The sequence below is a fragment of the Stylophora pistillata genome, chromosome 13, assembly GCF_964205215.1.
Source record: "Stylophora pistillata chromosome 13, jaStyPist1.2, whole genome shotgun sequence".
Lineage (NCBI taxonomy): Eukaryota > Metazoa > Cnidaria > Anthozoa > Scleractinia > Pocilloporidae > Stylophora > Stylophora pistillata.
In genome coordinates this window covers 16441638-16494355 of record NC_142531.1, presented here as the reverse complement: position 1 = coordinate 16494355, position 52718 = coordinate 16441638, and the positions used below count along the sequence as shown (strand labels likewise).

General features: G+C 38.7%; 9 protein-coding genes and 1 pseudogene across 12 annotated transcripts; 4 read left to right on the top strand and 6 right to left on the bottom strand.

The window, feature by feature from the left end:
• The first annotated feature begins 6851 nt into the window (after positions 1–6851).
• Positions 6852–13608, top strand: LOC111339928 (uncharacterized). Its single transcript, XM_088743023.1, has 3 exons — positions 6852–7342; positions 7882–8243; positions 11922–13608. The coding sequence occupies exons 1-3, from the start codon at positions 7293–7295 to the stop codon at positions 13067–13069; spliced, it is 1560 nt and encodes a 519-aa protein (XP_088599149.1). The 5' UTR covers positions 6852–7292; the 3' UTR covers positions 13070–13608.
• A 1090-nt stretch (positions 13609–14698) lies between these two features.
• Positions 14699–17405, bottom strand: LOC111339937 (uncharacterized). Its single transcript, XM_022946670.2, has one exon. It carries the CDS (start codon positions 16377–16379, stop codon positions 15828–15830), a length of 552 nt encoding a protein of 183 aa, XP_022802405.1. The 5' UTR covers positions 16380–17405; the 3' UTR covers positions 14699–15827.
• Positions 17406–17542: 137 nt separating this feature from the next.
• LOC111339939 (MIF-like protein mif-2) lies at positions 17543–20564 on the top strand. The gene is made up of 3 exons (XM_022946673.2): positions 17543–17719; positions 18861–19033; positions 20117–20564. The coding sequence occupies exons 1-3, from the start codon at positions 17618–17620 to the stop codon at positions 20184–20186; spliced, it is 345 nt and encodes a 114-aa protein (XP_022802408.1). The 5' UTR covers positions 17543–17617; the 3' UTR covers positions 20187–20564.
• Positions 20561–25001, bottom strand: LOC111339936 (fructose-bisphosphate aldolase C). Its single transcript, XM_022946669.2, has 3 exons — positions 24207–25001; positions 22253–22417; positions 20561–21047 (listed from the first exon to the last, which is right to left on the bottom strand). The coding sequence occupies exons 1-3, from the start codon at positions 24904–24906 to the stop codon at positions 20833–20835; spliced, it is 1080 nt and encodes a 359-aa protein (XP_022802404.2). The 5' UTR covers positions 24907–25001; the 3' UTR covers positions 20561–20832.
• Positions 25002–25130: 129 nt separating this feature from the next.
• Positions 25131–33899, top strand: LOC111339935 (required for meiotic nuclear division protein 1 homolog). 3 transcript variants are annotated; one of them, XM_022946667.2, is made up of 12 exons: positions 25131–25482; positions 26073–26222; positions 26658–26766; positions 27098–27170; positions 27891–27933; positions 28502–28602; positions 28718–28824; positions 29739–29803; positions 30079–30155; positions 31228–31348; positions 32470–32586; positions 33112–33899. In XM_022946667.2, the coding sequence occupies exons 1-12, from the start codon at positions 25381–25383 to the stop codon at positions 33160–33162; spliced, it is 1116 nt and encodes a 371-aa protein (XP_022802402.2). In that variant the 5' UTR covers positions 25131–25380; the 3' UTR covers positions 33163–33899. The 3 variants fall into 3 exon arrangements, with proteins under 3 accessions (XP_022802402.2, XP_088599145.1, XP_088599144.1); XM_088743019.1 differs by having other exon boundaries at positions 25381–25482; positions 26105–26222; XM_088743018.1 differs by having other exon boundaries at positions 25465–25602.
• On the bottom strand, positions 33264–38108 carry LOC111339938 (uncharacterized). Its single transcript, XM_022946671.2, has 4 exons — positions 37951–38108; positions 35810–35855; positions 35566–35684; positions 33264–34220 (listed from the first exon to the last, which is right to left on the bottom strand). Exons 1-4 carry the CDS (start codon positions 38023–38025, stop codon positions 34113–34115), a joined length of 348 nt encoding a protein of 115 aa, XP_022802406.1. The 5' UTR covers positions 38026–38108; the 3' UTR covers positions 33264–34112.
• An 11-nt stretch (positions 38109–38119) lies between these two features.
• Positions 38120–42060, top strand: LOC111339956 (thioredoxin domain-containing protein 17). Of its 2 annotated transcripts, none has more exons than XM_088743022.1 (4): positions 38120–38343; positions 38880–38961; positions 39807–39947; positions 41141–42060. In XM_088743022.1, the coding sequence occupies exons 1-3, from the start codon at positions 38193–38195 to the stop codon at positions 39928–39930; spliced, it is 357 nt and encodes a 118-aa protein (XP_088599148.1). In that variant the 5' UTR covers positions 38120–38192; the 3' UTR covers positions 39931–39947; positions 41141–42060. The 2 variants fall into 2 exon arrangements, with proteins under 2 accessions (XP_088599148.1, XP_088599147.1); XM_088743021.1 differs by having other exon boundaries at positions 38123–38343; positions 39807–39888; positions 41165–42060.
• An 835-nt stretch (positions 42061–42895) lies between these two features.
• Positions 42896–45353, bottom strand: LOC148717865 (tetratricopeptide repeat protein 28-like). The gene is made up of 2 exons (XM_088743020.1): positions 44318–45353; positions 42896–43787 (listed from the first exon to the last, which is right to left on the bottom strand). Exons 1-2 carry the CDS (start codon positions 45307–45309, stop codon positions 43766–43768), a joined length of 1014 nt encoding a protein of 337 aa, XP_088599146.1. The 5' UTR covers positions 45310–45353; the 3' UTR covers positions 42896–43765.
• Positions 45354–46143: 790 nt separating this feature from the next.
• LOC148717864 (uncharacterized) lies at positions 46144–47904 on the bottom strand. Its single transcript, XM_088742427.1, has one exon. The coding sequence runs from the start codon at positions 46828–46830 to the stop codon at positions 46144–46146; it is 687 nt and encodes a 228-aa protein (XP_088598553.1). The 5' UTR covers positions 46831–47904.
• A 3409-nt stretch (positions 47905–51313) lies between these two features.
• The window catches only part of LOC148717863 (uncharacterized), a 1463-nt pseudogene continuing 58 nt past the window's right edge, over positions 51314–52718 (bottom strand).

Below are 52718 nucleotides of genomic sequence, written 5' to 3'. Positions count from 1 at the left end.
TATATGAAGTTCATATATTTTGAACTGCGGTATTAAATACGTATGATGCACGATCCTTCGCAGTAGATAACGCTATTTATGCAATAGCGAAAATCAGACCTAAAAAAAATCAGGCCTGCACGGCAATGGCTTGTTAGCTCAATTGGTAGAGCGCTGCGCCTAGTATCGCAGAGGTCAGTGGTTCGAATCCCGTACAGGCCTGATTTTTTTCAGGTCAGATTTTCGCTATTGCACAAATAGCGCTAACTACTGCGAAGGATCGTGCATCATACGTATTTAATACCGCAGTTCAAAATATATGAACTTCATATATTCATTGAATCTGATTTATCATCACGGGTTTATTACGAATCAACTTAACGGCCTGCTCCCAGTTTGCTTGTTAGCTCAGTTGGTAGAGCGCTGCACTAGTATCGCAGAGGTCAGTGGTTCGAATCCCGTACAGGCCTGATTTTTTTCAGGTCTGATTTTCGCTATTGCATAAATAGCGCTACCTACTGCGAAGGATCATGCATCATACGTAACATCCAGTTTGTTATTATTGGTACTCAAAGCCATTTGGTTGCATTACTGTAAATTGTTTTAGTATTTGAATGCTGTTTAAAGGTATAATTCAAACTAAGATTGACTGTCCACAAATAACTGGAGAACTGGAAACCAAAACGGGTTGTTCCAAACATTTACCTACTTTACGCAAAACAGATGTCAGATGTGAGGATGTACGCCGATGACACTAATCTCACGTTTGCCTCCAATGACCCTGAAGAGCTGTTTTCATCCCTGACCCACGATTTGAGCAATCTGAAAAAATGGCTTGACTCTAACCGTTTAAGTCTTAACGCCCTCAAGACGAAGTGTCTGTTTATAGGCACAAGGTACAAAATCTTTTCGCTCCCTAGTGAACCTTGTATTTACCTTGACGGACACTTAATTGAAAGAGTCAATAGTTACAAATGTCTTGGTGTTCAGGTGGATCAAACACTCTCATGGGAAGCCCATATCTCCAAGGTCGCCATTAAAATTGCTAAAGTACTTGCTGCCCTTAGGAGGCTAAGACCGATATGTCCCCAAGGTACCCTGGTCACAATTTATAAGTCACTGGTTCTTCCACATTTCGACTATTGCAGCGCTGTGTGGGGATGTATCGGAAATGGCCTCAGTCAAAAACTGGAGAAACTACAAAACAGGGCGGCACGTATAATAACAGGGTCTGGTTGGGATGTCAGATCTACCCAGATTCTTCGTGCCCTCAAATGGGAAAGCCTCACTGACAGACGTGCAAATCAATTGAAATCTTTAATGTTTAAAACTGCTAATAACCTTGTACCCGAATACCTGTCTGACAAATTCACAAGTGTAAATACCATCCACAGTCATAATTTTCGGGGCGCCCAACACAACTTGTTTACTCCGCGGCCGAATACCGAGGCCCTCAAAAAGAGTTTTCGTTAAAGGGGTGCAGCAGCATGGAACAGTCTGTCAGTTGAGGCTAAGCAGGCCACTACCTTAAATAGCTTTTATTCTTCCATTGTATAATATTAAGATTTCTTCTCAATAGATTGTAGTTTTTAAGTCATAGTTGTAAAGTATTAGGTACTACATGTTTAGGGTTAATAAGCACGGCTCTTTTGAAGACCACTTTTCTTTTCGTGATAAGGATTCCGCGATTAAATAAAGTGATTGATTAACAGTTATTTACGCTTTGCTATTACTGTTAACAATAAAGATTGAAGGTATATTCCCGGTACCCCGATACCATTTGTTTAAGCCACGATACGTGTAACCGCGGAATGCCTATTTAATGTATTCACCAAAGAAGTAACAAAACATGACCTTTACGGCAAACGGTAAAAATTCAACCATTTTCTGTCTAGATGCGGCCGTTTTTACACTTTTTAGGAGATATTTTTCCTACAGGCTTAATCTATATTGAAATCAGTTTCTTCCGTTTGGCGTAAACGTCATGCTTGAGGTTGCAATAGTCGATTTTACAGTTGTGTGCTTGGTTGCCAAACTTTTGAATGGGAGTGAGGCTGAGGGTGACCTAGTTGTGTTATTACACGACTCGGGCAGTCAGAGGGCCAATAACTAAAATCAACCAATCAAAATGCTCTATTGCCGGTCAATATTCTCTCAGTATTAGACCGGGCACTGTCCCGAATGATACCGCACTTGTGTCCCTTTGAACTTCAGTCGTATAATAAATCTCTTATTAACCAAGCTTGCTCGGGACCGTACTGGAAGAATATCGGCCCTCAGTCTTTTTTGTACGGACCTCGCTGCGCTCGGTCCGCACTGTCAAGACCTCGGGCCGATATTCTCCCAGTAAGGCCCTCGCGCTTGGTTAATAAGATATATATACAAACCTTGCTGCCTTGAAATGTAAATCACTTTGTTATCATGCCAACTAGATACAGGTCTCTATCAGAGACCACTTTCATAAATGGCTGCCGTATAAATATTGTTTTGTTTAAATTTAAATTAGCCCTTCTGGCCTCGCTTGAGATAATGTATTCTTTTGAATTTTGTACTGGAGAACGAGGCCAGTAGGGCTAATTCAAATTTAAACAAAAGAATATTAATCCGGCAGCCATTTATGAAAGTGGTCTATATCCTTGACAAGGTCACCCTCGGCCTCACTCTAAATCAAAGGCTTGGCAACTAAGTACACAATTGTAAAATGGCCTATTGGTGATGCTAGGTTCCGTTTTGTTACTGTTTGTCTCAAGTATTAATGAAAGACTGATTACTAAGATTATAATTTTTACGTATGATGGACGATCCTCGCAGTAGATAGCGCTATTTGAGCAATAGCGAAATTCAGACCTGAAAAAAATCAGGCCTGTACGGGACTCGAACCACTGACCTCTGCGATACTAGTGCAGCGCTCTAACCAATTGAGCTAACAAGCCAACTGAGAGCAGGCCGTTAAGTTGATTCGTAATGAACCCGTGAAAGTGATAAATGAGATAGAATAAATATATGAAAATCATATATTTTGAACTGCGGTATTTGATACGTATGATGGACGATCCTCGCAGTAGATAGCGCTATTTGAGCAATAGCGAAATTCAGACCTGAATTAGAGCGCTGCACTAGTATCGCAGAGGTCAGTGGTTCGAGTCCCGTACAGGCCTGATTTTTTTCAGGTCTGAATTTCGCTATTGCTCAAATAGCGCTATCTACTGCGAGGATCGTCCATCATACGTATCAAATACCGCAGTTCAAAATATATGATTTTCATATATTTATTCTATCTCATTTATCACTTTCACGGGTTCATTACGAATCAACTTAACGGCCTGCTCTCAGTTGGCTTGTTAGCTCAATTGGTTAGAGCGCTGCACTAGTATCGCAGAGGTCAGTGGTTCGAGTCCCGTACAGGCCTGATTTTTTTCAGGTCTGAATTTCGCTATTGCTCAAATAGCGCTATCTACTGCGAGGATCGTCCATCATACGTATCAAATACCGCAGTTCAAAATATATGATTTTCATATATTTATTCTATCTCATTTATCACTTTCACGGGTTCATTACGAATCAACTTAACGGCCTGCTCTCAGTTGGCTTGTTAGCTCAATTGGTTAGAGCGCTGCACTAGTATCGCAGAGGTCAGTGGTTCGAGTCCCGTACAGGCCTGATTTTTTTTCAGGTCTGAATTTCGCTATTGCTCAAATAGCGCTATCTACTGCGAGGATCGTCCATCATACGTATCAAATACCGCAGTTCAAAATATATGATTTTCATATATTTATTCTATCTCATTTATCACTTTCACGGGTTCATTACGAATCAACTTAACGGCCTGCTCTCAGTTGGCTTGTTAGCTCAATTGGTTAGAGCGCTGCACTAGTATCGCAGAGGTCAGTGGTTCGAGTCCCGTACAGGCCTGATTTTTTTCAGGTCTGAATTTCGCTATTGCTCAAATAGCGCTATCTACTGCGAGGATCGTCCATCATACGTATCAAATACCGCAGTTCAAAATATATGATTTTCATATATTTATTCTATCTCATTTATCACTTTCACGGGTTCATTACGAATCAACTTAACGGCCTGCTCTCAGTTGGCTTGTTAGCTCAATTGGTTAGAGCGCTGCACTAGTATCGCAGAGGTCAGTGGTTCGAGTCCCGTACAGGCCTGATTTTTTTCAGGTCTGAATTTCGCTATTGCTCAAATAGCGCTATCTACTGCGAGGATCGTCCATCATACGTATCAAATACCGCAGTTCAAAATATATGATTTTCATATATTTATTCTATCTCATTTATCACTTTCACGGGTTCATTACGAATCAACTTAACGGCCTGCTCTCAGTTGGCTTGTTAGCTCAATTGGTTAGAGCGCTGCACTAGTATCGCAGAGGTCAGTGGTTCGAGTCCCGTACAGGCCTGATTTTTTTCAGGTCTGAATTTCGCTATTGCTCAAATAGCGCTATCTACTGCGAGGATCGTCCATCATACGTATCAAATACCGCAGTTCAAAATATATGATTTTCATATATTTATTCTATCTCATTATAATTTTTTTTGGGTAGGTTGTAGTCGCAAACTTTCACAATTCATTCACAAAAAATGTCAGATCCAAATACACTTCTTAACCTTCCCACGATTCGCTAAATGGATAATATACGAGTAATAAGTAAACATAGGAATTTGAAACAATGATTCCGCTAAAACATACATTATGTAGGAGCTTTCGGAAGCTAGCGAATATGGCGAATTATTTTCCTCCCTAGTGAGGTACAGGCTTCCCAGCACTTGAATAAGAAATCGATAACAAGGTAACAACATAGGTTATGTTTCAATTTCTTTCGGCTAGTTTCGGTTTGGTTTCGTTTGATTTCGTTTGGTTTCGTTTCGCAAAGTACAGTGGCGCAGCGATTTCAGGATTCGAGCTTCCTTTAAAAATAAGCGTGTCTCCCGCTCCGCGTGTTCTCGGTTTGTTTGGTTTCGTTTTGTTTGGTTTCGTTTTGTTTGGTTTCGTTTTGATGGTTTCGTTTGGTTTGGTTTGGTTTTGTTGGTTTCGTTTGGTTTGGTTTGGTTTGGTCTGTTGGTTTGGTTTGGTTTGGTTTGGTTTTATTGGTTTCGTTTCGTTTGGTTTGGTTTTGTTGGTTTCGTTTCTTCGTACTTCGCTAGAAGTACTTCACCGTAGGGCGGCCAGAATTATATACAACTTGCCCCGAGATATGCCTACTGAGGAAGTTTACCGACATTCGAACTGGAATACTTTAACCCTCTATTATAAACTTCGATTAATTAAACTACTCCCTAGCGTGTTTATAGGTGAAGCACCTACAGCTCTGTCATACTTAACAAACACACCATGCACCACATACAATTTTCGAAGGAGTAATAATATACTTGTCCCGCGTTTTAACTCGCAGTTTCTTAAAAACTCCATTAGCTATAGAGGCGCTATACTCTGGAACGCTATCTCGAAACATTTCACAGACCAGTTTTCAGTTTTTTATCGGAAAGTGAAGAAGGACTCTTATTTTAGGGATCTCGATTTTAGCGCACAGTCAGTCCAGTCACTACCCAGGCACTACCAAGATTTTAAATGCTTTTAACTATTTTTATGTTTTAAACGCTGTAGTCAATTTACTTAGAGATAAATAATGTAAATCATTTTTATTATTCTTTCTGTATATTTTGTAGAGTGATTTTAAGGGACACTATTTTTATTGTTATTGTAATCATATTCACACGACCCCACAAGCCCCCAGCTTTAAACCTCATCGTGTTTAAATAAAGGATTTGATTGATTGATCGTTTCGTTTGGTTTCGTTTTGTTGGTTGCGTTTCGTTTGGTTTCGTTTTGTTGGTTGCGTTTCGTTTGGTTTCGTGTTGTTGGTTTCGTTTCGTTTGCTTTCGTTTTGTTGGTTTCGTTTCGTTTGGTTTCGTTTCGTTGGTTTCGTTTCGTTTAGTTTCGTTTTGTTAGTTTCGTTTCGTTTGGTTTCGTTTTGTTGGTTTCGTTTCGTTTGGTTTCGTTTCGCAAAGTACAGTAAGAATGCAGACATTCTCCGAATTTTATTTCAGTTCAATAGCGTTACTTCGGGAATACGTTTTTTTTTTCTTTCCCACGTTCGGTATAATTTACATGTTGTTAATATTCTAGCTTTTTGGTTTCATCGTTGATTTCATCGAGAGAACATCTTGTCTTAAGAGAACATCTGGTTTAGAGTTTCCTTTCCGCGGCCTACAGCGCCGATACAATGTAAGTTCCTAGTTATTATGTCTATCGCGTTCGCTTTAGCCGCCTTTCAGTTTTATATTTCTGCATTTTGTAAGCTTGTATTTTTTGTTGGTTCTTCATTTAATAGTTCAAACCTCTTCCTCCGATCGAGCGTTTATAATCACTGCTGTAAGAGGCCACGAAAAGACTCGCCTTTTGGCAGTAACAACTTTGTCCTATTGCTAACACTTTTATAACTCCACTTATGAAAATATTTGAAGTTTGACTTAACCTATTTTACTTCTTTCAGACAATTTTCTCTTGATTTCTCGGTTACCACTGACGATAATTTGTCTCGTGTTGTCACGCGATATCACACTCTTGTTCTGTTTTACGTGACGTGTTCTTGCTCAATACAGTTTTCACGTAATGAGTGAGTAATTTATGTTTTGAGTGATTTATGACCTGCGATAACCCCAAATTCTTGTATTTCCTAAGTGTAAAAGACATTGATGAGAGATGAAACGTGAATAACAGAACGTACGCAGGGAGATTGTAAAGCGAAGTTGTGCATTTGTTTCAAGGGGATGGAGGATATATTTTCAGATTGGCTACTTTGGTCTCAAAAATCTCACTATTTGGACAGTGACAGCGTCCGCGCAATAAAAGTAAGCGTCTTATAGGGTTCAGATATACAGGAAGAAAGGGAGAGAGAATTCCCAGAATTTTCTCTTCCTGTTTTTATCGAACCAGTTCAACCAACGCAACCACAGTTTCTCATGGAAGTGACTAAACCCTTTATTTTTTGACTAATTGATTCCACAAGACGAGTTTTCCATGCATTTGTATTTTATCTGCACCTCTTCGAATTTGAGTTATAGCTACATGGTTTACCAGAAACCGTGCGTGATCCAAGAACGTTTTGTCTGTGAGTGTAACACTCTTAAGCTCAGTGGGAAACGCCGGATACATCACACGATACTGTAGATGCCAACGCTAAATATATTACCGCAAGGAATGTTTCGGTTCTAATTCTGCATGTGGAGTGACAAGCAAGCCAAGAATGACGCTTTGCAGTTTAAGTAACGAGTTCGTTTTGCGATCATTTTGACACGATGAAAGGACCAGAAGTGGTTTTGTTTGTGAGCGTGATCTTCGAGCTTTGGTGGGTGCCAACAGAAATGATGTGTCCATAAGGTCGTAGTAGTAGCAAATATGATAAATATTGTAAGAAATAGACAACTTTTTTGAGAGACATGTTTCGGCATGCTTATCCTATCTTCAATCGATGAGTAACTGAACGTGAGTAATTATATAACATACAAGTAGATGAATAAAATATTTACAGTTGATGTAATACAAAAGCGGGTACTAATTACAACGCGTACGTGACACCAAACATCAAAGGTGTGAACTAAAACGCAAGAAAAGTGTTATAATGCTATAATTGTTTGTTAAGTTCAGGTTTGGTCTTATCTATATAAAAAGCTTCTTTGAGTTTTAAATCAATTGAGTTGTTAGCAGAAAGGGAGTATTTGTTCTGACAAGAAGGAGATGTGTTGAAATGCTTAAAAATAAGCGAGTTTTATCGCTTTCCGTATGCTCCTTTATCCTAGTAGAGAAGTGGCGACTAGTTTCGCCAATATAACGGGAATTTCAACCCGCACAAGAATCCTAATGCAATGTTGATTTATTTTGCTTAAGGATGGGGCTAAGCTCCGCCAGAAAGGCATCGGATAAAGAAAGCACGACACACAAAACACCTTTGCGACCCAAGGAAGAGCGGAAATACGTAATCAAAGAGAAAGGAAGCGAAGTCGATGATGGAGACTCTTTGCTACTACGTCCAAACTATTTGGCGTCGGAACCCGAGAACGTACCAGCTGGAATGACAAACGTGAAGCATCCTGGAGGATCCTTAACTGCAGCTGGTGGAGATGGAACCTTGGACGACACGTCTGCCATTCAGGCCATTGTTAATCACGCTGCAAGTTCCATAAACAACAAGGTATTCTTCCCTCGAGGTGAATACCTAATTAGCAGTGACATCGCCATCCCAGGGGCCCGTTTCTCGAAAGTCCCGGTAAATTATCGAGCCCGGTAAGTCACCCGGTAAGTCCCCGTAAACTTTTCGGGTGTTTCTCGAAACTCCCGTTAGTTTCGATCCCGTTAATTTTACCGATATCTTGCCCGGTAATTTACGGGAGGTCGTAACCTCCCGTAAAGTTATCGGAGAGTCGCAAATGTTGAAAAACCAAACAAAATGGCGGCTGGGGGCGGACTTTTCTGCTTAGCGCGAAGACCAAGATTATATCAAAGACGCCCCTTTCTAGCCGATATGGCTGACTGTGAAGTCATTGAACGTTTTCGGCTCTCGCGAGGAAGGATAGAGTGGCTCGTTGAGCAGCTTAAGGAGGAACTACAGAGAAACACGACAAGAAGCTGCCCACTGTCTCCGGAAACCCAGGTAAATATTTTAAGTAGTTGTTGTTTTATTGTATACCGTTTGAAGGCGTTTGCATGGAAACACTATATATAACTGTGAAGTTCTATTTAATTTTTTTTTTTTTTTTAACTAACAAACGGCAGTGGAGAAAATTATAGAGTAGATAAACACTTTGTCATGTTAACGCTAATCACTCGCCGCGAGTAATGACTTTAAAATGGCTTCCTTGTATGAACGTTGAAATGGGTTCCTGTCACGCAAACCTGATCTTACTGCAAGGCAAACCTGTTTCCCGTGTTTTAATTGCAGATGTTTTTTGTTTGTTTTTTTTTTTTTGGAGGAAATCAGTTAACTGACATTATACAGATAGAAATAAACATCATACAGTACAGCGATCGCGGAGACTTGCATTAAACGCGGCCGGGTTGCACAAATGCTGACAATTGTTGCTTATGGCATTAGCTGAGTGATACACGAACAAGTGTACTGTGCTTATGATGGATAAACGAAAAGAATAGACTTTAAAATTCTTCTCCCCAATCACATAATTGGTTCGGTCGCATTGTCAATGATATTAGCTTGCTTTATGTTAGATAACTCGATTGGCGGTCGGAGAAAATTACGCATGACATTCACTGAAGAAAATGATTAAATCACTCTAAAAAAAAACTTTTAAATTCCATTCTTTATCACAATATTCTGTACATTTACTTAAGAGAAATTCCCGTCAGTATAAACTGCGGAAATTAAGTGTTTGTAGCTAAATTTAAAGATTTCAGGTTTACATTGTTTCCTCGGTGGTCCGCATGTGTTCTTTGCTTGCTCTCTGAATATTCTGATTAGGGATCCTGTTTGATTCCCACCACAATTTTTGTTAGTGACATTGATCTACAATGCCTTTCAGGTTCTCATATCACTCCGTTACTATGCCTCAGGGAGTTTTCTCAAAGTTATAGCTGATACCATGGGAGTATCAAAGGCAAGTGTAAGCAGATCATTGCTTGCTGTCTCCAGGTGCCTGGAGAGAATGTCTCAAGACTGGATAGTCTTTCCCACACAAAATACTGATTTGAATGTAAGTAATGCTTGAAGCTTAACTGTAAATTACAGAATAGCCAACGTGTGGAAAGGTTTGAAAAATGTTAACTTAAATATGTGGGCAAATTTCAATTCTCAATTGTTTCTCAATCTAAAGCAAAGCAGGTGCTCTTACTGGTTGATTTATTGTCTACTATTTGCCCATGGGTGTACACTTATGACATTTGTGGTTCTGTGATGTAGCTCAATGAAAGGACTTCTTTAATGCTCCAATGTGTCAATGAATATGTTATAAAACAAGTGGTAAATGCCACAGCTGTACACTTTTGAGTTATGGATGTACTTAGGAGGTTTGCTAGGCACTCAAGCCTTCAGTTGCCTTGGGTGACTCTCATGCTTCTTTTGGGCTCTGCAACCTCCTGCTTGCATTTATAACTCTGTAATGTAGGCTATGGCATTTACCATTTGTTGATTTGGTTTAGGAATTTAACGGGTGAATCCAAGAACAAAAACAGTTACAAGGTTTACTTTCTGGACTTTCTTTTTGAAGGTGAAGGGAATGGGAGACATTTAACCCTTGAAGTCTAAAGAAATTAGATGAATATGATGCCTGAAATTTATAGAAATTGAATACTTTGTTCTTGTCCTACAGGCAACAATGGCTGACTTTTACACTATAGCAGGAATGCCCTGGGTAATTGGGGCTGTGGATGGCTCCTTGATACCCATCAGGGCTCCAAATAATCAGGAACATTTGTATGTGTGCCATAAGGGCTTTCATGCTATAAACACCATGGCAGTGTGCAATGCACGACTGTTCTTCACCAACTTTGTGTGTAGATGGCATGGCAGTGTCCATGACTCAGCCATTTTTTCTGCCAGCATGCTGCACATACACCTAGAAGGCGGTGGCGGAAGAAATGGTTGGCTACTGGGGGATCGTGGATATAGCATCCAGCCATATTTGCTGACCCCTTTCAGGCCCGATAGTGTGTCCACACAACCCCAAAGGAAGTACCAGAAGGCTCACACTAAAACACGGAACACCATTGAGAGGGCCTTTGGCCTATGGAAGGCTAGGTTTCGTTGCCTTGACATTTCTGGTGGGGCACTACAATTTGAACCAAGTCGTTGTTGCACTATTATTACTGCAACTGCTGTGCTTCACAACATGTGTATTTTGGACAACACACCACTCCCCATTTATGATGAGCAACCACCTCAGGAACCAGACTTGGTAAATGAGGTGCCAGCTCACCTTCAAAGCAATGCTGGGGTATTGGCGAGAGATCACCTCATAAATAATGTATTCAATTAAGTTCAATAAACATCCATTGAAGGAACATCCAAGTTACTTTAATTATGCACCCACAAGCACCCTCAGCTCCCAATAACAGAAAAGAACTCCACAAATACGTAAAGAAAAGTAATTCAACTGTGTTAAATGCATCGAATAGAACTTACCATAAATTTTAATACACCTACCTTTCACATCGTTGCGTTCTAAAATAATAACGTAATCATGTCATCCCTAATCGGGAAGTATGAGAACGAATCACCAGAAATGACAAGACTCCTAGACAAGAACGAAATTGTCGATCGAAGTCTTCGAATCGAGCCAAAAAAGGCAATTGATCCTCATTTTCAAGTAATATGGCTACGCAAAATGACGATCTGGAAATATTTCCGTCTAACCCCATACTAATAAAAAACAAAGCCGAAGTCCCAAAGGAAATCTGTAGTTTTGCCTCTGCTTTTCTTTCTCCAAGAATTGAATGCATAATAAAGTATGGGGTTATACGGGAATCTCGACGATCTCTCTCAATAATTGATAATTTGCTCTCCTCTGATACAACGTTAACTTTGAAGTTAAACTTCGCGGTGCTCTTCAAAAATGATCACAGTTGCAACGACAACAATCGAACGTTGAGCCCGTCGAATACGTTATCGAACGATGAGACCGTCGAAAACTTCGCGGTGTTTTTCAGAAAGCGTCACGGCAGCAAATATGACAGCCGAATGTCGAGACCGTCGAATACGCTATAGTCCCAAGTCTTTCTCCTTCTCTCGTGCACGAGCGTGAAGCGTGCGCTGGAGATTGGTAACAACCCGCTATTTCATCGGGCCCGGTAAATACTGGGAAAATTTACGGGTGCTTCGAGAAACGCTATTTCGGGCCCGGTAGAGTTTCCCGTTAAACATCCCGATAAGTTATCGGGCCCGGTAGTTACCGGGACTTTCGAGAAACGGGCCCCTGCAGGCCCGGTGGAACTTCATGGAACACAAAGCGGTATAGCAGTTATTACGTCTTCGACCCCATATGCTCTTAAAATTCATAATGCTTCACCAGTGAAATCGGTTTTATTCAGTAATGTGTACTTCGACGGAATTCGGGTGAAATTTGACGGTGAAGTCCATGGACCATCAGCCACCAGTAATATTACCATAAAAAGCTGTATATTCTTTTCATCCGGAAGTCCGACTCAGAGAAATGCCAAGAGGCAGCAGTTGAAAATGGTGGACCTTGGAAGCAGCAATGTGTACAGAAGTATCTTTTTACGCGATTCTAATGCGTATGGAGTTGCTTCGAAATTCACCAGAACCGTTGGCGTAGACGTGAGAGAAAACATATTTGGGCTCGATTTAAGTAAGGGGGGCTGGTTAGCCACCAAAGTTGAGCCGGTATGGTACTGGCGAGACCGAAAAGAAAAATTAGAGTTTCTTATGACTCACTACAATTTGGAAGCTGATCAAGGCTTCTTTAAAAGTTGTTGTTATGAAGAGTGCGACGAAAGGATGAGACTGGCGAAAAATATCTTCAACGGAAGTCCCAACATAGGCCGTCACCGAGACCACGTGATGTACCTCAAGGGCTTTAATATGATGGAAGTGGTGGGTAATTACATCAGAGGCTGGCCAGCGGATCTTTCAGGTGGCATTAAGGCCCGAAATGGAAAAAATCTATTGGTTGCTCGTAATTACGTTGACGACACAGGTATTCTGTTGTATACTCACAGAAAAATCAAGCCCTGTCTTCATAATGGTCTGAAGAATGTTGTCATCTACGGAAATCACCTCGTGCAACGAACCAATCCTGGTCATCGTGCAAGTGGTATAAGCTATTATGAACCCCATAATCAGGGAAGAGATAGGAACATTACTTACTCCGCTAATGTATTTGAGATATTTGGAGTCAGCGACCCCTCAAATTACACATGCATCTGGCTGACCAATGGGGATCTTTCTCAACATCACGTGCTCCAAGACAACTCCTATTATGGTGCTAAAATGCCTGTGAAATTGCATGCTCGCTATAGTACTCCACTTCACGAAACGAAGGAAAACAACGTTGGTATTACAAATCGGTACAACTATCCACTGTACAAGCTGAACATTCCACCTTATTAGACAGTGCTAACTAGTAATTAATCACTTAATAACCAAAGTTTATATTTGCATCCGAGATTGAAGAATTATCCTTTTAGAGGGTAGCAACGGGGGGGAGAGGGGACCTTTATCCCGTTTCACGCACGATTATTTAGAAAAGATTCACGCGTCATGTATATAAAAGGGGGGAACTTTGAATCCCTCTTCTTGTGTGCAAGGTTTCAGAAAGATCTTGGGGTTTTCACGGAATGAAAGAAAAAATTCACGGGTCACGCATACTTCAGGAGGCGAATCACGCCTCACGCTGGTTCATAAATTTACGAACCACGCTCACCTTAGTATAAAATTCACGCTTCCTGTATCAATTTTCACCGTAATCACACGTCACTTACACAATCCCTTTGTAGCCCTCTTTTAATATTACAGCGTTTCAGATGGATTTAAGTGAGCAATGAAAGAATCAGTTTTGTTATCATGATTACGATAAATGACTATCCAGTGATCGATGCAGGTTCTATTTGCGAAATAAATAGGAGTGCATCTGCACATTGGATATTGAAGATGGAATAGTATTTTATGGGCAACAGGTGACGTCACCCCCCTTGCACATCGCTCCAAGTTTAGTCACCCTGAAGTATAATTGTGTCGCCCCCACCTTGAAGTTGCGTCGCTCCCACCTTGAAGTTGCGTCGCCCCCAGCCCCCAACCTTTGACACAAGTTCAAAGTTGATTAAGGTTTTAAACATATTTGACGTAATTTTTAACCCTTAAACCCCTAAGAGTGGCTAACGTTAAATTTCTCCTTATAATATCACCTCTGAATCACACACTAAGATTACGAGAATAAAGGAAACAGTCACCAACTAAAGAAGCTCTTGATTGTTAAAAAAATTCTCATTGCCAGCACAATAGGAAATGTATAGAGAGAAGAATGGAGAATATGCATACTGATCGGTCAGAGGGTAAAAGGGTCAAAGCTTGGAGGTTCGACGGCCCAAGTATCATAACCTTCGACCGATGATCAAAATTTTGTAACTGCTAAATTCCTTGTTTTTTTTTTTTTTTTCGAAAACGATCGTTGGTGGGGCAGCTTCACCTGTTGGCGCCGATATATTAGATATATTTGAGTGAATACCGTATTTTTCGAATAAGTGCCCAGACACATATCTAAAAGGAGGGGGCGCTTATTCAAAGTAGGGCGCTTAACCTAAGTGGCTGCTCATAAGTCAGCGCAGCAATAGGACAAAAATTCAAAGAACTGTTATTGCACATAAAGGAACTCTGCAAGCACATGGGGAAGAAATAACTTGAACGAAACTTCGGGAAACTTTATTTTTTACCTGTACCGACTTCGCTGTAATTGAAGCCTAAAAAGTTGTCGATAAAGTGTAGATCTAGAAACTGGTTTTCCTTGTATCCCTACTATTCCAGGAAGTGAAGAAGGAGGGGGCACTCATTCGAGAGGGGCGCTTTTGTGACATTCTGTACTGGGGAGGGGCTGAGCCTACATTTAGGGGAGAGCGCCTGTTAGAGCGTGAGTGCTTATTCGATGAATTACGTTATGCAGGCAAGGGTGAGGGAAAAGGAAAAACAATAACTAGTGTTTCCTTACTCGGAACTGGTCAGCTCAGACGACCACCACAAACCGTATAATATTATCCAAGCTTTAATAATTATTCGATCTAAGAGAATTACATTTGTAATCATGGGAAATCAGTAAAATACAAATTAAGTCTTAATCTCGGAGCAAAATTCAAGAAATCATGATTGGAAACTTACTTCTGTGGCGGGTCGTAAAAACAGGTTTCTCACTTCAGGTTAACAGATTCGGGTAAGCGAACAGATATAAAAAAAAACCGACTTCTCTCTCATACTGATTCTTCTGAAAAAACTGGTTTAAAACACGACAAGCTAATACTTTTAAAGCATTGTAAGGAATTAATGTCAATTACGAGTTGTGTAAATTAAAATATATCTGTCATCAAAGGCAACGCCTATTTACTAAACGAAACAACTAGAATTTATATACCTTTCCTCACTGGATTCGGCTAATTTTATTTTAGAGCTAGAAAATAATGTAAGACAAATTTTCATTTAGTTACTCTTCCATCCATAAAGGCTTGGTAAAAGGAAAAAATAAAATCAAGTTCTAACCCAAGCTTCGCCACTCTGAACTCCTAAAGTATACTAGAATAAAGTAAAAAAATTAAAATCAAGATCTGACAGGCGAAATGTTCCTGGTCTCCTTCGCGGCCGTTCTTTCTATGACTCTTTACAGGAGCCCGGAAATCGAGATGAGTATTTTAAGCTCGGTTACCAAGCTGAGATTACGGTAACGAACGGTAACTGGTGAATTCACCCATAGGCAGCCCAAGCTCTCTTTGAGAACCACACAAGGAACACAATTTGCATATCGATTTATATTCCTTATAAATCGATATGCAAATTGTGTTCCTTGTGTGGTTCTAAAAGAGAGCTTGGGCTGCACGTGATTCACTCTGCAGGTTCGCCCGCAATGATCTTTACTGTAAATCAAGGACGCAAAAACTAAGATCACCATTGCCAGACCAGTCCACCTCTTCGATTTGAACAGGTCAAATATTTTCTGAAATGAGGCGATCGTGGGACACTTGGAAACCGAGGCATCCCGGTTGTTTTAGCCATGTGAAGAGTCCTTAAGGTGGGGTGTGAGCGCTTTCGGGTCATCTAAGGTTATACCGGACCCGAGGTAAAAGATTTCAGCATAACAAGTATGTTGATTAATGCAAAATCAAAGAAATCAATTATTTTCGTCGGGTGCACAGTACTCTTTTATCTCTGACCACAGATCCACATGCAAAGATTTCACTTCAGAAGCAAGTGGCACGTGACGATCTCTGTAATCAAATCCGGGGGACATCTTCTCTGAGATCAACGTGAAAGGTGTTTCGCCGGGAAACTTTTCATACTCGCTAGACTCGTCGATCAAAATTTTCGCCGCCTTAAGACAGCCACCTGGAACCCTTTGTTGAAGAACGTGGCCTTTTAAAATGTCTTTACCCAGGATAAACTCTTCAACTTTGCCCTCTTGTGTGATATAAATGTATTTAGCTGGCCATCCATCGTGAAAAAAGTGGGTGATGTCACTCTTGTTTCTATTTAAAAAGTTTTTTCCTCCCAGTTCAGGCGCAATCAGGTAGAAAATTGTTGTGAATAAGCTTCTCTCTGTTCCTTCGCGTCCTTCAACTGGAATCGTCTCGGGAGATCGATAAGTTTCGCTAAAGTAACCTCCTTCCTCGGAGAGTGGAATCAAACCCAACTTTTTAACATAGATGTCTTTTCGATTGGTCATTTCGGCTCTTGAATGAGATCACAAATTTTGTCTGGGCGACACCAAGTTAATGTCGGCCGTTTGAAATAACGCTGAATATTTATGCTCGGAAGGCATTTTACTTTAGAAACAGTTGAGAGCCCACGGCTTCCTATACGTCAATCACTTCTGAAGCTATGAATTATAATGAGAGCCCGGCGATCAGATTTTATTTATTTTAAGATCATTAATAACCACTTAACAAAGATCTGCTACGACAATGTTTATCTTTTAAACAGATAAGGATATAACTGGGTGCCAACTCCAAGATGCGCTTTTTTAAAATTACAATCATCAACGCAATTTATATTGCCACGCTGCCTCATTCTTCCTACCACTCTAAGTCCATGGCCGTTTGCATCCTTTCGTCTAACTTTCATTCTTAATGAGAACATTTTAGGGGCTCATTTCTCCTTACAATATCAGTATAATATCAAGCAGACAAGTGATGAGAATAAAGAAAAATATCAATCAGGGGATTATTTTAGTAGTTAATCCAATACCAAATTCAGGGAACTAATATTACAAGAATTGTAATGTGGACAGTTGAGAGAATTACTGACGAGCTCAACTCTAAATTCGCTGATTAGGTAAACTGAAGTGGACTAGTCCATCGCAATATTCGCGATTTTCACGATGAAAGAGTTAAAAAGACAAGCCCGTATCTTGAGCAGAATCCACTTCCTGCACGCATTATGATTTCCTACCATGGTGGGCCACACAGAGAATGCCCGAACCTTCGCATGCCCTGTAGCACGTTCCACACATGGCATATCACGTAGCGTCATGTCAGCTGTCCACACCAGTCACTTATGATACTTTGGACCTGTGATTTTGAATTAAAATTATCAACACAACTGTCTTACCGACATATTACCTAGTACGCTTAGCTCACTGCCTCCCCTGGCCCCATCAGAGTTAATAGAGGGTTCCCTCTACTAACTCTACCCCCATCGATGTTGGTCTGCAAGATTACAAGGAAACGTTGGAGATCAATTATATCGGAAGGGGGAGAGGGGCGAAAGAACGTCATAACCGTTGTTCTGGAGAAGTATCTCGACGAACTATGTCAGGAAGTGTAGATCACGCGAAGTGTTTTTGTTAAGAACCCAGAGGACAGTTAAGTTATTTTATATGACGTATCTTACGATATCGGTGTCTCATTTTGAAGTGTCACGCAAAGAAGACAGTCTGCCTCTAAGTACCTTCTTTGATTCAAGATGCCTTTTTTTGATCTGAAAACAAATGTTAAGGATGTTCCAGCTGAGTTTCATAAGGAGACCACAGACTTCATTGCAAAGCTTCTCGGAAAACCAAATTCAGTGAGTGTTCAAACATTTTGGATTACTCTTTGTGCGTGGCAGGCTAATGGAATCAAATCATTTCTGTCAGATATTTCTAGGCCCCTAGCGCTAATTATTTTAGCGTTGCCATCTGTTGATCGCATGCTGATATATTCTAGATGGTGTAGACAACTTAGATAAGGAATTATCGTCAGATCGACTTCTAAAAGTAACTTGTTAACAGGCTGAACGAAGAAGTATTTCGATTTAAAGATCAACGATCAAGACGAAAATTTCCCTGCATTTTATGAATTTTTTCGAGTGTTGAGGAGCTAAAACGTAATTTGACATATTTAAAGGTACTGACAGACTCGGAAGGCTCAGTAGTCTGCGAGGTAACGTAAATGTGAAATACTGACCCAGGACCCATTCTTGCGTGAGCATTTTTACTCTGATGGGTGGTATGGGGAGGGGACTGGGTCAAGTCTCCCTCAACAAGCGTCCCTCACTATGTACATCCAAAACTATCTGAGCTTCACTGAAAACTGAAAAGACTGCAAGAAAACTGGAAGAGAGATCAAAAGACAAGAGATATTGTACCTGTCCAGTGAATAATGAAAATAAGTCATGATGAACAGTGGCTAGCAGATTTCAGAGAACAGGATTGGCTGATTGTGCAGGAAAGTGAAAGATATTAGGTTCTAAATCACATTAAAGAATTTGATGGTTAAAAGACCATTTTTGGAATTAATGATTCATTATGGATTATATCCATGCAAATGTGGAATTTTGGAAAAGAATAAGTAATTTCTCTGTGAAACGCGGCATCTTTAATCATTCACTAGAACCTATGAATGTGTGGCTACCATTTTGAAAACTGACCTGATTCAATGTAATTGCAATGAAAAATGGCGCATTGATGAGGAAATGGGCAAATTCTCCCCTACGAGACCTGCTGCTACATCATAAAACTGGCCTATGTATGTCTATTAAATGTGTTCCCTATTAGCTTTGGCTTATAACTACCTGAAACCATATATATAAACTGTTTGGTTGCTTTTGTTACCTTTGTCATTGTATACTTTTTGCACCTGTCTCCAGGAGTTCTGAGATTCATTTATTCAACTCCAATGTATATAAGTTCTAATTTACTCACCTGTGCTTGACATTTACTGTACAGGTGGTTGGAGTAAATGTTGATGCCGGTGCAAGATATACATTTGGAGGGACTGACGACCCAGCTGGAGTTGTTAATATTCATTCTGCAGGAAGTTTAGCAGCTGATAAAAACAATTCCTCTGCTAAAGCAATCTCTGAACACCTTCAGAAACATTTCAACATCCCAAGTGGCAGGTCAGTAGAAACTGCACAGAAAGAGTAAGGGTAAAATTTCCTTATCAAATACATTTATACTATCATTAAGTATTGTCTGCGTTTGAGCCCTAGCTAGGAACTTTGTGTTGTGCTCTTAGGCAAGACACTTTACTCTGACTTTACTTCACCCAGGTTTTTAAATGGGTACTGGCAAATTTAATGCTGGGGGATAACCCTGCAATGGACTATCATCCCATCCCAGGGGAAGTAGAAATACTCCCAGTCGCTTCATTTAACTGTAGTTAAGTGACAATCTGATGGGCCACTTGGCTTGTAAACAGACTTTACCTTTTTCATTTAAAGTAACATTACATCATAGAACTCATTGGGACTCAAGTAGATGTGAATGAAAACTTATATAATTTGCTGTTAGGCTTTCCATTCTCAGACCACACAAACTTGGGCAATTTCATGTTCTTTTGCAACAGATGGTTAAGCAATGTATAAAGGTTTAGAACACAAACACCAAGATATTGTTCTAGCCAGTAGATCTTTTGTTATCACATTCCCTTCACATGGAAAAATTTTATTAAACACTATTGTGTTTATTATCTTTGATATATTTTCCAATGCACATGAAAAATGTCTACAAACTGTTTGTGGGATATGTTCCTCTGAGTGTTCTCTGGTACAACTTTTTGAACAAACAAATATTTCCCTTTTGTAAAAATCATAAAATCCTTACTCATCTTGTATTAAATTTTAAACAAAGACTTATCCTGGTGGATGTAAGTTTTGAAAATTGGGAAATATCACTTGGGTGAAGTCCTTGGATATTCCCCAGTTGATGCAGTTAGGCCTCATGCACACAAGCAAAAATCTTTGATGTATCATTAGCATTATCAGCCTGTCAGATGGCCTCGTTTTTAGCACTTCCACATGCACATTTCCTCACCCACTGGTTAGTACAAGGTATTGAGCAAGGCGGTCTGTTGCTGATAATTAGTGCCAGACCCCCAGCAAGCCTCTACTCCACTCATACCAAATCTTCCTTTGGGCAGAAAAATGTGCATACTGCCATGATAATTTAAAACTTGTGAACATAATTTTTCTCCTTTGCAGGCTTCTCATCTTCTTCCATGAATTGCCAAGAACCCATGTAGGTTTTAATGGAAAAACCTTGGCAAGTTAAGTTAGTCCAAAGTCTGTCACAAACTGACCAGAGAAATAAAGTGTCAAACTTGTAATTTTGGTAAATATCAGTAGACTAGAAGCCATCCCTCATTTTTTGGTGGTCTGTCACCAAGTAAAAAAAAAAAAAAAGAGAGCAAAGAAAGATTGATGTTTGAGCACCATGGAAAACTGGGAGTGAAGTGCATGAAAATTAGGGACTACAGATGAAGCCTGAGAGTTTGAACCATTTTTTTGTGGGCCTCACTTCATGGGTTCTGACCAACACACTATCTTTTTTTTTTTTGACTTACAAAACATACTTTGTGGAAAGGCAGGGAATACTCGTACTCTAACATCAGTTGAGGGAACACTGAAAAATAAAAGGCAACAAAATGTATTCCACTTGTGTTTTATTCATAATATCATATCCTCTTTTTCACCTTGGTTCACTTTTAAGGAAAGAAGCATGCTATGAGCAAATCACTACCACTACTGAATTATGAAATGAGTATATTCACCATGAGAAAATTATTTGTTAAGTTAAGTAGCCTAACATTTGGTTGCCTGCTTTACACACTACAGCAAGAATTTAGTATGTCATGCTAATTCTAATCCTGCCTACGTCTTATTCTTGCCACTGAAAAGAACCAAACTGGGATGTTAAGTTAGTACTGATGGTTGGCTACAAATAAGCTTTCTCCTCCAGCCACACTTGCACTTCCGGTATACTCTCCCTTAGAAGCCATTCCATTAGCTGTAGCACGCTTCAGAAACTCTGTTTGCCCAGCTTTCACTTGCTCTGCTTTTCCACCCCAAGCTTTTAAGGCACTGGCTTGAAGAGCACGGCCAAATGAAAATGTCAGGCGCCATGGCTTCTTGCCTGAATGATAGATAAGAAGGAATTATCTTAATCCTTGTAACCTTTTAACTCCCACATATTGTGTACCTGCAGATATTTTGGCATCCCGGTTAGCTCAAATGGTTAGAGCACTGGATTGTTGTGCAGGAGGTCGAGGGTTCGGGCCCCAGCCTGATCAATACTCATGGTCTTAAAATAACTGAGGAGAATTTACTACCTTTCTATAATATCAAAATGGACAGATATTCTAGTCTTCTCAGATAAGGACGAAAAAAGTAGGCCCCGTCTCCTGTAGGGTTAGGGGTAGGAAATGTTAATTTCCCACCCATGAAATTACTGTGTGGTGAATGTCCTCCCCTGGGGTGGGATGGGCGGGAAGGTGAGATTGTTACATGGACTGAAGCAGCTGCCAGAGGTGCCTGATAGTGCTGACGTCCGATCTCAACCTTATCATTGTAACTAGACACCTTTAGTTGTTTAGAGTGCTTAAGACTTTTCTTTCCTCATCTTTCAACTCAGGAAATTACCAGTAAATAATTTACTGTTGTCTTGAGCACATAATTTCTGGATTTCCACTTGCTTTTTCTTAATATGAGAATTCAGCAATTGAATTACTCATAGCTGTGCCTTTTTTCCATTTTACAAGCTTAGACAAATGGTTTGCACATGGTCTCATTGGCTGGTATCTCAATACTTTTTCCAAAAAATATCCAAATGCAAAAAAGTTAGATTAATTTTAAATTAGAAAGTAAAACACTTTGGAGATGCATAGAAATGAAGTTAACAATGAATAAAATAAAAAACTCATTGGACTATCCATCAGAAACAATGAATAAGCAGACACACATCTGTCTGAATAATTTTAGGCATGTGCCATGCTGAAATCTAGGCCATATTCACACTTGTTTCGTATGAAAATGTCATGTGTGTGTGTGACATTTGCCATGTGAAGGACATGTGTTAAGTAAACTGTGAAAATGTTACCCCTTGAATCCACACAGTGTTTTCACACCCCAACATGCAATAACATTGGACTCAGACACACACTTAAGAGCCTCAAAGAAAATTGATGACTCGAGACAAATAAACCAAACGTCCAAACAAACACCCTTCTGGAACACTCGAGTGAAAACTCCAGGTTCCTTGTTTGCACCTAAGACCAACAGGAGCTGTTGCCTCCTGTACAGAAAATAACTCAAAACAGAAAAACTTGCGTTTCTCTTTACCTGGATACTGATTGATGGCATTCAGGTTGACAGATGCTTCCTCTTCAGATTGTCCTCCAGACAAGAAGACAATACCTGGTACTGCAGCAGGTACAGTGCGGGACAAGGCTGTTACAGTAGCCTGGGCATTCTGCTCTGGAGTATATTTTGCTGGACAAGATTGGCCTAAAAAAAGAAAAAGAAACTTATGAAAAAGAACAGCACTCTAACAGCATGAGATATACATGTAAATATTATGATGGCCGGATAAAAAATCAGTTAACTAAAATCTACTAGAAATCTGTCTGAGGTGAGGGCTAAGTTACTTCTCTATCCTACACCAATCTTGTTATGTTGGATTGCATTATCAACCATTATAGTTCACCACTAAATTCTTATTGGTTTAAATTGATCACGAGATGCGATAGTGTTCATCCGTGGAGAGACACTGTCAGCCCATAGTGCCTGTCTGTGGAAAATACCTGGATGGATAGTGCCCATCTGGAGAAAATACTCGGATGTATAGTACTCATCTGTGAAAAATTTTGAATGGTTTGACAGCCGCAAAGTTAGGCAGATCAGAAAAACAGTGACTTTTCAATTCTGACAGGTATAACGGATTACTTGGCCAATGTATGGTCGTGAATTATTGACATTTGTGACAGGCTATACACATGAATAAATACTTGATTGATCTGCATTTCGTGGGTTTTGACTGTTTTTCAACTGAAGTGAGGAAGGAAATTTAGTGGTGAACAATAAAGACAATAGTGTGTTTATGTCTCGGAACTATCGGTCTGATAGTTGCCCCTTGGAAATTTGATGTTCTTAAAACTAGCATATTTGACCTCAAAGCTCCGCTTCTCAGTCACATATTTGTTTAAGAAAAATTTCTGCAGGGAAATTATCAGCCGATAGTTCCTCAACAGAAACACTCCATTGTTTAAATATTCTGTACACTCCAATTTAATGGTGGAGTGTAGAATGAGTCAAAAGCAAGATTTTGCAAAACTCAATAATTCATGTGAAAGATACCCCTCATTAAAATTCCAACTGCTACAGCAATTAGTTCCATTTTACAATAACCATTTCAGGAACCTTTAATACTGGGCTAATTATCTTCGATTCCTGTAATCTTCTATCCCAAAAGGAAAGATGACATTTTCAAAAATTTTAAGACTTATCTCGATTAATGCCCCAAATATTTTAAATCTGGAGACCTTTTACTGAAGATCCATCTTTGAATAAAACTAGCTTGACTTAATTGGCCTCTTTCAGTATAACATGAAAAGAAATTGCGTGAAATATCATTTAAAGGTAACAGTGATCTATGCTGTATCATGCACTCCACCTGACCCCCGTCAACAAAATTAACGCTACCCAGAGGGAAAATTTTTTTCACAACCATCACTGCTAATTGACCAAATAGAAATATGTCTTTGTCAATCATCTTAAAGTTGCAGTAAAAAAAATCCGGCCGTGCGATTTGTTAACGAAACTATTGTGTTTTGGTATGCAAACGTGGCTCATCTTCCACATATCACAAGGCCCCTTTTAAATTAAATCTACCCCATGGCCACGTCAATTATGTTTTTTTATTTTTATTTTCCGCAAGTTGCGTATAATATACCAAGATTTCAACTGTGACTCTACAGCTTCGTCAAAACTCACTAAACTACATGTACTATGAAGAAAAATCGTATTTGTATTATTTGACATGTACATGATTATTGCAATTGTACACAAATGCACTGGGGGTAATAAAAGGAAAAAATGTTTGTACGTCAACAAACTAGTCGAAAGGAAGGTTTTCTGGTTTTTGCATTGTCAGAAAGGGAACAAAGCAACTGACGTCTTTGTGGTTAATATAAAAGCCAATATTAAATTTAAACATCTCTATTGAGAAACAGAAAAATCAGCAACAAATTAGCAATAAACTGTACAAAATGGATGCTAATATCTTGGGTTCGCTTACCAGCTGTGACCATGTTAGGCTTCAAAAGCGTTCCTTCCAGATAAATATGATGGTCGACCAACGCTTTGTAAGTAGCTGAGAGAACAGCTTCCGTGACTTGCTGGCATCTTTCTAAAGAATGATCACCATCGCACAATACTTCAGGCTCAACGATTGGAACGAGCCCATTAGCCTGACAAATGCTTGCGTAGCGAGCGAGGACATTTGCATTCTCTTTCATGGCAAGCTCGGAAGGCTGATTCGGACCAATCTTCAGTACACAGCGCCATTTAGCGAAGTCGCAGCCATCCTTTTTGTACTGAGCACATCTCTCGGACAGACCATCAAGTCCCTGAGTAGTGCCTTCACCAACGGTTCCAGCCAAAGGCACAACACCTTTGTCGACTTTGATCCCTGGAATAATGCCGTGGTCCTTCAAAATCTTAACAAACGACGTTCCATCGTCTGCTTTCTGATAAACAGTTTCGTGAAAAAGAATGACACCACTTATACTGTTACTAAAGCCTGCGCCTGAACTAAACAGAAGCTGTCGGTAAAGGCGACGGTTCTCTTCGACATTTTCAACGCCGATGTTCGCCAGTCGCTTGCCCATCGTGCCCGTGCTTTCATCTGCAGCTAGAATACCTTTGCCAGGAGCCACAATAGCCTCGGCGATTTTCTTCAGTTCTGCCTTCAATTCGGGGGTAAGAGGGGCATCCATGTTGGAAAAGTTCAGAGGATTTTGCAATTACAACCTCGCTCGCTCTCCTGTTCGATGCTGAGGGCAAATATTGCACGTTCCTAAAGACTTACATCCCGTAAATGTGATATGATTGGCCAGTTTTCAAGAGCTTATATATAAACCAATCATAAGTCCGTATATAATGAGCACCGGGTCGTGACAACTCACCCGTCTTTTTGTTGAGAAGTTGCGTAAACGTGTCACCTTGAAAATTTTCATTGTTGATATTTTGTTTTCACCGAGCATTATAATTTAAATTTTCTTTCATACCTTTTTTAAACTAGGACTCACTTTTGAATCATGTTAACTGTGATTGCCATTTATGGCATTACAGGGGGTGTGACTAGGGGAGGGGAAATATCACAGACTAGTCAGAGGGGAAACTTGGCCCGAGTTTACCCAAGTCAACAATCACGCGAGCACTAAGGTCAGCGGTCCATTAAAATAATAAAGATGGCGAACACACTTCTTCGGCGGAGTGTTATTTTAGCTGGCTTTTGCGCGAAAAATCCTTTAAAAAAATCATCAAATTTTCTTAATAATCGTAACTTGAAGGTATGGATTTAAATATTTTTACTATAGAAGATATTTTTCCAGGTGGAATATCAAGGAAGGTTTGTTATCAAGAGAAGCCTCGAGTTCCTGGTTGAAGGGGATTGCACGGATCGCAAACAGGCAAGGGGAAGATATTGACCTTCCTCCCATACCCGGCTATCTTAACTTAAGTACCTTTGATTACACCTCCCAGCCATTACTGTGAAAAAATTACAGATGAATGATCAACAAATGTTCATATATTTGCATTTCATTTACTGATCGTTTCCCTCGTCCCAGGCCACCCATTCTCTTGGTACCCTTCCCGCAGTCTTCCTCCACTGATTGATGGTGAATGTGAAATGAGCTTAGTTCTCGTATATGAGAGCCTCTATATGATTTTATAGGAAGCTTGGTTGGCAGCTTTTTTATTACTAATACTTTTTACTTTTGAGTGACAATCCTCATATTTCTCAACATGAAGTGAAGGCTCTGACGGCTGCATTGCATGAAAGAAAAAATAAATTAGGCCTTCTAATTAAGAGAGAGGAGTGTTCTTTTCCATTGTTAGAAAAACTTGATCCTTAATTCTTTAGTTTTTTCATTTCTAGGTTTTTAAAACCTCTCTTTATCATGCAAGCAGTGTTCATTATAAAGGAGCAGAATCGCAGAAGGACACACCAGAGACAGACAAAAGTCGACCAAGGACTAAGTCACCATCGCACAAGATGCGTGCGCGGCACAAAGAGACAGATCAACATGTGAGCTAGTATCTTGATTGATTTGATAAGTTGACGTAACCATTTAACTCCTAAGATCCTCTAATTTTTTGTGTTGATTCAGGAACATTGTGACATTTCTTGACAACATTAACCCTATCTTTGAATGTCCAGATCTCATTAGTAATTCTTCTTACTGTCTGCAATACAATACTTATGGTGTTAGTTTGGAGAATTTGATATTGGATCTAATAATAATCCTCTAACTAATATTAATTTTTTTTTCTTTTTTTCTCATTACTTGTCTGCATGATATTGTACTGGTATTTCAAGGAGAAATTTTGTCTTGGTCAACAACAGTGGTGACATCAGCTTGAAAATAATTATGCATAATTTTTATCTAAATTTATTTTATATTTCAGCAGGTCTTTCCTGGAATGAAAAATTAAACTCATAGAAATGGACCTTTCCTTTTAGGGCTGGATGATTTGTCAGGCCTATGTTACTGGTGAGAGATACAACATTCATGGAATTAATAGTTACCTGAGCAAAATGGCAAAATATCAGGCAACATTTATACCAGAAGGTATGTTACAAAATAAATATCTCTCATTAACCATCAAGTCCAAGAACCATACTGTAAGTTACAGACCAATTTTTTTCTGTTTGGATTTATTTTATTTTAACACAGAACTGACTGAGGAAACAAGAGGTGTAAGATGTTTGTTATTTCAAATGAAACAATTTTTTTAATCTAGTGGGCCATATAGTGAAATACAACCCTCAAAACTGACCAATTATTGTGCATGTATTTACAGAGAGAAGTAATAGTGAAAAGTAAGTTATGAGTGCTCTGCTGGTTTCACAATTTTTTTAACCAATATTCGTTATTTTGTTGCTGTTATCTATTTTGACAGATGAACCAAATGTTCTCAGAGTGTGCATTAAAGACAAAAATGGTGAAAACAGTGGAGAAGTGTTCTTCTTTAGGTGAATTTTATATGCACTTATATTTATTTGATAATTATTAGAGAGCTTATTGACAGTGCATAGTCATATTAAGCCTTTGAGTTTAAACTATTGATAATTCTAAAATGATTTTAGCTAATCACTTTTAAGTTGATATTTGCTTTGAGAACACACAAAAGTCAGAAGGCACCTTTTTTCTCCTTGTTATCAAATAGTAGTTGTTAAAAAACTGTTAATTCCAAGAATGTTAAGATTGACCTCCTCACAGTAATACTGCACAATCATTCATTAACCTTTGAACTCCCAGAAGTGATTAACATGTAACTTCTCCCTATAATATCCCTATATTCTCTAGCAAACAGGTAGTGAGAATACTCAAACTCATCTGGTAGAAGTTGTTACCTTGATTGAACACCAAATTCTCGTAAACAATTGATAAGGAATTCTGTAGCAGCCAAAGGGGAGAATTAACAATTTGATCGTGGGAGTTGAAGGGTTGAGAACAACCAACCTAAGAAGCTGATTGTTAAATGAATTCTCTTGATAAATACCAAAGGAAATGTATAGAGAAGAATATGGAGAATATAGATACTGATGTAAGGTTGTGGCACGTATAATAATGATAATAATAATAATAATAATAATAATAATAATAATAGTTTAATATTTGTAGTATGCAAATACCATTTACATATGATCAAATGCACATAAATAAAACAAGAGGTGTTTTTCCTTTGACAGATGGCTTGGATCTTTAGTGTTATGGAATGTTTGTGGTGCTGAGGTATGAATTATTCTCCAGTTGGGTCTGGGCTAAGTTCATTAATCACATTTTATGTTTGGCGACCTTTGTTGTAATGCAAGGCTGTGGTCTAGCAGTGCCTTGTGGCCCCTGGCACCTTACTTTTGCTCTTGGGCAACTCAGGAATTTTAATTCTTTTCATATGAAGTATATACTGAGCACCCTGGATTTCACAGTTTCAGAGCACTGGGCTCCATTCAATTTCCATTAGAGCACAGCCTTGTAATGGGTTGAGTATTTTCTATATTTGTGCTCTAAAATGACTGCAAAGTATAAATCAGCCAAGAGTCGAGGATACTTACGAGTTAGACAAGGCAAGGTGGATTTTACTGAGTGTGACAAATTCAGAAAACAAAATGATTATACACAATAAACAAATCTTCTGTCACTGAAAGATACCAAATTGTACCACTGCTTGTTAAAAAAATTGAAATTGAGTGGATTATTTTTCATAGCTTATTCACATACCCAGAAATGCAAAATCCTTACTTCAAACTTGTACCTTCAATTTACTTATAAAAATACTTTAAAAGATGATTTCATTCTTCAGGAGCAGTATTTTAAAAAGATTGCACAGCTATTCCAAGATGGAGGCCTTGATACGGCACTTACTGACACAGAAGATGAACAACTGTTATTTTCCTACTCCAAGTGAGTGGATGTAAAAGTATTTTTTTCAACTACCTTTAAATGGAATTTGTGCTTCCTCTTTTTTTTTTTACGTCTTTTATTTTTCATCTCAATATACTTTTTGCCTTTGTTCTAGAAATTCCACTACTCTTCACAGCGGAAGGATAGTATTAAATGAAAATTCAACAGAAGACATAATGGCTTTAGAGAAATATGCTTTTTCGAATGCTTTAGCTTTGTCGGGTAAGGAAAGTTACTGTACAGAATTATCCTCCAACTAGCTTGAGTACACATTTTGGCAACCACTTAATATAATGCTAAAGGGAAGTCTGTACTCAAGCAGCCCATCTGGCTTGAGCCAGTCCTGATCTTCATAGCAGTGACTAGGAGTGATGCTACTCACTCTCCCTTGGATGGGATGCTAGTCCATCTCAGGTCCTTTCCCCCCCCCCCCCCAGTATTTTTAAGGCTTCCCTGAAAGTTTGCCCATAGCTATTCCTAGATGGGTAGAGGCACCGTGAAATATAAGAGTCCTGGCCAAGAACTAAACCTAATGGCTGAGCCAAATCTCAAACCCGAATTTCTCAACCTGGCCTCAGTTGTTCAAAGAACAGATAAGATTGTACAAGGTATAAGTTGCTATCCAGTGAATGAGAGCTAACAAAACATACTGCACCATACGTGATATAGAACTTTATCCAGGTGATAGCATTATCTGCCCATTGAACAAATGGTGGCCTGGAGTCTAGTGCACCAACTGGTTGGTCACCTTGTCTTCTCAGTAAAAAGTTAGCGTAAAAACTGTATAATTGTTGATGAATTACTGAGAATCTTGGACTATTGCTGGACTGGGTTGCTTCCATCTGTTCTATCACAAATAGTGTCATGACAGCATTGGTCATTTCAAGATCATCCAAACCAAGGTGTAGGATTATTGCAAAGCTTTTGATGTTAAAGTCATTCTGAGATTCTTTTAAAAGTCATTACATCAAGAAATGTTTTGCACCTGGCCTTATCTTGAAATTTAGGGGTTTTGGTACGGGGAAATAACCTATAATTATTGTAGGAGCAAGAGTAAGAAAATGGCCATTGAAGTTTGGGGAATTATTTGGTTGGACAGACTAATAACTTGATCGTTGTTTGTTTGTATGCTCTAGTTAAACTTGCCATCTGGGAGTCTGTCTTAGATCAATATGTGGAATCCATCCGGTGGGTCCCAGAGGTGAGAGGTTTATGAATTTTTTATCAAACAAATTAGATTCATCCCAACTTAACCCTTTGACTGCCAACCCAGGTGCAGGCTTTTCAGTTAGTGGCCACAGTGGATATTTCAAAAAGATTTATATGAATTCACTGTTTTCAAGCTATTCATTCTGCCATTTATATACCACTTCAATCTTTTAGCTATTCACATTTATTCTGCTAACCATATTTTTATGGTATAAGTTTCTTTTCTGAATTTTATTCAATTTATCCTAAGTTTTTATATTTTTTAAGGATTTGAGGAAAGGAAGGAAAGTGAGAATGTCAAGAAAAGAAGTGCTAGAGAAAACAGGAGAGCTTATATCTCTCAGGTACTGTTATTGAGAATTACTTTTTTTTTTCATTTCTTTGAGTACACATATTTAAGTCTGCAAAAAAAGCAATAGTTATATGCTGAGTGTTTGTAGATAGGAACATGCTGTATTCTCAGTTGAATGCCTTCAGCACTTAATCCAAACGTGAGCCTGGTAGACCAAGCATGTATTAGATTTTGCAACTTTTGGTTGGGGCTGGAATTTATTTTATCAATTTGTCTTTTATCTTGACAATCATGCATCTGTTGATAATTATGAATTATTTAAACCTGCCACACCCCTGTAACAAATGCAACTTGTGACTGCAAAACTTTGTTGGAAAATAATATAGTGTGTTACCAGACACTTGACAATGGACAATTCTACATGTATGTTAAGTTTCAATGACATATGAACCCTTTCACTGCTAAGATCTCATCAGGAATTCTCCTTACTGTCTGCCATACAGTTCTTATGATGTAATACAGTTCTTAAGTGTAATAATTGATATTTTTCTTTATTCTTATCACTTCTGTGCTCAACATTGAATTGATATTGTTGGGAGAAATTCTGTCTTGGTCACTCATATGAGTTGAAGGTATTATATAATACGTATATCTTATTAACCAAGCGCAAGGGCCATACTGGGAGAATATCAGCCCAAGGTCTTGACAGCAAGGACCCTGCTGCGTTTGGTCCGTACAAAAAAGACCGAGGGCCGATATTCTTCCAGTACGGTCATGAGCAAGCTTGGTTAATAAGAGATTTATTATGCGACTGAAGTTCAAAGGGACACAAGTGGGGTATCATTCGGGACCATTTGGGACAGTGCCCGGTCCAATACTGAGAGAATATTGACCAGCAATAGAGCATTTTGATTGGTTGATTTTAGTTATTGGCCCTCTGACTTCCTGAGTCGTGTAATAAAATTACATAATGTGATAAAGTTAATCCTTAACTAAAGAGAACTCCAGTTTTACAAAGTATTTGGTTGGTATTTGTGTGGAGTGAGATCCAGGTGCACTGTGTACCTGTATCACTCACAATTCGCTGTTCTCTATGGACTTCCAGTCTCATTTTGTTTTGGTAGGTACAAAATCAATTTGTCCTCTGATCTTCTGATGACCCCAGACTTTTACTGGGACAGAGAAAACCTGGAAAACTTATATGACAAAACTTGTGTCTACCTGGACATTCACAAAAGGACAAGGGTAAACTGTGATATGGTTATTTAACAATTATTCCACAAGTTCGTGTTGGATATGAGATGATAGATAGCCAACGAGGCGCGTAGTGCCGAGTTGGCTATAATCATCTCATATCCAACAAGCACGAGTGGAATAATTGTTTTATCAAAAACGCCCCCAAGAAATTATTATTTTGTAAGAAGAAACCGGATTTTTAGCTCCCTTTTGATTTTAAGCTGAAGCATACGCTTACCATATTTGTAGATTATGGTATATTGGCTCATATACCATAATGGCTAAACCAATAAAAAGTCTTGAATTGCATTATCCAATGATCCAGGTTTTAATAAAAATTGTTATACTATAATTTCAACAAGAAAAATCATTTCTGTTAAAAATTCAACCAAGCAGCTTACACAGAACCAAAGGAGATTTTTGAAGATGCTCACATTATTGAGAATAAGACCAAACCAAAACACTAGAAACTCACTGGTCTTGTATTTTGACTGAGAGTGTGAGTTCTTTAAGGTTGCCTGCTGAACAGTGATTGAGATGAAGGAGACAGAAACTTCTGTGTGTATAGTTCTAATCCCAAAAGATTTATAAAAGTCTGTTCACAAATCAAGTGGCCTATCATGCAGACGCTTAACTCCTGTTTCCGTAGCCTGAAGCAACTAGGATTATTTCTACTCCCCCCTGGATGGGATGCAAGTTCATTATTAATTACCCCCCCCCCCCCCCCCGCATTAAATTTGCCAGTACCCATTTAAACACTTGAGAGTAATAAAAGTGTCTTGCCCAAGAACACAACACCATGTCCCTGGCCAGGGGCTCAAACCAGACCACTTGATCTGGAGTCAAGTGCACTAACTAGGAGGCCACTGTGCCAATAATACCCTGCCTATGATGCCCTGCCCATAATGCCCTGCCCATAATGCCAGACTATATAATGTCTACTTATTTGTAGAGGTCATTGGAACTGCATAACATTTGCCATTTTAGTGACACTGTGTGTTATTTTAGTTGGGAAGTCAGCAGTCTGTGGGTTTTTAATTAATTAATTAAACACATTTAACACAAGGAAACTCTATCCTGGTGTTAGGCCACATTCTTGATAAATGTTTCATATTGTTTCTTGTTCACAGGTGGTAAATGAGAAATTGAATCACTGTTCTGAGATGGTGGAGTTGTTGAGAACACACCTCAGTGAAAAACATTCATTCAGGCTGGAGTGGGGAATAATTGCATTGATAGCTGTTGAGGTACTATTGTACTAATGGTACTTTATTTTAAAATTACACAATACATAATGGCAATATCTGGTCCCTGTACACCCTAACGTCAGTCTGCATGTTCTCCATACTGTTCCCTGTGCATTTCCTGGGGTACTGACAAGGGGAATTTGTCCAACAATGGAGAGCCCTTTTAGTTGGTGATCGTTTCCTTTATTCTCATGACCTTAATGTGTGATTCAGGGGTGATATCGTGGGGAGAAATTAGATGTTAGTTACTCTTAGGGTCAAAGGGTTAACACTGGAATGCAATACCCTCAAATTCAGGGTCTCTTGCTGCGGCTCTTCATCTAGAGTTCAGTGCACTCTGAAATTAATTAGATTTTCTCCTTTTTAAAAATTTCAAACTTTCACCCAAAAGAAATCTTCGTTCTTTCTCTTGACTTAAACTTGGATTGCTGCTCCTGAGGCTGATTTTAGAATCTCCCAGGTTATTAGCTGAGGTGGTGCTAACCTAATTTTGTTTTTTTTTTCTTATTATTATTACTGTTTTAGGTTGTCTTTGAGACATTGTATTTAATAGAGAGATACTTCCCATTCAGATGACCTTGGCCTTAAAGAAAACCATATCAAAGCAAGCAATCCACAACATTTTGTTGCACTCATGAGGAACCTTAAATGGTTTCAACAAATTATTTTAGATCCAGTCATTGTCCTAATCCTTTTTTATTACATAAGTTCACTTTTTTAGCACATGTAACACATATTTTAGGCTGGATAACAATCCAATAAATATATTTAAGAAATAAACTTAACAATACAATTTGAAGAAAATACAAGAATGTATCTAGTGAGTCACTGTGAGGGAAGTTAAGAAAACAGGTCCTTGCCATTATCTCTTTCTATAAGTTTCAGTGTGATGTATTGTCCAAAGGAAAAAAAAAAACAGAAAATATAACAAAGGTTGAAAAAGTTGTTGAACTTGGTTAACATTTAAAAAAATATATTCATAATGACTATCATGATGTCTAGCAGATCAATCAATAATTTGTATGTTTTATTATCATTATGATATTATTCACCTCTTTTGTCTGTGATTGTCCTTAATTTAACCATTTCTTGCTAAATGACTCCATATCTACAAACAGATGTATATTATTTTGTTTATAACAAAAACACCACAGGCCTTTACTGACAAGAAACGTAGACTTAATTAATGAGTAGCAATGTCAAACTTGTTCAAAAAAATTGTAATTTTTCATGTGCAGTTGTGGCTTTTCTCAAGGCTGAAAATCTTAGTAAAACACTACACTTTATATCCAAAATAAAAACTAAGAATAATTGCCTCTGACTGATAGATGCTTCGAACAGAGTGGCTTCAAGGAAGAGGCAAAGGGTGAACTTTCTCAATGCATGTAGACTTGCTGCAACCAGGAGCTTCTATTAAAAAAAAATATGCCGCAAACACTTTTCCCTCTTTATTTGACTCTAGATCTTGTACTTGTTGATCCTTCTCAGAAGTTCCAATTTGAATGATCACATTAACCAAGAAGTGATTAACTTCTATCATGATTCCAATGTTCACTAGGTTTCTCTCTTCTTTCCCATACTGAAGATGACGTAAATTTAATTTCATCCATTTCCAAGGCTTCCTGCATTATTGCCTACAAAAATCAAACATTACAGGGTCATTAATAGTGCTTTGACAGATCTAGAAGTGTTTCTTTGCTGGTGTGAAAATACAGGACCTTGAGCAATGCAACCTGGCAAGAAGTCTAACACTGACAATGATTGCCCAACTTCCAACAAACCTTCCCTGGACAAGTCTTAAATCTTCCTGCAGTTGGAGAAAGGCACCTCCTGTCGTGCACGATTATAGGGAATTAAGAAAGCCATGACAGCAACATCACAAAACAAAAGGTTTAATTAGCAGAACAATGGCTATGCACCCACATTGTAAATCTTTGTAAATTTCTTTGTGCCCTCTTCAAAACAGTAAATGTGAAATGACCAAATGTTGTGTCATCTGGAGAACAGCGATGACAACCTCCAATGTTTCCAAATCTAACGCAGCTTCAAGATAGTTTTGCCAGTGAGAAACCAACTACATGACTTTTGAGCACAACAAGATTCACAGGAAAAAAAACAAGTTCATTCTCAACTGACTTATCCCCAGCATCGCCATTGCAATTTTCTTCTTAAACTCCCTAGTGAGGGACTGCTCACAGCTAGTGCAGAGAAATGCCGTGCTTGCAAATTTAAAGATGAAGATAGTTAACTGTTTCCTCCCACATAGCAAAGCCAATGAATTTTGAATTTGAAATGCATTTTGATTCAGTTGCCAAACTTTCTGTGTATTGTACATTGCCAGCACTGTTCTTTTCCTTTTGCCTCAATCTGAATTAAATCTTAGGTAGATTAAGTCTGTGATCTGAAAAATGGTATTCCTTTCTTGAACAACTGATCCTTTTAATTAATTCAAGTTTAGCAGTCCTTAAACCTTTCATTCCGGAGATTTCATTACTAATTCTCCTTACTGTTTGCTAGATAATTCTTATAAAGTTAGTTTGGAGAATTTGGTATTGGATCAACTAATTACCCCCAATTGATATTTTTCTTTATTCTCATCTTGTCTGCTCAATATTGTAACGTTAATGTAAGGAGAAACTCTACCTTGGTCGCCCATGGGAGTCAAAGGGTTGACCCTTTACACCCAAAGATCAGTATGCATATTCTCCATACTGTTTTCTATACATTTCCTAAGGTGCTGATATTCACTCTAACAAAGGGCTAACACTTGAAACGTCAGCTTTTTAACACGTTATGATGGCCAATTTACAACTTCAACTTAGTTGATGGAACCAAATTACCTAGCTGGCAGGAGAGTTTGTTTAACAATCAAGAGCTTCTCTGTTTGGTGATTATTTCCTTTATTCTTGTGACCTTAACGTGTGATTCAAGGGAGATATTGTGAGGACAAACTAGATGCTGGTCGCTCTTAGAACAAACCTTTGCTTCTGGAGACTTTGTAAATGTGTATGACATACAGCTTCTGAAGGCTTGAAAGTATATCGCACAATCTTGCATACTCCCATAGATGTAGTATCTGTGGAACTGGTTCCAGGATGCTGCCAACAAGAAATCAAAATTTTAAACTTGCTTCCATATTAAGGTTTAAACTAATTTTTTTAAAAATAATTTGTCTTCATCACAGGACATAAACGACAAGAGATAATAAAATTGTAACACTTACATCGGCAGAATCTAAACTTATCAAAAAAGATATGACAACTTGGACGCTGCAAGATATAACACAAAAATAAAATGTTACCTTTGGAAAGACAAAGATGGGTATGATAAAAGAAAAACTGACAAAAATTTAAACAAAATTAAATAATTCACATCAAAACCCAAACAACCTGTACATCAATGTACTAATTTCTAAAGGCTGAAAGTTTCTAATGAAACTGTGGTGCTGCGTCGGTGGGGGTTACATCAACTAGGTTGGAATTGTAAATTGGCCACCGTAACGAGTTAAAAAGCTGACAGTTCGAGCGTTAGCCCTTCGTCTTTCGCTAATGCTTGAAACGTCAGCTTTTTAACTCGTTACGGTGGTCAATTTACAATTTCAACTTAGTCGATAAAACCAAATTGCATCAATGTACTGTCTATGTTAAAACAGTCAATCGATATGTAATACACGTACCGGTGTATTGGAGTGCATTCAAAACTTATTCTTCTGTAAATATATTGAAAACAAAGAATAACCCTATATACACTGTGGCTCTCTCCTGCTGAAACATCAATTTTTATTGATGAATGAGTCCTTTTTCTACTATACATGTGTAGGTATAATAAACAATCTTGTTTGTGGTGCCTATTCTGTACTGTAGAGCATTATATACGATATCTGTAAGCCAGGCTCCCTGTGGATAAACTCGATTGTTAACACTTATTTTCTCATGTTACCCGTAATTTTTTAGGTGCTTTATGTTGTTTTAAATTGTTTCGAGATATTTTCAGGTAATTTCAGATGGTTTCCTTGGGGGTTTCAGATGGTTTCAGGTGGTTTCATCAGTGGTTTCAGATGGTTTCAGTTGGTTTCAGGTGGTTTCAGGTGATTCCAACTTTTAGTAACTACGGATCCTTCGCAGTAGATAGCGCTATTTATGCAATAGTGAAAATCAGACCTGAAAAAAATCAGGCCTGTACGGGATTCGAACCACTGACCTCTGCGATACTAGTGCAGCGCTCTACCAATTGAGCTAACAAGCCAACTAGGAGCAGACCGTTAAGTTGATTCGTAATAAACCCGTGATGATAAATCAGATACAATGAATATATGAAGTTCATATATTTCATCACAGGTTTATTACGAATCAACTTAACGGCCTGCTCCCAGTTGGCTTGTTAGCTCAATTGGTAGAGCGCTGCTCTAGTATCACAGAGGTCAGTGGTTCGAATCCCATACAGGCCTGATTTTTTTCAGGTCTGATTTTCGCTATTGCATAAATAGCGCTATCTACTGCGAAGGATCGTGCATCATACGTATTTAATACTGCCGTTCACTCCCATCCAGGGGGGAGTACAAACACTCCTAGTCGCTTCATGCTACAGAAACACCGGCCTTATGGGCCATTAGGCTCGTAAACAGACTTTACCTTATGTTATATTAAAGAAAACATAAACAAAGAACCATTTATACACAGTGTTTATACACAGTTATTCTTTAAAATGAGGGAAGTATAAGGACCCCGAAAGGTTGTATCCAGTTTCAAATATCCACCGCTACTGTCGCGTGACGCCGGTCCTGTATTTGTACAGGGAACCATCACGCAACACACCTCGTGAATGGCTTCTAATGACACGACACGTTGTGGATATAAACTTGGCTTATACGATAACGGAAAGAAAAATCTATACGAATGTTGAGTATAATTTACATGATCGTTGCACGTGTCTAAAACTGCAAGCTGGTTTTTCTTTTCTCGGTAGATAATTTTCATGATCAGTGCACGTAATGCCACTGTATCGACGAACAGTAAACAAGTCGGCTTGCGGCTCTCACGCGGTGTAAATATGTTTTATTTTTCGGGTCTGAGTTTTCGAGACACCCAGAGGGTATGAGTTTTTCGGATCTGAGTTTTCGAGACACCCAGAGGGTCTGAATTTTTCGGGTCTGGTGTCTGAGTTTTCGAGGTCTGAGTTTTGGACACCCGGTTAGTCATGCCTAACGGAATGATCAGCAGGCAGCTTATAGAAAATCAGGGAAAACGAGCATGAATGGATGATGTAATTTACATCATCCATTCATGCTCGTTTTCCCTGATTTTCTATAAGCTGCCTGCGAATTCATTGAAGGACATTGTTCTCAAACAAAGACAACCAGCTTACCTTGAACTCTGTTGCTGCCACCCTATCTTTTTGTGAGTTTTCCTCTCCCAAAACGGTAGTCATAAAATCGGACATTTTCTACTGAAAATCGATGAACAGATTTCTTCCAGGCGTCTTCTTCTGGCAGGTGCGAGTTGGGTTCTAGAGCTTTTTTCTTGATAATCAAATCGAGGCTTGCATGTAGGTTGACAACGAGGCTGTTCTCATGCCAGTGAAGAAGTTCCACGACCAGTTAGAAAAACATGTCTGAACCAAATCAACTTCAGCTTCAAGTCGAAGGGCTTGGTAATTTAATGCAGACACTAAAAGAACATGAAGGAAAGAGGAGAATAATTATGTTTATCGGCGCAATGAATGAGAATGGCGAGAGCTGGTGCCCTGATTGTCGCGACGGTTTGTATCTCGTTTAATTTTCGATATCTTTTATCCAGGAAACTATGTGGTCAGCAAGTTTGATTTTTATTATAATTCCAAGTCTCTTGACAAGAAACTGATTTTTTCAATCCCATATTGTTAATTTCTGAAAAATATCGCAGTATATCGAGTATTTTACATTGTTGTCAACCACATATCGTCGGATCTTTTTTTCCTGTCTGGACTACACCCAAGTATCGATTGTTGTTTTGTGCTGAGCTGCTTTGAGAAGGTTAGTCAGTTGATTTTGATCGCGCACAGAATATTTATTTTGAACAAGATTGTAATCACTGCGGTCCATGACGATCATCGGAAGACATTAAGATTTCCTAGTGCTGCAATATTCCAGAATTAATCGAGTGTCGTATTTACAAACACCCATCATTCTCTACAATGAGTGAATATTCATATATCTTAAATACTGTAACATGCTTTAGATTTTAAGCCTTCAATTTTAAGTTCTGAAGATATTCCAAGTAAACCTTTTTGATTAAACGTTTCATGTTGATTTTTAGCTGAGCCAGTTGTAGAAGCTGCTTTGAAAAAGGCCCCATCCGACATTGTCTTCATCCTGTCTATTGTTGGTGACAAGCCAGAGTAAGTGCGCCACTATCACGGAAATCAGATATCAGTAAAAATGATTCTTATTCTTTGTGCATTTGTAATTTAGCATTGTTTGTTATTTCACATGAAGTGAAAAGTTTGAAATGGAAAGCTTAATTTGGGAGAACATTCTTGGAGTGCATGGCCTATATTATTCCAATTTAACAGAAAATAGAACTTTGTATATTAACAGGCATTAACCTTAAACTCCTATAAGTAACTACTTAAGACAGAACTTCACCTTACAGTAACATTACGATGTTACAAAGGCAAATGATAAGAAAAAAAAAACAAAAATTAGGGGATAATATTAGTTGATCCAACATCATAGGAATCGTACTGCAGACAGTAAGGGGAATCACTTATGAGATCTTGTGACAAAAGGGTTGAATATTTACAGATGTATGTCATGATGATGACTAGCTATCTTATAGTTGGCCTTTATGCAGTGGTATAGTTGCTTAGAAACCAGGTCATGGTTGTTCATAGGGTGGGTAATGCTATCAGCTGAATGAATGTCTATCTGTTAGATACAGGGCTTGACACTAACTATTCAACTTACTAGCTAAGTGGCTAGTGACAACTTAGATGTTACAACAATTTTGGTTTGTTTACTAGCCAACTGGCCAGTGGAAATAAAAAACCACTGGCTAAAGCTTAATTTCTACTAGTCTGTGGCTAGTTGGCTACCATCAGTGTCAAGCCTGGGATAGCATAATACATTTTGTTAAGTTAAAAAACAGTTTACTGCAGGATAGCAATTTATCCATTGGATAAAGTTTAATTTATGAACAATTGAACCCAGGTAATAATTACAGAATTTATGTTTGTTTGAACAGGTGGAAATCGCCTGATAACGAATTCAGAACAAATCCTGAATTCAAACTGAAAGAAATTCCAACAATCGTGGATTATGGCACGGTATGTAAACTTGTTATTGATATTGGTGATTTGTTATTATAAGTCGCATGCATTTTAATGTTTTGTGTCTCTGTCAGACTTGCGTGTTTCCGTGGCAGACAAAACAAAGTGTGGTCCTTTTTTTCCAAATATACTTACGCCTCAGAGCCAAGTATGTAGACAAGGTCAAGCCCTAACCAGGGTTTTAGTATTATGTAATCAGTGGGCCTCAGGCTTCTCTAGATATCCCTCTTATGTTAGCTTTCAGCCTTATTGACACTGTTCACAAAAATTAATGTTCAGATAAAAGGTTCAGCTAAACTGAGGACTAATTAGGATGCAGCATAATTTGGGTTTTATCAACTGAGTTGATAATGTAAATTGGCCACCATTAAAATTTTCACCATTAAAAAGCTGACATTTCAAGCGTTAGCCCTTGTCCTTGGCTCTGACAATTTGAGGGTAAACACATTTTATGTGAAAGGACTCATCTTAGATGCCTTTCAATTCAATGAATGGGTTCAACAATCAGCTGCTGCCACTTGTTCTTAAAATCGGAAAATAATTTTTTTTCTATCACATTCTACCCAAGATCTTGAAAAGTTTTTTCCCAATGTAAGAATAATTTTAATTATTAGTGTTATTATCATTATTATTATTATTATTGCAGCATACATTTCTGAATGCTTCAGATTACAAATAAAATTGATATAGAGCACCAAAGGCGTAGCCTATTCAATTGTCACTACTACATAGATAAAGCTAAACTTTAAAAAAATTGTGCTCCTAAACCCTAAAAGAAAACAACTGATTATTATTATTATTATTATTATTATTATTATTATGCAGTGTACACATATAGATGCTATAATAAATAAAAGAACATAGGGTGCAAAGCATAGCCTATGTCTTCTTAATCTAAAATGATACATTCCCTAAAAGTCTCCACAATATTCCCTAAAAGTCTGTTAAACACTAAAGTTTGCACTGTTACTTGACGGTGGCCTTGAAGGTGTGTGCTATGTTAAGCGAGTTTGAGAGCGCCGCACTATTATTATTATTATTATTGCTATTATTATTATTATTAGTGTCATATTATAATTATTGTTATTATTATTATTATAGTCTATTTTTGTTTCAGTCTAGAACTATTATGAGTATTGTTTTTATTTTTATCATAATTTTTGGGTATAGTGTCTCAAACAAGAACATATCCTTACGCTTGTGATCTGGGCCAGTGTTCATGCAAAAGACATAATCCAGATTTCTTAATATACCTTAACTTTTGTTGTTTCAGGATAAAAGACTTGGTTGTGAAGATTGCAAAAACTCAGAGATAGTGGACAAATTCTTTACAGAATGACAAAAAAAATGTCTTTGTACTTCACTCAAAGCTGTCACACCATGAATTACTCTATGCAGTGTGCCCTTTGACTCTGTTTGTGTCTGGTAATTAGTTGTGAAATGTGCCATGCTCTTATAACAAGTCACACTCAGATTTCTTCAACTTTAATTTTGCTTGACTTAAATGCGTAGTCAAAAAAATAATTTAATTCATTTATAACAATTAATATAAAAGGTATAGGTCTTGCAAGTTTAAGAGATAGGAACAAATGTGACTTATTCTTCAGTAATAAAAAAATAGTTTTCATTCATTTAAACATTTTTTTATCAATTTTAAACATAACTTATGTATAAGAAGACTTTGCCTCTAATTTGCTGTGAATATGGACCCTTTCTCTTCCAGCAGTGACCAAGAAGTCATTTCTCCCAAGAATACCAATAGATAATAAATGAGATAGGTGGTGAGAATATAGAAAAATATCAACTACAGTGAGGAGAATTACTATCTTGGTAGTTGAATGGTTAAAACAGTGGATGATTCCCAGAGGTAGAAAAAAATTGAATGTATTTTTACTTAAATTGCCTGTCACATTTTGCAGCTAATGATAAAAAGAGATTATTTTGAGTATGGTTGTCTTTAAATTACAGTGTTTGTTAAACTTACCATCTTAATATGTTAAAAACAAAGAATAGATAGGGATAATTACAAATTTTAGATTTATTTTTCTTGTTTTGATTTTATTTTTGGTAATATTAGTGGCTCTATGGTTTTCAACCACATGTGCCATGAATGTTTCACCTAAAAGCAGTTGACAACAGTTAATAAATCTTTGGAGAGATGTAACTACAGTTAGGTTGTCAATCAGTGTTGGTTTAGAGTTGCATTGTGTGGAGTCACATCATACCCTTTCGTTCAGCCTAGTATAGCAACCCCTCATTTTTACTGCTGCAAGCCTTTCTCTATCTACAGAAGGATTTGTCTCACTAGCAGGCAGTGCTCAAATTCTCCAACTTTCTTGCACACAAAGGACGCTTATATTGAAGGGCTTAGTAATGTTAGCCTGCTCGTTGCCTATCTTTAGTTTGATGAGAATTTGTGGCAACCTCATATTGAGCAGACATATCAGCCTCATAGACCACTTTTATAAATGGCTGCCGGATTAATATTCTTTTGTTTAAATTTAAATTAGCCTTTCTGGCCTCGTTCTCTAGTACAAAATTCAAAAGAATACATTATCTCAAGCGAGGCCAGAAAGGCTAATTTAAATTTAAACAAAAGAATATTAATCTGGCAGCCACTTTTGAAAGTGGTCAATAAGTAAGCTTTTTTCCCTGTATTTTCTTTGCATTTATTTGAATATGAAGGAGAGGGGTGGGAGTGCAGAATGTATTAGTGGATGCGGTTAAAGTTTGATTCAGTGAATTGTCAGTATCAAGCTGACCTCATACAGTCAAACCTGTATCAAGCGATCATTCTGTATTAAGAGCTAGGTTGTCAAAGCCCCAAATTTTGTTTCCCCCTAATCGCTTTAATTTTCACCTCTATTAAGCGGTCATCTCTTTTAAGGGGTTGTAGTCGACTTTCAGTGAGTCCCGACGTATTGTCATTCACGTGTATTGAACGGTCACTCAATGTGAAACCACTTGTTGACCAATAAAATTAGGAATAACAGTTCGAAACACATAAAGGCAATGATTATAATTAGCATGCAAACATGATTAAAACGAACTACAATTTACCTCAAGCTAGCTTTTATTTTGGCGTCCTCAAAATTACTACAGAATCCTTTAAGTAAGTTTCCCCAAAAGGAGAAGTCTATTTCAAAAAAAAATTAACAGAAAATTTGTGGTAAAATGAAGAAACTTGATTCCCGAAAAAACATTTTGATGATACCCTGACTTAAAAACAATTCAAAGCAATGAGTAATACTAGCACGTAGACATACATCATCTCAAAAATTACAATCCATAAGCGACTTATTGAACCAGTCTCGAAATATTGCTGCTGTAATTTTTCTACTTCATAATTATAATAAAATAATTGACCTCAAAAGTTTTTGCTGTGGTCCTATTTTAAGATCCACACATTTTGTTTTCTTTTATGAGTCTTTTAAGCAATCAGAAACAGCACTGTGACTGCATGACCAAAAGAAAAGACCTGCGTAAAAAAGAGGCTCTCTAAAAATCATCCATCACATTTTTAGGGTCCTGTTAACCAAAGGCTTTTAGAAAAAACCTTACAAGACTTAAGTGCTTCGTTTCACGCCTAAATACTGCTCTGAGTAAACTGATTTCAATTTAGAGCCATATATCAAAAATGTTTCGAACTTATTATATCAAATAAGATAATTTTTGTGCTGAAAAATTATAATTTCTAGAGGATATTGAAAGAGAAAACGCAAAAAACTGAAATTGATCTCCTTAATTTCAGATTGCCCTTTCTTTAATGAAAAAATAAAATAACGGATACTCTTTTCTCTACTCATTCTACTTTATTTATTAATCTAAAAGTCTTTAATTAGCTTTGTTTCCTTCAAGTCATTCTTGTTTTTTTTCAACTGTCGGAGTCTTTTTTCCTGTAACAAACGTAAAAAAAACGAACAAATTATAAATAACTAAATTTGCATACATACCTATGCTTGCAAGAATATTTCGCTAAGCTAAAACTGCTCGACTTGCGGAGCGGTAAGGATAGTAACAAGTTGTCTTTTCTATTGGTACTATCTGCCGTGTCATCGGTGTCAGGACTGGATTGATTTTAAATGCGTTTAATGTGATTGTCGAATGATCTGAACAGATCTAAACAGATCATCGACAATCACAGCAAACGCATAGTTATATTAGGCACAATATGTGGTCATTTGTATGGTTAACGCTTGTTTTTGATAAGAATAGAGGGATTTTCGAGATTCAATTTATTACACCTTCCAGAGATCCTCAATCTATGTAAAAAATATAATGAAAAAAAAAATAAATATAAAACTTGCCAAGGTCACAGTGGGCCACCTCTGACAGTCCGCAGTGTCCAGTAAGCCATTACCAGATATATTTGTTATTTTACTTTAGTTTGTGATTCGGAAATACCTTTTTTGGCCGAACTTCTTACCTCTGATTGCCAAACTCAAGCCTCACGTCATCTCCAATCAGCGTGAACGAAGCCCACTCAGACACTTTGGTAAAGTCGTTATTTCTCATCCACTTCATGGCCTGATGAAGAGATTCACTGGCGCTCTTTCCACCAACAAGGTGTTCGTAGAACCGACTCATCAGCTGCTCTGTTGCTGAGTCTGGAATGGCCCATAGTGCAACTAACATCGAGCGAGCACCAGATCCTAAGAACGCACGTGCAATGCCTATAATTCCTTCGGCTCTTACTTGTCCACTTCCACTGTGACAGCAGCTAAGTACCACCAGTTTAGCTCTGACTTTCACTCGTGAGACATCAGCCATCGTCAACATGTAAGTTTCCTTTGGTGGGATAATGTTTGTACTGTTGGGAGTAGGAATAGGAGAGAGAACAATTTTTCCTCTTTCGGCGTTACCATGGGCAGCAATATGTATAAGGCTCACTGAACTTATACGTTTAAGTACTGCCTGCTTGGTTGCTTTCTCTTCCACTAGGGATGGAACGCCCACCAGTCGCCCGACCATCTCCGCCTCCTTTCTAGCACCTGGGAATGGCGGCAACCAATCGACCTTTGGACTGCCTATTATCAAGGAACCAGTGTTGCTGTGATAGTCCTCTGGACTGACTTGAATGATCTTGAGTGTCGTCAATGAAGGAATGACACGGATCGTACGAGTCCCAGAGAGGTATTTGGCTCCCTCCTTTTCACCCAGAGCAGCAAAAGGAACTTTGTACAAAGTACTCTGCGGAACAATAATGACTTCAGGCTCCTCGAGCAAATCATAAACTGGGGCAATAAAGATTTTGTAACACAACGATAGACTTGAAATGACTTCCTCGTCCTTCTCCACGAGTCGAACCCTTGCTAAGTTCTTCTTTTGTTCGGGGATAAGAGGTTGCAGTTCAACCATATTTAAAGACCGATCTTCACAAACTTCAATGGGCAAAACACCAAGACTCCGGAAGTTCATCAGCCAAAAATGTACACAAAGGCAAATCTTTGGGCAACCCAGCCTGAACGAGACTCTCTTCGAGTGATAGTCGTTGAGTCGTAGTGAATGGCTCCATTTGTTTTCAAGATCCACAAATGCACTTCATTTTCATAATAAGAAATGTAAAGACAAGTACAGTTATTTTCCTTTCTCAAAATGTTTTCAATGCCAAACCAAGATTGTGCATTAGCAGATATGTGCGTTTCAACCAAGTACTTTTCTGCCATCAAGTCTCATAGGCCTCTAGCTCGACCCAACTCCTCAACATAAAGAGCATCACGATCATTTCCGGTGACACAAAGCAATTTACTTAGCAGTTTGTAGGTATGTATTCCTGAGTCTTCCTAAAATGATGTTTTGAACTGATCATTGACCCCCAAGAAATTTCTCAGCTCCTCATACTTTTCAATGCATAAATAAAGACACGAAAGGGAGTCTGACTTTTTTTTTTTTTTTGAGATACATACAAAGTAGCGTACTGTTTAAAAATCTGGAACTCCTGTCTTCTATTTCCAATATCTCTGGATATATATAATGCTTCCTCCAAGCATACATCAGAAACTTCGTAATCTCCGAGATTTCCAGACACAGCTTCAAGGTTTGCAAAATCTACTGCTTCCCCTTCCTTATCGTCAAGTTTAGTTCTGATAATGAGCGCTTTTTGGAGATACTCTTTAGCTTTGTCCTTTTTCCCGAGCGAATGAAACACAGCACATAGGTTTCCGTAGTCGGCTGCCTCTCCTTTTCTGTCACCAATTTCAGTTCTAATGACAAGCGCTTTTTAGAGATACTCTTTAGCCTTGTCGAATTGCCCTAGCGACGAAATACAGTACCTATGTTTCCGTAGTCGGCTGCCTCTCCTTGTCTGTCGCCAATCTCAGTTCTGATGGCAAGCGCTTTCTCGAGATACTCTTTAGCCTTGTCGTATTGCCCGAGCGAATAAAACACATTGCCTAAGTTTCCGTAGTGGGCCGCCTTTCCTTGTCTGTCGCCACTTTCAGTTCTGATAACTGGTGCTTTTTCGTAATACTCTTTAGCTTTGTCGTATAGCCCGACTGACCAAAACACAGTACCTAAGTTTCCGTAGACGACTCCCTCTCCCTGTCTGTCGCCAATTTCAGTTCTGATGAGAAGCGCTTTTTCGAGATACTCTTTAGCCTTGTCGTAATGCCCGAGCGACTGAAACATAGTACCTAAGTTTCCGTAGTCGGCTGCCTCTCCTTTTCTGTCACCAATTTCAGTTCTGATGACAAGCGCTTTTTCGAGATACTCTTTAGCCTTGTTGTATTGCCCGAGCGACCGAGAGATAGTACCTAGGTTTCCGTAGTCGGCTGCCTCTCCCTTTTTGTCACCAATTTCAGTTCTTATGACAAGGGCTTTTTCGTGATACTCTTTAGCCTTGTCGTATTGCGCAAGCGAATAAAACACATTGCCTAAGTTTCCGTAGTGGGCCGCCTCTCCTTGTCTGTGGCCAATTTCAGTTCTGATGACAAGCGCCATCTCGAGATACACTTTAGCCTTCTCGTAATGCCCTAGCTACCGAAACACAGTACCTAAGTTTTCGTAGTCGACGGCCTCTCCTTGTTTGTCGCCAATTTCAGCTCTAATGACAAGCGCCTTTTCGGGATACTTTTTAGCCTTCTCGTAATGCCCGAGCGACCAAAACCCAATACCTAAGTTTCTGTAGTCTGCTGCCTCTCCTTGTCTGTCGCCAATTTCAGTTCTGATGACAAGCGCTTTTTCGAGATACTCTTTAGCCTTTGTCGCATTGCCCCAGCGACTGAAACACAGTACCTAGGCTTTCTAGTCGGCTGCCTCTCCTTCTGTGTCGCCAATTTCAATTCTGATGACAATCGCTTTTTTGAGATACTCTTTAGCCTTGTCAAATTGCCTGAGCGACTGAAGCAACGCTCCTAGGTTTCCGTTACAGGATGCTTCTCCTCTTTTGTTGCCAATTTTGGTGTTTATAGTAAGGGCTCTCTCAACATACTCTTTCGCTTTTAGATATTCGCCAAGTTCATGAAGGTAAATTCCAAATCTTTTACAGGCGCTTGCATGTCCAATTTTGTCACCAGTTTGTTTCATTATATCTACTGCTTTTTCATAAAGTTGTTTGGCTTCTTTAAACCTGTTTTGACTTTTAACTAACTCTGCTATGACAATGCAAATATATCCTTCTTTTTCTCTGTCAAGAGAGTCGTTGTAGAGGACAAGTAGTTTCCTGCCGTATATTTCCGCATTTATGTTGTCAGAGATACGACGATAAGCGCAGAAAAGAAACTCATAGATGGTTCTGTAGAGTAGTGAATTAAATTTGTCTTTGCCGTTCTGGTTGGTATTATTTAGCCAAATCAAGCATTCGCTGCATACCTCAATAGCTTTCTGGTTTTCTTATTCAACAAGTAAGGCTATGCTCACGGAAGGTATTATGGCTCCTAGCGTTAGGTTTTCCATTGCCGTCCCATCCTGTCATGTGATTTAAATTAGGGAAACATTATCTTTAGTGGTATTAGTTAAGAAACTGATTAGATAATCTGGATTCATCATGCACGAGTCATTACGAACAGGAAGCTGTTGAACTTAAAAAAAAGGGCTGGATGGATTACTTTTGGTACCGAGTTGAAAGTGTTAGAATTTACAATATCGACTTAAAATAAGGATTTAATGGAGAAGAGGCGTGAATTGGTAAAACTGGAGAAAGCACCGGATCGCATGCGGTGAAACTTGTTGAATAACTTTGACCACAGATTTTTTGAGAACGGACTGTGTGACTGTCACGCTGTGAAAGTTAATTGTAATTCAAGTGATTTTTGATGTAGAATATTTTCGTTCTTTCATGAAATGTGATGGAAAAAGAGAAAAGCGTGACTGCACGTAAGTTTTAGTTATGGTCATGTGTCGGGGGCACGTCATCAAGGTCGCGGTTCCCTTAAGGAAACAAGTAGGATTGGTAAATCTTTTACCACAACGTTCTTGGAAATTGGCTGATATTTTGTAAAATGACATAGTTTGAAAAGGTTGTTCTGGCAGTCTATCACCAAGTAATGAGCTTACTCGTCTAATGAATATGGATGAAAACGAAACTATTCGTAGCTGATGAGAATGATTTCCAAGATGAGAAGTAACAGTGGTTTGACAAACTGGGTTTGTAGCTTTTCATTTTACTTCGGTCGTGATTTTTGCACAGTGTGATATGACTTAAGCTTACAATAGAAAGAGAAACTAAACAGCATATAGTTTTCTCTTTGAAAAAGTTCGCAGTGCATAGTTACTATCAATAACATTAAGCAAGGAAGTAAGTTTCCAGACAAAACTGTGGTCCTGCATGCGTCAGTGGGGGGTTTCACGAAATAAGTTTGTTCTGTTAACCGAGTTGGTAATGTTAATTAGCCACCGTAAAGCTGACGTTTCGAACGTTAGCGCTTCATCAGAGTGGTTTATTATAGCTACATAATACGATGCTGCACGTTTTTGATCTTTTAAAAAATAGATGAACTTTTTGGTTGAAACTTTAGCACCGACTTATCTAATTCACTAAAGTTTGTCTTATGACGTTAAGGAAATAAAAATTTTGTAATCGCCTTTCTTCCACATTTATGCAGACATTTAACAATGAGTTTGTGAAATAGCAATGCCAAAATATCGAGGTTTTGAGCGAATGTTTACTTCCTAACAAGCAACTAAACTAGTTTAACGGCTGTGATACATAGACTACTTTTATCTGAAAAGTAAGCCGGCACAGTGATCAATTACACTTCAGTATAACATCTTTCGACGTAAGCACGCGGTGTCAAAGACTGACTTATGTTCTCATGCGAGACCTTAGTACTTTCACAGAAAACGAACGAGGTCACTCGATAATTACTGATGAAAATTATGGCCGTTGGAAAAACCACCAAACTCCGAGAATATCGTAAATGGTTTGAACCCGGGGGTAACATGTGAAGGTGTAGTCTGATCGTCCGGGTGAGTGTAATCCTGAGAAGGACTGTTGTCGGTGGTAGTGACTGACGTTTCGACAACCTGTGCGGAAGTCATCATCAGAGTCAAGTGAATGATTGTTGTCAGTAGAATGTTCTTATTCCAGTTCGTGTGAAATGATCGGTTGGTTTTGCCGTGATGTTATTGGCTGTAAGACTCAAGTGACGTAAGTCGGTCGTGATTGGTCTGTTTCGATCTGTCGGTAAAGTTAGGTCGTTCTTTTCCGGTCGTTTGTGATGTTTATGTCGTGAATGAGTCGTTTGTATGGGGCGGGTAGTTGTTGACATCTGTTTAGGGGAGTCTGTTCTAAGTTAGTAAACCAGCTTTCCAGAGTCAGTCGTTGAAAATAGTCAGTGCTGTAGGTTAGGCATTGCGCAGAGTCCCAGTCAATGTTGTGGTTGGTAAGTCGATGGTGTTCAGCAATGTGATTTTAATAGATTCCGCAGATAACATTTTTGCTATTCACAAACGAGAACTCAGTCAGCAATACCTGAAAAGCTTCATTAGAGGTCTTTTCTAAGATACGATAATCAAGCGATTTGTCAATAAACATTCCAACACCTCCAGACGCCAGAGGCGTTGGATCATATTCAAATAACTAGCCAGGTATGCGTGCTGTGCGCATTTGTGAATTAGCATTGGTGATGTCTGTTTCGGTAACGCCGATGACATTTAAATGAAAATCTACTTCATGTAAAAGTTGAGTTTGAAGATTTTCCAGGTTACGATTAAAACTGACTACGTTGTTATGAAAAACAGAAAAGCTAGAGATAGTCTCATCTTTTGATAACTTCATTTTCATTTTCTTAAAACAATGGGGGGAGAAATATCGACTAATTATTCTGTCAGAGGAGTAATCGGTGGGGTTCAAGTTATGATTTAGGGTTGTATTTAAGGAAAACAAATCTAAGTCATATAAAACGGTAAGCTTGTCTAATTCCTTTTTAGTTTTAAATGTGGTAGACACTGAATTATTAAACTGGCCATGAATTTCTGCCAAATTTCCAGAACAACCATAATACGGTAAAACCTTCAATGTAGATCTAATAGATTTTACTGTAGTTTTGTTCCTACTTTTCATAGTAATATCAATGATAAAACATAATAGTAGTTTTAACTTAGCTGCAAGGATCCTTCCATCCTCGGAGACCCAGGGGCTGAGTCGATTTCAAGTTACGGCATGAAGAGCCCCTGGGAACATTGTCTTACAAGACTAGTTCCAAACGGTCGCAGTCGTTCTGCCATCTGATTGGTGCCAGAAAATCTTTGTGTTTTTCTGCCCAATCAGAGTGAAGTGTGCTTTAGAGTCCTTTCGTGTGTTTTAACAGGGACATATACTAGTAGCTCAGTTGCTAACTATGTTTTTTTTCACCGTGCCACGGAGATTTGCTGGAGGTGAAAAGTTTCAGTCTCAGCACACAATGTAAGAGAAATCGATCAGATTGTCCGCGAAAATCTTAACGGAAAATATACTGAATACTTTCGCAGGTATCACCAGAGAACGTGTTTTAAAGTTTGTGAGGTTTGTAGACAACACGATGGTTGCAGTCATTGATATGTCGCTTTACACGTTAAACGAGATTTAAGCTTAAATCTTTCTAGATTTTTTGCATAATTTGCGGTGACTGAAACTTTGCCAATCCCGTGAAGTTATTTCGTCGCACGGGTCACGCAGGTATGTCGTGCAACTAGCGCTTTCGCCTACATAACTTTCTGCTTTCCGTGCGCGCCAAAATCTAATCTTAAAACACACGAAAGGACTCTAAAGCACACTTCACTCTGATTGGGCAGAAAAACACAAAGATTTTCTGGCACCAATCAGATGGCAGAACGACTGCGACCGTTTGGAACTAGTCTTGTAAGACAATGTCCCCAGGGGTTCTTCATGCCGTAACTTGAAATCGACTCAGTCCCTGGGTCTCCGAGGAGGGGATCAAGCTTCAGGGCGTTCACGCAGTCTTAACTTAGTTAAGTCAGTCCTCAATCGACCTCAGGTGAAATGTTAATCCGTTTTGCGTAGGAAGATTGCTGCGCCTTTTGCCCAGCACCACTTGTAGTTGTATGTGTTTTGGTGCGCCTTCGCTGAATGTAACAGCTCTTGTAGTCTCGGCGTGAGGTGGCTGTAAATTGCAATCCTATTAATTTCAGCGGTAGAAGGGAGATCCAGGCTTTCGGTAGTTAGTTGACTCGTGCTACCTCTTGACGCCGGGACTGTGTCTCGTATCATTCTTCTAGTGAATTTACAAATTATCGGGTTCGGTTGTCTTTGGTTGCCATTATCGGTTGAAGTATCTCGATGTGGAACCCTGTGGGCAATGTCGATCTCTGACATGGAGACATCGACTCCAAGGCCACAAAACAGCTTCACACACAACTCCGCGGTGTCGTTTGCAGATTCGCTTTCTGAGATAGGTGGAACGCCCACGATCTTCAAGTTATATTGATAGCTGTAGTAGAGCATCTCGTCGACAGCCTTGTCAATTCTGTCAACGTTAACTGACAATAAATCTAACCTATGAGACAAGTTTTCCATAACTTTTGACAAGCTCGATTCTGACTTAACAAGGGCATCGGAGCTGTCGCTGAGGAATTAAACATCCTGTGTGTTCGGTAAAGTTGCAGCTGTCGCCTCATGGTGATCCTTCTGATCCGCCATCTTGGATTTGATAGACTGAAATTCTTTCATCACGTCTTTCAGTTGTCTCTTTAAATCATCGTTTTCTCTTCTTAACGCTTTCACTCTGTCTCCCATTAGTCAATGAAGAAAAAGAAACGATCTTAACTAGCCTAACAACTAATCCACGTCTATGAGAATGCGGGGCGCTAGCTGAAGCGTCCGCGCACGCCAGAGGTGAAAATCGAAAATCCGTTCACATCAAATCCAGTATGTACTTTAGTGACCCCATTGCCAGAAATTAGGGACAAGATGGCGGTTGTGCGTGCGCACTAAGGCCATAATGGCTGCGAATTCGTACAAGGAAATGTATGGAGATAAGGAAACTTGTTAAAATATATCAATTATGAGCTTACGGGTCTTCGTTGCCCGACTCGAATCATGTTAAGAGCTGCGTAACCTTCGCATCTGGGTTAAAAATGGCTAATTAGAAGCAAGTTTACTTACTTCCCGAAGTGGCCACTTTCATCTCTCGTTGTACGTTCCATTTCTCCATACATTGTCTTAAAACCCTGCCGAAGTCATGCGGAATACTCGTCGATTAGAGTATCAACCCTTCAATGAAGTAAATTTGCCCGACTCGATATTACCTACGCGAATTATGTAAGATGTTTCTTAAACAGTCGTAAAAAGGACGATTTCTACACTGCAAAATACTTCCAAAGGCGCATTATTTCCCTTATTTTTCCATCTATAGTCTAGTAATGGACGCCATATTTGCGAATGACCCATT

What these genes read in the sequence shown, in the direction of transcription:
- LOC111339928 (XM_088743023.1), top strand. Translation starts at nt 7,293, where the DNA reads ATGAAAGGACCAGAAGTGGTTTTGTTTGTGAGCGTGATCTTCGAGCTT. An exon ending in AGCGTGATCTTCGAGCTTTG is followed by an intron (nt 7,343 to 7,881) that starts GTGGGTGCCAAC and finishes ATTTTGCTTAAG; the next exon opens with GATGGGGCTAAGCTCCGCCA. An exon ending in CATCGCCATCCCAGGGGCCC is followed by an intron (nt 8,244 to 11,921) that starts GTTTCTCGAAAG and finishes GGGCCCCTGCAG; the next exon opens with GCCCGGTGGAACTTCATGGA.
- LOC111339937 (XM_022946670.2), bottom strand. Translation starts at nt 16,379, where the DNA reads ATGACCAATCGAAAAGACATCTATGTTAAAAAGTTGGGTTTGATTCCA.
- LOC111339939 (XM_022946673.2), top strand. Translation starts at nt 17,618, where the DNA reads ATGCCTTTTTTTGATCTGAAAACAAATGTTAAGGATGTTCCAGCTGAG. An exon ending in TTCTCGGAAAACCAAATTCA is followed by an intron (nt 17,720 to 18,860) that starts GTGAGTGTTCAA and finishes TTTACTGTACAG; the next exon opens with GTGGTTGGAGTAAATGTTGA. An exon ending in TTCAACATCCCAAGTGGCAG is followed by an intron (nt 19,034 to 20,116) that starts GTCAGTAGAAAC and finishes TCTCCTTTGCAG; the next exon opens with GCTTCTCATCTTCTTCCATG.
- LOC111339936 (XM_022946669.2), bottom strand. Translation starts at nt 24,906, where the DNA reads ATGGATGCCCCTCTTACCCCCGAATTGAAGGCAGAACTGAAGAAAATC. An exon ending in GCCTAACATGGTCACAGCTG is followed by an intron (nt 22,418 to 24,206) that starts GTAAGCGAACCC and finishes TTCTTTTTTTAG; the next exon opens with GCCAATCTTGTCCAGCAAAA. An exon ending in TGCCATCAATCAGTATCCAG is followed by an intron (nt 21,048 to 22,252) that starts GTAAAGAGAAAC and finishes TCTATCATTCAG; the next exon opens with GCAAGAAGCCATGGCGCCTG.
- LOC111339935 (XM_022946667.2), top strand. Translation starts at nt 25,381, where the DNA reads ATGGCGAACACACTTCTTCGGCGGAGTGTTATTTTAGCTGGCTTTTGC. An exon ending in GGCAACATTTATACCAGAAG is followed by an intron (nt 26,767 to 27,097) that starts GTATGTTACAAA and finishes CTATTTTGACAG; the next exon opens with ATGAACCAAATGTTCTCAGA. An exon ending in ACATTCACAAAAGGACAAGG is followed by an intron (nt 31,349 to 32,469) that starts GTAAACTGTGAT and finishes TCTTGTTCACAG; the next exon opens with GTGGTAAATGAGAAATTGAA.
- LOC111339938 (XM_022946671.2), bottom strand. Translation starts at nt 38,025, where the DNA reads ATGTCCGATTTTATGACTACCGTTTTGGGAGAGGAAAACTCACAAAAA. An exon ending in TAAGTTTAGATTCTGCCGAT is followed by an intron (nt 35,685 to 35,809) that starts GTAAGTGTTACA and finishes TCTTGTTGGCAG; the next exon opens with CATCCTGGAACCAGTTCCAC. An exon ending in CAAAGTCTCCAGAAGCAAAG is followed by an intron (nt 34,221 to 35,565) that starts GTTTGTTCTAAG and finishes TGATTTTTGTAG; the next exon opens with GCAATAATGCAGGAAGCCTT.
- LOC111339956 (XM_088743021.1), top strand. Translation starts at nt 38,193, where the DNA reads ATGTCTGAACCAAATCAACTTCAGCTTCAAGTCGAAGGGCTTGGTAAT. An exon ending in GTGCCCTGATTGTCGCGACG is followed by an intron (nt 38,344 to 38,879) that starts GTTTGTATCTCG and finishes GTTGATTTTTAG; the next exon opens with CTGAGCCAGTTGTAGAAGCT. An exon ending in CAATCGTGGATTATGGCACG is followed by an intron (nt 39,889 to 41,164) that starts GTATGTAAACTT and finishes TTGTTGTTTCAG; the next exon opens with GATAAAAGACTTGGTTGTGA.
- LOC148717865 (XM_088743020.1), bottom strand. Translation starts at nt 45,309, where the DNA reads ATGAACTTCCGGAGTCTTGGTGTTTTGCCCATTGAAGTTTGTGAAGAT. An exon ending in CTTGAGTTTGGCAATCAGAG is followed by an intron (nt 43,788 to 44,317) that starts GTAAGAAGTTCG and finishes CGTTTGTTACAG; the next exon opens with GAAAAAAGACTCCGACAGTT.
- LOC148717864 (XM_088742427.1), bottom strand. Translation starts at nt 46,830, where the DNA reads ATGGCGCTTGTCATCAGAACTGAAATTGGCCACAGACAAGGAGAGGCG.